Raw genomic sequence first — 71907 nt, 5'->3', positions numbered from 1 at the left:
GTCTTTGGAGGTGATCTGTGGTTGTCCGTCCCCATTCTCACAATCCTGTTCATATGCCGCTCCTGTATTTTTCTTGGCCTGCCAGACCTGCTGTGTTGGTTTAACAGCAACTGTGCCTGTGGCCTTCCATTTCCTGATTCCATTCCTTACAGTTGAAACTGATAATTTAAACCTCTGAGTGAGCTTTTTGTAGCCTTCCCCTAAACCATGAGACTCAACAGTCTTTGTTTTCAGATCTTTGGAGAGTTGCTTTGAGGATCTCATGCTGTCTGTCACTCTTCAGAGGAGAGTCAAAGGGAAGGAAGCACAACTTGCAGTTGACCACCTTAAATACCTTTGACCACTCATGATTGGACACCTCTGTCTATGAAGTTCAAGGCTTAACAAGCTCATCCAACCAAGTAATCAGCATTGAGCAGTGACAGGCATTCAAATCAGCACAATGACAAGGGGACCCACATTTTAGCACAGCCAATTTTTCACATTTGATTTAATTTCATACAACTAAATAGTGCTTCACTAAAAATCTTTGTTCGGAAAACACCGCAGTGCTCAGATGTTCTTATCTATCTATCTGCCTGTCTGTCTGTCTGCTTGTCTGTCTGTCTGTGCTTACTTACTTACTTACTTACTTACTTACTTACATACTTACTGTATTTGTGACAAAGAGCACAACACAAGAATTTCTGGCTTAAATAATAACAGAGTGGCTGCCGTCTACTAACAGGCTTATAGGTGGAAGAAAAATATGGTCAGATCTGCCCAGTTGTGCCACAGGATTACATTTAAATCCTGTGTCATTAACATTTGGTTAGAGCAGGTCCAGCTGGTTGTGTCCACAGATGTAACATGACACATGCTGATCGAAGTTTGTTCCTTCCAAAGTTTCCCTGGTTGAAAGCGCCAGCAGTCTAGGGTCAGAATGATTCATCATTTGAGTGTTGGTATCAGAGTGAATCATTTCTGTTGCTGAGTTAATAAACATTAATCAGGGTTATGTAACTTATCTCCTTAGGTAGTAGCATGAAATAAATCAGTTAGGGTTTAATCCAGATATTGAAATATACCATGCCATACCATATCATTTTCTAAGCCCACTTAACCTTAATCAGGGGGCTAAAGCCTATTCCAGCAAGCATGGGGTGCAATCCAGTAATGGTCCCTTGTACAGGATGCCCATTCATCGCAAAGTGAACACACTCATACACCCCACACACACACTAGGCCCAATTTAGGATTCCCAATCCACCTAACCTGCATGTCTTTGGACTGTGGAAGGAACCCCACTCAGACTTTTAAGTATTTTAGCTTTAATTGTAATGTTCTCATTCTTTTCCTTTGCTCATTCAAGTAGATGTCCAAACACCCTCCTCCGTTTTTGAACTCCATCTAATCATATCCAGTGAAACCCGCCAAGCAGTAAACTAGCATCTGAAATAAGAAGTTTAAGTTGTTTCTCAGCAGTAATGCCACAAAGTGCCATAGTACTTGAGTGAGCTGTGACAAACCACGAGGTGTGACAGTTCATCCAAATTATTTAACAGCAATCAAACATTCCTTGTGATGTGGAGGCAGGCCAGATCTGAATGTGCACCATTTCCACCTTACTTTTATCCTTTTATTTTAAAGAACAAGTATATGTTGAATGCGAACCAGTAGCTTTTGCTGAAATTAATTTAGTTTTCTTTTTTTTTTTTTTTTACTGTATTATTAAGCATATTGGTAAATGAAGTACATGTAGTGATGTTTTTTCTATGTCTTTATAGAAGAAATTATATTATATTATATTTTCTGCTGGGTGTTCTTATTGTTAATTGGCTGCTTAGAAAATAAACATTAGCATGGCAAAACCTTAGAGAAAATATTAAAGTGTGGTTAAATAATGAAAGAGTAAAAAATTAGGGTTTGTGTACTAACAGATTTGGCCACAATGTACACTTTTGTTATGTTTGTTATATTAATAATAATAATGCAAATCATTTCAAATTTAATTTCAAGCCCATTCAGTGGCACTATACATTGATACATTAAGATAGCTAAACGGTACACACCACAAAAATGTAAATGAACATCATTACCCCATTTATTTCGGGTGACTTGAAAACCGGACCGAGCAACTTTAATGTATCTATGTGGTCCCAACTCATACAACCTCTTTGCCACTTCTGTCTGTAAATGATTGGCAGAAGGATGGAGGCATCAGGTGTATGTTGCCATAGCAGGCTACTGAACTCCGTAACCATAACAGGGGAGTTCTTTTCACTTTTAGAAATGGATGTAAGAATTGGAAAGGCATTTTTTTTTTTTTTTGCTTGTCACCATGAATTGCCCAAATTATGTACATTTGCCTTTTGTGTTCCATCAGGTATCACCCTGGGATAAACGTGAGATGGCCAATTTTAAGAAGTTGGAATTTGCGATTGCCAATAGTGATCATCTGGCTCTTTTGCAGGCTTACAAAGTAAGTAGCACAGTGCTGCAAAATGAACCTAAGAAAAGATGGCACCTTAAATACCATTGCTGGTTGGTTTCCATATGCAAAATTGTTACAACTTGTTAGTGATCAAGTGATACTAGAAAAGGACTAAAGTTCTCTGTTTAAAGTGTCAGCTGTGTAGGGCTGTCTTACGGTTTAGAGCGCTGCACTCTTGAGCCAAAGCAAAGGGTCTGAATAATTGAGTCAATGGGATAGTTCTGTTTTTTACTTGTAATACATTTTCCAAAATGACTAAAAATCTTATTTTTGTTTTGTCATTTTGGGGTGTTGAGTGTTGCTTGATCAGTGAAAAAATGAACTTGATTTTAGCACAAGGCTACAACATAACAAAATGTGAAACAAGTGAACAGGTCTGAAATATTTTTGAATTTATTGTATATGTTCACAGTTTGTAGTGTTGCGTTTAACTATTTCAATGTAACATTTAATGTAGCAAAAAAGACAATGCAACATGATTTAACCATATGGGACAGTTGTGTGTGTGTGTGTGTGTGTGTGTGTGTGTGTGTGTGTATGTGTGTGTGTATATATATATATATATATATATATATATATATATATATATATATATATATATATATATATATATATATATATAGTATATATTGTGTTAACCAGTTCATGTGACTGTTACTTTACCACTGAATTGGGCAAAACATTTGAAGATTTTAAAACACATAAAGGTAACACATAAAGTGTGCCCTACACGTTTTAGCTCTTTAATTCCAATGGCCAACATGCAGGCTTGTCTTGCGGGATGATGTCAGCAGATGAGTATTGTCAAGAACTGAATCCTAATTTGTTATGTTCTCTTCCTAGGGATGGCAGTCCGCTGCAAAATATGGTCCACATGCAGGTTTTCGGTATTGCAGGGAGAATTTTCTGTCTGGGAAGGTCCTGCAGGTAATTGCTGATGTTGGGTTAGCGTAGGGGTCTCTAACATGCTGCTCGTGAGCTACTGGTAGCTCACAACCCCTTTCCAAGTAGCTTGCCAAAGGGTTAATGAATCCAACATAAATTTGAAAACTTGATTAGTCAAATTAGGGGTGGGCAATCTTTCCAAAAAATCATATCACGATCCTTTTAAGACAAAATCACGATTCACAATCTGAATTGCAATCTATCTTTTCAATGTGACATACACTTGAGAGAATATAAAATTGTCTGCTTTGTTTGGGTCTCCATACCTCTGCCTTTTCTGACCTGAATGTCATGAAATCAAAGTTCAGAACAAGACTGACAGACGAACATTGAAATGACTCCATCAGAGTGAACCACAGTGGCTCCACTCCACCATCCACCTCAGTGCCAGTCATCTGACTAACTCAAGAACACATCACACATACAACCGGACATATGAATAAAGTGACACAGTGACATATGACAAAATGACAAATGAATAAGTCATATCTGTGTATTTAGAATTGCATTGTTTTGTTTTGACAGCCTTCATGTTTTAATTCAATAATGTGAGATACACTAGAAAATGCATACAGTCATACAAAATGCACTTGCAGGTGATTTAAATATTTTTTGTGATGTTTTAATGCAAAGTGTGAGTTGTGGACACCAACATTTTGTAAATGTTCAGGCAAAACAAGCGTATTCAGTTTGTTTGGGTTGAAATAAGCTATGAGAATAAATGTTAGAAAACAGGAGTAGCTCTCGGCCATTTTCATTTTGTAAAAGTAGCTCCCAGGGGAAAAAAGGTTGGCGAACCCTGAGTTAGCGGTACTGCCAAGACCCCTGTTTGCAACTGGCTGTGGGAGCTGGGAACAAAAAAGGTGAAGAGATAATGGCAACCAAGTGTGTGCAAACAAAAGCTAGACTCTTGCCATGGTGTCCAAGAGTAATCTAGAATATTCAAACTGTAAAAGAACAAGGGGAAATGTAGGAAGTGGGGGCCACCAGTGTGTTACTGCTGTCTTTAGGTGTGTTACAATTACTTTTTTGAACCCTCATTTTACTCTTTTATTTTTACCCCTCCCTGCAAGGAAATTGCAAGTCTGAAACGGCAGTTCACAGAGCTACTGTCTGACATTGGGTTTGTGAAGGAAGGACTGAAAGCGAGAGTCATTGAAAGACAGTGCTCGAAAGGAGGAGATGGGGTCCTGCAGGCCACAGGGGATGAGGTATTTTGTTTCTGTTGTTGTTCATCTGCATTCCACCATGACAATCAACAGAGAACATGCAGCTCATATATTGCAGTGGGTGTGCCAGTAGGCTGTTTACATTATTTGAACAGCTAACAAAATAATTCTGACTATAGATGGTAATGATGCCATTGTTGGGGTTATTGAATATGGCAATGCTGTGGTTGACAATGCAGTTCTTTATTTAAACAGTACAAATCATGTCACTAGTTTTTAAACCTATAACATATGTAGAAGTATAGGGTACTTTTTTAGCATTTTTTTTTTTGACATGGTGTAAATTTATACTTAAACAAGCACTTCACTGCCAATATAAATAGCAAATACTGTAAGTAAAAGGCTACAAGTTGGAACTACTTATAAAAATGAAGCATAAATATCATGCCTCAGATTTGTAAGGTAACATTGAGAACAAAGAAGCAGAGGTCATCAACTGTGTGAAATCATCATTATTGTATTATAAGTGTAGCTGCAAATTTTTACGGAGTACCATTTTGAATTGATGCCAGGAAATAGCATCTTTTAAATTTTCTGACTCTCCTTTCTCATTTAGTTTGAACGCAAAATGTGTAATCCTTGGCAGTATGTACTAAGTTTTGTACTACGTTACCCATGAAACCTGCTATATAATGAATATGTGGTTGTTAAGATTTTCCAACTCTCAAACTCAAAAAGGCCATCAAATGCAAAAACCAGGCCTAAGAGCATCTGTGAAGCCTAGAAACAAATTCTGCTTGGCTCCAAGCTCAAGAAGCAGTCTTTTGGCCTGCATATGCCTAATGAAAAGAAGTCCAGGCATCAATATTCAAAAACTGAAAAAGGAAGAGGGGGGAAGCCTTTGAAAAACCCCGGCTCCAAATACCAAATTGAATGCTTCTTTATAATTAGAATTAAAACAACAACAGTGAACAAAAAGATATCCCTAAAAGGAAAGCCTCATGCAGTTATCTAAATAAATTGACTTTCTAGGCTTTAGGAAGCTTATCGGGTGTTAGAACAACCTGTTTGGTCGTGTTTGGTCCATCCGAGTAGTGTCAGGGTGACGCCGATGCTTTGTTCAGTGTTTATATTTAAAATTGAGTCACTACTGCTTGGTTACATTTTACCAATGCAGAGTGCACCGGCTTTTACACGAATAAGAGATGTGTCACCGCAATGAGCCGGTTAACCGCCTGTGCTGCACATCCGCCTCCTGTATGAAGCTGGAAATTTTTTTAGGATTGTCACGCAGTCAGTCACATTTCAATACAAGTCCTCTGTTTTTTCTGTATCATGTCTGTGAGATAATGAAAGTGCAGTTTCACCATGAAGCCACATTCAGTACTCCTCACTTTTGAAAGTCAACTCTTACGTAAGTGGTGCAAACAGTGGTTGGCGTGATTTTGTTCATTTAATTTTCACTCATTGTTTAATTTGTATTTTTGTCACAAGTCATGCCACACTCATTTTTTGTAAATAGACTTTTAAAAGTATCAGATGTGACAGTTCAGTATGTGTGGTGTGTGTATTTTGTTGTGAATTAAAGGGCAAAAGTTATGATGCTGGCTTGGCTGCCTGCTGTGTGATGTTTGTATGCAGTACATGTTCTTCTCCTGTTCTGATGGGTTAACTCTTTAAGTCTAAAGCCATATTGTTTGATTGTATCACATTACTCCAAATGATCTAATTACCTTCCATTGGTGCACACCCTTATTTAAAAAAGGAAACCACATATGTCCCTCAATATATGACAGCATGCACAAAGAAGCTATAAATAGAAGGTGTCATGGTTGAATGAAAAAGTTTGCCTGGTTCATCTGTCCCTATATAGCCTGTAGGCATGAGTATCTACCAACACAGTCTAGCTCCTAGTGAGCTCACATTAATATCACTTTGTGTGGAAAGAAGAGCCAGATATGAAGCACCAAATCAACATTGCAAGATGTGCTAATGCTCACTATGCAGACCTGCAAAACACAGAATTAATGAGCACTGAGCATCATGAAATGTTGATCTGAACCATGTCTTCGGGTCTGCTGTTACGGTCACATATAAGGAAAAATGATAGGTGTGACAGCCCAAGAATGAAATCTTAATGACAATTTAGACCGCAACAAACAATGGGAAGTCGCCTGCCAAAGAAACAAAAACACCAAACAAATATGCTAACCTTTGTTTTCCTGTCTTTTTCCAGGCTAATTCGAATGCAGACAATATTAAGCTGGTGTCTGCAATGCTGTGTGCTGCTCTTTTTCCCAATGTGGTTCAGGTAGGTGTTTCTCCTAAACTCCTTTTTCCTAGCATTTCTGATTATAATTTCTATAAGAAATTCAGTTTGCCCACATAACAGAGCTTGTCATCATTGCAGAGTATATTTTGATGTTTCCTTGAATTTAACAAATAAAACATCCTGGCATCATTATAATACTATTCCATTTTGTTTTCAAGGGCATCATTTTTAATGGGTGTTTTATTGAATCCAGCTTCCAAATCAGTGTGGATAACACAGTAGTACCTTTCAACACCTCCTATTACGCTACATACACACTACAAAATAGTATTTTTAAACAAAAATGATGTCCATTCATACTAGTGTTTTCATATTGTTTATGAAAGTACAGTAATCCCTCGCTATATCGCGCTTCGACTTCCGCGTCTTCACTCTATCGCAGATTTTAAATGTAAGCATATCTAAATATATATCACAGATTTTTCCCTGGTTTGCGGATTTCTGCGGACAATGGGTCTTTTAATTTATGATACATGCTTCTTCAGTTTGTTTGCCCAGTTGATTTCATTCAAGGGACGCTATTGGCGGATGGCTTAGAAGCTAGCCAATCGGAGCATGTATTACATATTAACTAAAACTCCTCAATGATATAAGATATGCTTCCCGGGCGGTGCTTGATTGTTTGCTTTTCTCTCTCTCTCTGACATTCTCTGCGCCTGACGGAGGGGGTGTGAGCAGAGGGGCTGTTTGCTTAGAAGATACGGACGCTCCTCTTATTGCGGTGCTTCGGCATACTTAAAAGCCCAAAAGCACGTATTGATTTTTTGATTGTTTGCTTTTCTCTCGCTCTCTCTCTGACATTCTCTGCTCCTGACACGCATTCTTTGAAGAGGAAGATAAGTTTGCATTCTTTTAATTGTGAGAAAGAACTGTCATCTCTGTCTTGTCATGGAGCACAGTTTAAACGTTTGACTAAAGGGTGTTATTTCATGTCTAGAGGGCTCTAATAATGTTAACATATATGTTAACTTAAAATATATAAAAATAACCATACAAACATATGGTTTCTACTTCGCGGATTTTCATCTATCGCGGGGGGTTCTGGAACGCGAATCGAGGAGGGATTACTGTATCTCCACCTGCTCTAAAATGTCCAATAACCAATATGAAGTGGCCTTTCACCAACACTGAGCATACATACATCAGCAGAAAAATCCTTGAAAGGATGGTAGAGCTGCCGATGTATCCAGCATTCAAATTGTACAACACACAATTTACATGCATTGTGGTAAGCAATTGGCATGACACTGGGGAGTCCCGAAAGCACAGGTACCAAAACCCTTTCAGAAGTTCCCCACTAGAAGGGGGGAAAACACCATTAAAAACCAAAAGGACCTTGCAAAAGCATTGTGAAAGGTTTATTTTAGCCAAAGGTTGTGCAATTACTAAATATCCAAAAAGAGCACAAAGGAATTGGTAATACACAGCAAACAAAGTCCCAATACAGAATCCAAATGCTGGTCAAATAAATGGGAAAAAAAAAGGAATAAACACAGTTCCAATACGAAACCCAGAGGTGTAGTCAAAAACAGAGCAAAGGTTCAGAGAATCGTTAGGTAAAAGCAAAGAAACAGAGGTTGGGAGCCTGGACTGATACAGCACGGTGCCACACCTACCACACAACTAAGGCTGGAGTGCCAATCATGCCACCAGCCCCCAGGTTTTCCCAGCAAGTTGGAGGGCCTGCTTGCAGGGCTGGATGGAGGGTAGACATTCATAAAACTCTCCACTCCCTCGTGCATTCAAATAAACCCGCCAGGAACTATGGCAGGCCCTTCCTTAAATAGGGTGGAGGGCAGTTTCTGGTGGTGATTGCCAGATAGCCCTGCCCTTTTGCGGACCACCCACAAAACACAAGGGACATAATCAAGGCCTAATCCACTTACACACAAACAAAAGGAAAAAATGTACATAATAAACAAAAGAAACAATAATACAAATAAATGACATAAAATTAGACCAAATAGAGGTAAGACATGACCCCGGTAAGGGGGAAGTTCTTGGTGAAGTATGACTGCAACACAACAAGCGCCATGGAAGGCAACTCCTCTGTGTCTGCTATGTTGGAATATGGTTTTCTTCTGTGAAGGGTGACCAAATGGAAATGAGACGTTGTAATGAAAATCCAATCAGGGAACGTCCACGTAATAAGCACAAACTAATCAGTGCACGATTAGATTCTGCATTTTAAAAACTCTTCATTTTCACCATACTTTAGTACTGAGCCACTGTTTTCAGAATTATACGGCTCTGGAGAGTTTTCAAAAGTCTCCATTTTGATGCGTATTGTGAATGAAAGGCAAAACTGGAGACGAACGTCTGTGTCTCTAAATGACAATGCAGTAGTGTGGACACTGCCTTAGACTGTTGTTGCAGTTCATTGCCCACCATTACTATTTTCTACTAAGACAAGACTCTGCTCTTACTGTTCTTGTCAAAAAGATTATTAGATTCTGTGGCTTCCGGAATTGTTTAACACTCAAGCCAAAACCTTTTTAATGCTACTCAATTATTATTGAATTCACTCAGAATGCATAGCAGCCAAAATGAATTATGTTCTCTTAAAATCTGTTTATGGGACAGGGCTGTAGTAAAAGTATTGATAATGCAGGTCTGTGGTTACTTGAGGTGTCAGTGATGATGCCTGGAATTGTCAATAATTCTTACTGTGAATGCATTGTATGTACACTTTCAGACAAAAGTTTGGAAAGTTTCATGTTTTTCATAGAAATTGGTGCTTTTTGGTAATTTAGCCCCCATACACAGACAGACAGACAGACACCAAATGTCCATAAACACACACGTTTAATAATTCTCTGCAGTGTACATACAGCACCTCACAATGCTCAATCAGGCAAATACTCAGTCCCTTCTTTCTCTCTTCTTCTCCTTCTACCGTCCTCACTCCTCCACACACACAAGCTCTGTCCTCTTCCACCCAACTCCGGCTCTTCTAATGGAGTGAGGCGGCCCCTTTTATAATACCCCGGATGTGCTCCAGGTGCTTTGTGATGATCTTCCGGCAGCACTTCCTGGTGTGGCAGAAGTGCTGCAATCCAAGGCTCTATAATCCTCCAGGCCCCAATAGGGTTGAGCTTCTAAGCTTTTATCTCGTGGCCTCCATGTGAACCAGGGCAGCTGCCCTCTCGTGGCCCGGGGGAGATATTGTCGCTCTCCCGGTCCTTCCAGGTGTCCCTGTCATCCGCCACACAGGTTTATCATTAAATTGGTTTCAGAATAAAATGAAAAGATTACTAATGTCTGTAATGGCTATTGCTGCTTGATATGAATGATTTTTAATTTATGATTCACATAGGACTGCCAAGCCCCATTTCTAGTAGGCATTTCTTCAGTGTCCTAATGGCCGACTCGCTTTTAATTGAAGTAGCGCCTCTGACATCTGCCATTCTGTTCACTGGGGTTTCAAGGTACTGGCACTCCTGAAGTTCAGTTCTGGGCTCAAAAATAGCCAAAATGAAATTGTGTCAGTCTGTTGTTGTTTTTTGCTGAATGAAGGTTGTTCAATGTGACAGACTGCCAAGAAACGGAAGATTTCATGCAAGGGTGTCTGTTACTGTCTTGAGAGAAGTGGGTGAGCTGGATCTGAGCAGAAGTGAAAAAAGAAGAGGAAGACCCAAATGAACAACTGCATAAGAGGAGAATGACTTCAGAGTGTATAGTGACAGAAGCAAATGCCTTACAGGTCCTCGGTTGTGTTCCTTAAACACAAGATAAATACCAGAGCCATCCGCTACAGAGAAAAGCTGACTCCAGGATGCGGATCATAATATGCCATTCCAATCATCTTCTGTCCAATATCTGTGTTCTATTTCACATTTTAATATTTACTTTTTATTTGCCAGTTTCTGATGTTTTTAATCTTATTTTTTTCTTTGAAGCTCTACCTCTTTGACCAGCATCCCAGAATCTTCTTTTCTCTGTTGCAGATGACACGAGTATTGGGCGAGGATTTAAAGAACATGTCAGCTAAGGACCTGCATGCTATTTGTTTCTCGCACTTCACACACTGCTGTGCTTCTCCTCTTATGCAGTTGCCCATCATGGCCTTCCCCCTCTTTTTCTGTCCTGATTAGATCTTCACCCTGTCCTCTCAAAACATTAACAGACATCTTTATATAAAATCTTAAGCTTCTTGGCACTCTGTCATATGGAAAAACATTCATTTCACAAAACAATAGACTGACTCTTGAGAAAGCGCTTTCGTTTTGGCCATTTTTGAACCCAGAGCTGAACTTCAGGAGTGCCGGGACCTTGCAACCCAAATGAACAGAATGACAGGTTTCAGCGGTGCTAATGCAAATAGAAAGGTTTCTCAACTAACTGATTAGCGTTAACATGTGGCTACTTAAGGATAAGCTAAGGGAGTCGACCATTAGGACCCTGGAGGAAATGGCAACTAGAAATGGGGCTTTGCAGTCATATGTGAATAGGTTAAGTTGGGAGAATGCACTCCTAAATGAATAATAAATTAAAAATCCATCACTTCAAGTAATAATAGCCATTATGCACACTCATAATGCATTGGCTGTGTTTTTAAATTAGCATAATGGTATCTTGATAACAAAGGTATCAATTTCTGTTAAAAATAGTTACATTTCTGGGTGATTCCAAACTTTTGACTAGTAGTGTACAGTATATGCTCTTTTCGACTTATACATTTCAGCAAAAAAGGATCAAGCAATCATTCTTCTAGTGTTTCTGACATTGTAAGACCTCATCTTTGAGACGTATCGGACAACCTTGTTATTCATTTTTTTTTTTAATTTGTAAAACCAGGTGACAACTTCTCAAGGGAAACAGCAGCAGACACGCACAGGTGCAGTGAAAATGCAGCCCAAGCCAGACGAACTAAGATTTGTGACAAAGAATGATGGTGTTGTTCACATTCACCCTTCGTCGGTTAATTATCAGGTAAAAGTAACAGGCTGTTAAGATCCTGTGACATATCTTGTTATTTTTCAAGGTGCTTTGTTTGCTTGACTCAGTGTTGTCTGTCACAAAATGTGTTTGCTACGCATCTCATTCCGGGTTTCATGCAGCACTAGAAGGGGTGAGCTTATTAAAAAAAAAAAAAAAAATTCCCTCTATTGTAAAAGAAAATCTTGAGACGAGACTATTTCCAAGAGATTTTTTTCAAGTCCCGTGAGATGAAACTTTTGTCTTGAGATTTTTTCAAGTCACGCCCTCCTCTTTTGCACAACAAATTGGTTAAATGCGTATCACTAGACTCTGCTGAAACAGTTGGTGCTGATGGTGCGGAAGATGAAAACATCAACTTACAATATCCTGTAGAATATCTACAACCGGGGCGGCACGGTGGCGCAGTGGGTAGTGCTGCTGCCTCGCAGTTAGGAGACCCAGGTTCGCTTCCCTGGTCCTCCCTGTGTGGAGTTTGCATGTTCTCTGATGTCTGCGTGGGTTTCCTCCCACAGTCCAAAGACATGCAGGTTAGGTGCATTGGCGATCCTAAATTGTCCCTAGTGTGTGCTTGGTGTGTGGGTGTGTGTGTTCACGTCCAGCGGTGGGCTGGAGCCCTTCCCAGGGTTTGTTTTGTGCCTTGCGCCCTGTGTTGGCTGGGATTAGCTCCAGCGGACCCCCGTGACCCTGTAGTTAGGATATAGCGGGTTGGATGATGGATGGATATCTACAACTGTTAACATCGTCTGCTCTTCTACCACACAAATTACTTTAGAAAGAAGGACATATCCAAGAAAGGTAATGTAGTACATCTTCAGGGGATAGCATTAGACAACAAAGGAGATCTTGATGTGCCATTAGTATTAAAATGTTTACAGGTACCCGTTAGAGTAGCTTTTGCAAAGACAATTAACAAATCACAGGGACAGACATTCGAAAAAGTCTGTTTATTTATTAGAGAGAAAAAAACGAAATTCACTCTCGGGCAGTTATACGTTGCATTATCACGATGAAAGTCCAAACACAGAATCAAAGTTCAATGCGATATTGATGAAAAGTTAATTCAAAAGATGAATTACTGAAGTTTTACAGTAAAAGTGTACGTTTTAAAAGTATTTGCGTGTTAATTTCAAAGCCAAACAGAATGAAATCATAACATAATGAATAACCCTAACGCAACATGAAACATAATTTTCTTTCAAATTATTATGTTTTACTATTTTTTAATATGGTTAATTACTTGCTGTAATGTAAAATATTTAGGTCTATTATGCATATGTAACAATTCCCATGAAAATAATAATCTGTTTAAATTGTACAGTCTCATCCCTATACGCGAGCAGTAGAACCGAAAAGCGGCTAGGACGTACTGTAGCACCTGCACGGGGGTTGGCGAGCGAAACGAGTAGGGGGCTCCCTAGTTGTCAATTTAAAGTATTCTGCAACATGTGGTCTGCCAGAGACTGGTGGGGCACGTCCCACCAGTTGCGGCGTAGTTGCATTGGTTGCCTGTGTCATTTGGAGTTGACTGGTGGGTTTACAGGGCCTTGGGAAGTCTCGATCCTTACCTGCGGTTTGGACTGCCTGTAACCCTGCTCAGCAGGTCGTGGCCTTGGATCTTCTAGTGGTGGTCTGCTTGTGGTTCGGGAGCCAGGCTTGTAGGTGGTGGTGGGGTGACCTTTTGCTGTTGCGCTTTTCCACACCACTAGCCCAGCGAACCTCAACTGGAACATTTTGGCAAACTGCTAGAAACCCACTATTTTGGTTTGCCTTTCTTATAGTTACACTTTGGTTGTATTCCTGGTAGACTATATGGGCCTGGGATTGTCATATTCCTCAGGGATGTGCATGTCTTTGCTGGTCTCTGTGTCTCTCTGCTGTCTTCTTCCAGTTCTTGTGTGGTCGGAGCGCTGTGGGGCTGCCTGTAATGATGGGTGCCCTAGCTGTCCGCGAGATGGGCTTCATCAGGACCTGTCATATGTGAACTGAAAACAAAGAGGAGTGAATTATGTTAGGTGGGGTGCCTAGTGAGGCTGGGTGGTCATTTGACCTTGGAACCCCTGCGGATTTTGTTTTTTCTCCAGTCTGACTAGTGGTGGTCTCCACCCAGGTCCTCCTGGCTGTCTGGCCTTGTTGCTGGACTCGTCCTTGGAGACTTGCATCATGGAGTTGTATATAAGGACCCTACTCTTCTACTTGACGTTAATCGTTTTTTAACATTGTTTGGATTCATTTGTTGTTTTTGCTTTTGCTTAATCTTTAGTATTATCCCTAATATGAATTGTTTTTCATTTCTTGTAACTTTCTTTTTGACATCCTGTAATGTGCTTTGAGCTACATTGTTTGTTTGAAAAATGTGCTATAGAAATAAATGTTCATTACCAAAATTTAAAAAGTCGCATAAGCAGCACATCAGTAACACTGCCAGAAAGCCATGGAGAGGGTCAGGAGTTGCAGGATTTCCAGGAAAATCAGTCTTTATTTTATATAAACCTTGTATAGAGTACACCTTTTGTAGCAGTTTGTGCAAAGCGTATTAGTAAAATTCAGTGAAAAAGATAAATAATTAAAATTATAGGTAACTTAATAGTTACTTAATAGTGGGAGCATCAGAGTAGACTGTGATTACGAGATGACAGCATACAATACAGACAGAAGAGTCTGGTACAGAATAAAGCTAGGAGTGTAGAGGATTAAAGGAGAAGAGGTCACTTTTAAATGCCCAACTCAGAGATAAATGGCTGCTGTCTCATAGATCAGTTCCTCAGGTCTGAGCAAAGAAAAAAAGAATTTCAACGCAGCAAACGACTGAAGAAGTTCAGTGAGTTCACCGGCCACTTGCTGCTCATCCACCATCAAGCAAAGTTCGCTGTTAAACACAGATCTCTAGAATTCAAGCATTGGTTCAGTTCAATGTGATCCTTTGTGGAAGACATCCTACTTTATAAGGTGGGTGCCACTTCACGTCAAGACTACAAACCAGTGGCCCGTACATCTCACTTCACAAACACCTTTGAGGGGCTGATCCTCTTGTGGTGACCCACTGCAGTTTGCCTATTGCACAGTGATTGGAGAGGACAATGCAGTTATCTATCTACTCCACAAGACTTACACTCACCTGGACACCTGGATTTCTCTGGTGGCTTCAATACTATCCAGCCATCCCTGTTAGGGGATCAGCTCAGTGGGATGAGCCTGTGGTGTCCTGGGTAATGGAGTATCTGACAAGCAGACCACAGTTTGTGAGGCTCAAGGACTCTGTGAGCAACAAAGCAGCACCACAAGGAACTGTTCTGTCCCTTTCTCTCTAAACTCTGTACACCTCAGACTACAAATTTAAGAGCAGCTCAGGTCACAGCAGAACTTCTCAGATGACTTTGCACTTAACGAGGCGTGTCGATCAGGGGCATGAGACAGAGGAGAGGAGTCAGGTGGAGAACTTTCTGCAACCAAACATCAGCATAATCAAGGAACTGCTTATTGACTTTTTCCACGCCAAAGAGCCTCTACGTCAATGAGTGCATGTGATGGTGGTGTACTCCAACAAGTACTTGAGGGTCTACATCAACAACAACAACAACAACATTTATTTGTATAGCATGTTTTCATACAACTGATGTAGCTCAAAGTGCTTTAAAGCAAAGGAAAAAGAAGAAATATAAAAATAAATTAGGCAACACTAATTACCAGAGAATAAAGTAAGGTCTTCTATTTTAGCCATTCTGGTGTGTTTTCTGACTATAGCTTGTGTGGATATTTATTTGTTTGTTTATTTAAAGATGACAAATCTCCCACTGGGGACAAAGTTCTCTCTATTGCATTATGTGATGTGCAATCGATTGAATATTTCAAGTTCCAGGTTTCTCTGTTCAAACAGTAAACAAGCAGAACTCTACCACTGCCTCAATAAAAGGGAGACGTGTCTCTGAAGATGGACTGGGTGTGCCAGAAGACCAGATGGCAGGACATAATCAGTTTACTGATCCCTTTACACTAACAATGTATGAACTTTATGGCCAATATCCAGTGATATGTTTTCCAGTAATACCTGACCAGAATTGTAAATCATGTTTTGTTTTGTGTATACCCTGCTTATTTCAGGGAGTGCAGTACAAAACAAATATTCATCTTGGATGGTTAGGATAGTGTTGGGATACATGGGATTTTTTAGATTAGTCGTGCTGCATGCTGGACTAGTGTTGGTTATTGGGCTCTGATAGCTTCTTTAAAGGGGGACCGGCATCTTCCGAACACTGCTGCTCTGAGTAGGCCCAATAAACGCTAGGCTGTGTCTTACCAACTTTCCTTACCCTTTTAGGTCCGGTATTATGAGAGCCCTTTCCTGGTGTACCATGAGAAGGTGAAGACAAGCAGGGTGTTTATCCGTGACTGCAGCATGGTATCTGTTTACCCCCTGGTCCTGTTTGGAGGAGGTCAAGTGAAGGTGGACTTAGAGAATGGAGAGTTTGTGATCTCTCTGGATGATGGTTGGACCCGCTTTGCTGCTGAATCCCACCAGGTAAGAAAGTGTCTGTTGTCAGTAGACGTCTGGATTTCTATGTGATTGGATCCGAGTCATTACGCTGAGTAGGAGCCTCAAAGGTGAATGATTACTTGCCAAGGGATCCTTAATTGGGCCTTTGGGCTCCGCTGTTTTAATCTTTCCTCCTAACTCATCCCCTGTAGCCCATAATCAGCCTAGTTGCTCTTCTCTGGACCTTCTGTGACTTGTACTGCACACATCAAGGCGCTATGTAACATGACATTCTGTTAGCCTTCTTAATGGCTTCTGAACACTGACTGGAAGTCGGTAGCTTAGAGTCCACTATGACTCCTAAATCCTTCTCATAAGGTGGACTCTCGATTTTCAGACCACCCATTGTATAGTCAGACCTCACATTTTTACTTCCTGTGTGTAATTCTTTACATTTACTGACATTACATTTCATCTGATGCCACAAATCTGCCCAAGCCTGTCTGCTATCCAGGGGCCTCAGGTATAAACGGTGCGTACGCACAGAAATGTTGCGTAAGAACTTTTCCATGTTCAAATCGCGATGTATAAAACCTACACTTGGTGTAAAGCCACACACTTTTCCACGGTACCTCATACCTTGTCGTACGTAAGTTCTCCACTCGGTTTTGCAGACTGGCGGCACTCAGCGTCAAAGCAGTGCTACTGTTCTTGTGTGATTACTCATTATTTTCATGACGCTTTATAAATACACTGAAACTAACCAAATATTGTTTATTAGTGTAATGCATCTGATTGTAATTAACTTGTAACAATATAATGGTCCAGGGAATAGCCATAGTATTCCAAATACCATAAATGCTTTAGCGTTGTTACTCTCACTGCACCTTCTTCTTCTTCTTCTTCTTTCAGCTGCTCCCGTTAGGAGTTGCCACAGCAGATCATCTTTTTCCATATTACTCTCACTGTACCGCTCGGAGTATTTATATCACTGTATCTGAGTGGGAATCACAGCAGCAGCGTTTCAAAGCCTTTCCTGTACGGACTTCGCGGTTCAGAAACAGTTTCATCCCAAGAACTTTAAATGCATTCAGTCAATTGCTCCTTGTATAAGTACAATCACCTAAAGCGCATGCACGAGCGTTACTTTTCACGCTGACCGGGATTTATGTAGCGGAAGAACATGGAAGTTGGAGTACGCACAGATTCCTGCATCTGGATTTTTCTGTGCGTCAGCACATTTCGGCTTTTGTGCTTACGCCATGTTATAGTGCGAATTCTACGCACGGCGTTCTACATGAGGCCCCTGGTCCTTCTGTGATGATATAACGGATTCCAAATTCCAGTCTTGTTATCATCGGCAAACTTAACCAACTTATTATTTATATTCCTATCTAAATCATTTATATTTATTTAAAATAGCAGCGGCCCTATCACTGCCCCCTGCTGGTCTCCACTCTTAACATCGGCCATATCTGATGAGGTTCCTCACACCATCACCCTCTACTTCCTGTGTCTAAGCCAATTCTGCACCCACCTACACACCACACCCTGAACTGCCACTTCTTTTAGTTTGATGCCCAACCTCTCATGTGGCACCTTATCAAATGTTTTCTGTACGGATATTATCAATTAGTTAAATTGAGAAACAAATACATACAATATTTGAGTAATATTGTGAAACTGGTTCTGATGACCTTTTCCTGCATCTCAGTATACGAGAATGTCGAGGGGAGCGCACTCCCGATTTTTTTTTTTTTTATTATTTAGTTTCAGTGAGCTGCCTCACTCCTCAGAGGCATTGACTTCCTCTACAAACACTTCCAAAATGTTTCTTCATTTTCTTTTACCAAGGTTTTATGAGCGCTACTATTGGATTTCAAAACAACAGGCATTGGGCTGAAAACGCTCTAAACTGCTGCATGCAGGAGCTTTCTAAACCACTCGTTGCTAAAACGGTTACCGTATATACTCGCATATAAGTCGGGTCTTGAAACCTGAAAAATCGATCATAAAATCAGACAACTTATATGCCCGTTCAAAAATGCGACACTTAGTTTTTTTTTTTTTTTTTTAACATCTTCTTGCCTCTTTCAATCTCACATCAGTTTCTCAGACACATCGAATTTTGTTCCAGCAGTGCAGTTACCAATTTATTTTGCTATTTCAATGACTTTTAATTTAAAACTAGCTTCATATTTTCTTCTGACCGAATGCTACATCGTAGATAAGGGATGCTCTTACGACAAAGGTGTATGAGGGTGTGAAATACAAAAAACACAAAACAGTGCAACTGTTACTTCAGAATAGTTCAGGTATTACTATGTGGTCGCGTAGGCATGAGAGAGAGAGAAAGAGAGGTGAGCAGCACACGCTGATACAGCACATTGCTGCACCCTCAAAGGCCGTGTGCTCCGTGGTTACTCTCTCAGGTGGGTGTTAGCATATCATAATCTCTTGGACCAATAGCGTGAGTGTTTTCCACATTCAACGTAATACGACCGACATTATAAAATGCCAGAAATTATACGATACAATCAAGTCCTGACTTACCCACGGGAGAACATATCCGCGAGTATTTATGGTAGGTGTGAATTGTTGTCAATTCAATATAATAATGGCATATACCAGGGGTAGGCAGATTCAGTCCTGGAGGGCCGCAGTGGCTGCAGGTTTTTGTTCCAACCCATTGCTTAATAAGAAGCTCTTATTGCTCAAGTAACACTTCTGTATCACTTTAGTTGTCTCGCTTGTTAAGATTTTGAGCCCTTATTGCTTATTTTAGTCTTAAACAGCTGTATTCTTGGTTTTTAATTAGCAATAATATGAAAATGACAAAAGAGACCAGCATTTCTCCATTTAGCTTGTTGCCATTTACACCTCTGTGTATTTATCATGCACTATTGGGTTTAATTAAATACTTGGAAGGAATGTGAAGAGAAAAAAGTGAAGGACTGAGAATTACTCGTCTGTTTTAGACTTTAAATCATTTGAATGATATCCTTAGAAAGGGGAAGAAAATCTAGGATATGAGAATGACTTGACACGGCAGAGTTAAAGCAGTAACAAGCCATGTCAAGTCAAATTGGGGAGCATGCACTGATACAGCACATTGCCGCACCCACCACACGACCAAACTACTCAGGATCCTGGTTTGCAACTCCCCAGGCAGATGCGTGGTCCAATCCCATCCTCAGGAAATGACCCTCTATCTCCCGCAGCCAGGTGTTATGTGAGCGACCCCTTGGCCTGGTCCAGCCACTCGGGTCCCCAACAATGAGGATCTTATGAGCTGGATCACCCTCAGGGAAACACACCACATGGCCGTAGTGCCATAACTGATGCTTCCTCACAATGCAGGTAATGTGCCTCATTCGGGACTGCATCAGCAACACAAATTCAAACCAACGTTACCCAAGGATTTTCCGGAGAGACACAATACCAAAGGTGTCTAGTCTTCGTCTCGGGTCACTGGATCGCGTCTATGTCTCGCAGCCATAGAGCAAGACAGGAAACACCAGGACTCTAAAGACTTGGACCTTAGTCCTTTTGCAGAGATATCGGGATCAACACAAACCCCTTTCCAGCGACCTCATGACCCCCCCCCATGCTCTCCCAATCCGTCTACTGACTTCATAGGAAGAATCACTAGAGTCACATGAATGTCACTGCCGAGGTAAGTAAACCTCTCGATGAGGTCAACACTCTCCCTACAGACAGACACACTGCTGATGGCCGAGCCCAAGAGGTCATTAAAGGCCTGGATCTTGGTTTTATAAGGACACTTACAAGCCCAGACACTCGGACTCCTCACTCAGTCTTTCGAGCGCCCCAATCAGAGCCTCCATTAACTCTGCGAAGGTTAGTGAAATTAAATAATTGACAAGGATTAGTTTTTAATTAAGAAACTGGGTTGAAACAAAAACCTGCAATCACTGCGGCCCTCCAGGACTGACTTTGCCCCCCTGTGGCATATACAGTAACTTCTGATGAGGTTTAGGAGTGTTTTTATCTAGTAGTAAAATGCTTAGACGTGAAGGGGTCCTTGCACTCACTCCAGAGGAACCAAGTGGCAGAAGAACAACAACATTTATTTCTATAGCACATTTTCATACAAACAGTAGCTCAAAGTGCTTTACATAATAAAGAATAGAAAATAAAAGACAACATAAGAAAATAAAATAAGTCAACATTAATTAACATAGAATACGAGTAAGGTCCAATGGCCAGGGTGGACAGAAAAAACAAAAAAACTCCAGACGGCTGGAGAAAAAATAAAATCTGTAGGGATTCCAGACCATGAGACCGGCCAGTCCCCTCTGGGTATTCTACCTAACATAAATGAAACAGTAGGGTTCTCACAGAAGGACTTGATGAAGATGGTCACGTAGACTTCTGCCTTTTAATCCATCCATCATTGTTGGTGCATCATAAAGCTTTGAGTATGTGGTGGTGGCGCAGGAAAAAGAAACAGAAGAGAGATTAGGGGTCAGTACGGATTTTAGAGCCACCATGAATAGTTATTATGAGGAATTGAACATACAGAGAATCAGGATTAAGTTAAAGTGAAGTTATAGAAAGGCCATGTTAAAGTCATGTGTTTTCAGCAGTGTTTTAAACTGCTCTACTGTATCAGCCTGGTGAATTCCTATTGGCAGGCTATTCCAGATTTGAGGTGCATAACAGCAGAAGGCCGCCTCACCACTTCTTTTAAGTTTTGTTCTTGGAATTCTAAGGAGACACTCATTTGAGGATCTGAGGTTACGATTTGGAATATAAGGTGTCAGACATTCCGATATATAAGATGGAGCGAGATTATTTAAGGCGTTATAAACCATAAGCAGAATTTTAAAGTCAATCCTGAATGACACAGGTGACCAGTGTAGTGACATCAAAACTGGAGTAATGTGTTCAGATTTTCTTTTCCTAGTTAGGATTCTAGCAGCTCCATTCTGCACTCGTTGCAAGTGATTTATATCTTTTTGGGTAGTCCAGAGAGGAGTGCATTACAGTAATCTAGTCGACTGAAAACAAACGCGTGAACTCATTTCTCAGCATCTTTCAGTGATAAAAGAGGTCTAACTTTACTTCTGTTTCTTAGGTGAAAAAATGTGATCTGATTACAGACTTGCGTCAATATTCATTTTTGATTTCTGTTTAAAGGATACCCCTGTTTATGACAGTGACTATTTGTTTTGGTCCTTTTTGTTTTTATCGTTTGTCCAGGTTGCAGAGCTAGTTAAGGAATTACGCTGGGAACTGGATCAGCTACTAGAAGATAAAATCAAGAACCCCAGCATGGACCTGTGCAACTGCCCCCGAGGATCCCGCATCATCGATGTGATAGTTAAGTTAGTCACAACGCAGTAAGAAGGCATTGTTGGCCTTTTAGTTCAGTGCTTCATTGTTAAGGTTGCCGAAGTTGTTTTTCACTTTCTGAGGAGTACCCAAGCGTTCTCGACTGGAACAAAGACCCTCGGAGTAGAGGACGTTTATCATGGGACGCCATTTGGACTGCTGACCCATGTGCACAAACATAATTCTGTTTTTGACCAGCTATGATCCGTCTTGCTTCCTCTTATTTATTTAGTTCCGTATGCGGACATGTCTCCTTTGGTGGTCCGCTTTTGTTACGAGTTTCACTTTTATTACATTAGGAATGCTAGTTGCTTTGCAGTAATATTTGTATCGCATTCTACATCCATGACATAGCAGAAGTCACACAGTGAAATCATGCTCTGAAAACCAAGATCTGCAGCCTTGTGCTTTTCCTCCAGGCCTGGCAGCGTGCTGCTGCTGCTGCAACGGAAACCCCTCACCACTCATCTGAGGAGTCCAAATTGCAAACGTATGTTTGTGTTACTGCCAAAGACTCTGTTACAAAACTCGCCACCTTGCCCACCACGTAACCCACCTGTTGTCGTCGAAAACCTAGAGTGTTCTGGAAAGATGTGAGAGCTCCTGTAATGAAATTGGAAAATAAAAATGCTGGAGATGAATTCTTTGTGAGATTTCGCATGACAGCTCAACTCCACAATAATACAGTCCATTGTGTGCTCACTCGTTGACTAGGCAGCTCGCTTGGTGCCAACTTTCTGGACTCCTGGCACCATACAGCTGCTGCCTAGTGAAGGCCAGTTAGAAGAAATGTGCTGCGTACTGCCGTCTGGAGTGATGGCCGTCACGATCGCGCTGTGCGTTTTATTGAAATGTCGTGGGGTTGGTAGGTGGGGTGAGTTATGAAGAAGAACACTACCGTATTTCAAACTACACCTTTTCATAGTGGGCACATGTTGGGAAACATTAGCATTGTGTTTGTGAACAGAAAAGTAGGAGAAGCACAGTCTCTGTGATGATTGAAGGCACAGTTGACCGTTTACATGTTTTATAACCAATTTTTTTTTAATTAAATTTTGAAATAAATACAGTGATACCCGATCAAGAAGAAATGAAGGAAAAAGGTGACATCTGACCTCAGAAACAATTAGAGAAATATACAGAATAGTAATAGAAGGTGCAACTAAACTACACCCGCCAGCATGCAGATTCCCTGAAGAAAACGCAGCACAGAGTCTGAGGATTATTGTCAGCAACAGAAAGACCAGGAAATGAAATTCTAGGCAGAGACATTCTGAGAGATCGGAAAATAATCAGGCAACCGCGAATCAAACGGAAAACAAATAACTCGGAAGTGCAAGGCAAAGAGAAGAGAAGCTCAAAACCAATTACAGGTATGCACTGCTTACCGTCATCGATGTGTTCTGTGAAATAAAACGTTGTGTGAACAAAATACAGGGCGAGTCAAAATGATGTTAACATTTGAATGGCGGAAACAATGTATTCACAAAACATACTTCATATGTGCCAGATGATTTACAGGAATATCTCAACCCGTTCGCCATCGTGTTCAGCACACAAAAACCAACGAGCAACAGCACCATTTAAAGCCCGGACACACATTTCACGGGGAATAGATGATGCCACAGCCCGTATTCTGTCCTTCAGGTCATTGATATCACAAACTTTCCTGCTATTCACACATGCGCTCCTACACCATACACCATAACCAGAAATCACAGGGTATCAAATCAGGGGAGTGTGAAGGCCATGGCAATGGTACACCACAACCTATACATTGACCTGGAAACGGTGTGGTGGAGATAAAAAGAATCCCTTAGTGTTAGCATAATTTTGACTCACCCTGTATTATATACAGGACTTAGCAAAGCTCTATGGGATACTGTGACGTACCTGTTCTGACTAAATACACAGAGAGAACGCTACAGCGCTCCAGACGTGCGAGGTGAAGTATACACTGTTATGTGGTAAACTTGTTTGTAAGTAGGGAAACGTCACATTAACATAAGAATAGAAAGTACAGTACAGTCCGCACAATCGCTTTGTGTATAGGAGAAATGAGATGCAACAGTCTCCTGTGTGTAGTGTGTGTCTGCTGTGTCCCATTTTCTGATCTCTTATGACCTCACGGGAGCATGAACATCGACGCGGTGACACGTTACTCAAATGGATGTTACGCCACAGATAGCTGTAAGCCAATCCTGGTGCTATGGCCCGCTTGAAAATAGCGAACCACAATAAAGAGGTTGACGAACAAAACGTATCCAGCGAGAAATACTGCATGGTAAACACGTCATATAGTTAGTCACACAGCTGTGATGTCACCAGCATGACAATTCTACTCAGGTGATGCTTCCTGAAGGTGGACCACATGAACAAAGAAAATCAAAATGGCACTAAAACTAAACTTTGCCAAACTGCCAAAATTAAAAACCTCACAAAATCCCTATAAATATATATATTTATAGTGTCACTACTGCTAGCATGAGGTCATACCTGGACCCCACAGAGCTGGCATAGGTAGTCCAACTTCTCCAGGATGGCAGGCACATCAATACGTGCCCGTCGTTGCCAGAAGGTTTGCTGTGTCTCCCAACACAGTCTCAGGGGCATGGAGGAGATTCCAGGAGACAGACAGGCAGTCACTTGAGCAGAGCTGGGATGTGCCCCTCGTAGAAGGTCCTTAACCCATCGGCAGGACCCACCGATATCTGCTCCTTTGGTTACGGAGGAACAGGATGAGAACTGGTATAGCCTACAAAATGACCTCCAGCAGGCAGGCCACTGGTGTGAATGTCTCTGACCAAACATTCGGTGGCCTGAGGGCCCAACGTCCTCTAGTGGGCACTGTGGACCTCGATTGGCATTTGCTATAGAATACCAGAATTGGCAGGTCCACCACTGGCGGGCGCCCAGTGCTTTTCACAGATGAGAGCAGGTTCACCCCGAGCACATGTGACAGACGTGAAAGGGTCTGGAGAAGCCGTGGAGAACGTTATGCTGCCTGTGACATCGTTCAGCATGACTGGTTTGGTGGTGGGCCAGTGATGGTATATCTGGGGTGGCATATCCATGGAGGGACGCACAGACCTCTATCAGCTAGACAACGGCACCTTGACTGCCATTAGGTATCGGGATGAAATCCTTGGACTCATTGTCAGACCCTGTGCTGGTTCCTCCTGGTGCACGATAATGCCCGGCCTCATGTGGCGAGAGGATGAAGGACTTGATACCATTGACTACCGACCCCCCCTGACCTCAATACCATAGAACACCTCTGGGTGGGACATTATGTTTCGGTCCATCCGATGCCTAAGCCTGTCCAGGAGCCCAGTGATGCCCTGGTCCAGATCTGGGAGGAGATCCCCAAGGACACCATCGTTGTCAGGCGTGGGAGGGGGGCATACAAACTACTGAGTACGATTTGGAGTTGCTGCAATGACATTTTGGCCAAATGGACTTGCCTGCCTACCTGCCACATCGTTTTTTTTTCCCTTTGATTTTCGGGGTGTCCCTCTTTCAGTTGATTGTTTTCATTTCCATCCTTTCGTTCCTCACACATCACCATGTCAGTCCATCACAGTAGAGATAGCCAGCAGGAGTTTTTTCACCATTGAGATCTCATGTGTTTTCAAAGTGTTCCTTTAATTTTTTTTGAGCAGTTTATATATATATATATATATATATATATATACACAGTGGAGGAAATAATTATTTGACCCCTCACTGATTTTGTAAGTTTGTCCAATGACAAAGAAATGAAAAGTCTCAGAACAGTATCATTTCAATGGTAGGTTTATTTCAACAGTGGCAGATTGCACATCAAAAGGAAAATCGAAAAAATAACTTTAAATAAAAGATAGAAATTGATTTGCATTTCATTGAGGGAAATAAGTTTTGAACCCCTACCAACCATTAAGAGTTCTGGCTCCCACAGAGTGGTTAGACACTTCTACTCAATTAGTCACCCTCATTAAGGACACCTGTCTTAACTAGTCACCTGTATAAAGGACACCTGTCCACAGAATCAATCAATCAAGCAGACTCCACACTCTACAACATGGGAAAGACCAAAGAGCTGTCCAAGGATGTCAGAGACAAAATTGTAGACCTGCACAAGGCTGGAATGGGCTACAAAACCATTAGCAAGAAGCTGGGAGAGAAGGTGACAACTGTTGGTGCGATTGTTCAAAATGGAAGGAGCACAAAATGACCATCAATCGACCTCGCTCTGGGGCTCCACGCAAGATCTCACCTCGTGGGGTGTCAATGGTTCTGAGAAAGGTGAAAAAGAATCCTAGAACTACACGGGAGGAGTTAGTTAATGACCTCAAATTAGCAGGGACCACAGTCACCAAGAAAACCATTGGAAACACATTACACGCAATGGATTAAAATCCTGCAGGGCTCGCAAGGTCCCCTGCTCAAGAAGGCACATGTGCAGGCCCGTCTGAAGTTTGCCAATGAACACCTGAATGATTCAGAGAGTGACTGGGAGAAGGTGCTGTGGTCTGATGAGACCAAAATAGAGCTCTTTGGCATTAACTCAACTCGCTGTGTTTGGAGGAAGAAAAATGCTGCCTATGACCCCCAAAACACCGTCCCCACCGTCAAGCATGGGGGTGGAAACATTTTGCTTTGGGGGTGTTTTTCTGCTAAGGGCACAGGACAACTTAATCGCATTAACGGAAAATGGACGGAGCCATGTATCGTGAAATCCTGAGCGACAATCTCCTTCCCTCTGCCAGGAAACTGAAAATGGGTCGTGGATGGGTGTTCCAGCACGACAATGACCCAAAACATACAGCAAAGGCAACAAAGGAGTGGCTCAAGAAGAAGCACATTAAGGTCATGGAGTGGCCTAGTCAGTCTCCGGACCTTAATCCAATAGAAAACCTATGGAGGGAGCTCAAGCTCAGAGTAGCACAGAGACAGCCTCAAACCTTAGGGATTTAGAGATGATCTGCAAAGAGGAGTGGACCAACATTCCTCCTAAAATGTGCGCAAACTTGGTCATCAATTACAAGAAACGTTTGACCTCTGTGCTTGCAAACAAGGGTTTTTCCACTAAGTATTAAGTCTTTTTGTTAGAGGGTTCAAAACTTATTTCCCTCAATGAAATGCAAATCAATTTCTATCTTTTATTTAAAGTTATTTTTTCGATTTTCCTTTTGATGTGCAATCTGCCACTGTTGAAATAAACCTACCATTGAAATGATACTGTTCTGAGACTTTTCATTTCTTTGTCATTGGACAAACTTACAAAATCAGTGAGGGGTCAAATAATTATTTCCTCCACTGTATATATATATATATATATTTTTTTTTTTAACCAAGTTTATAGTTTTCTAATTTCTATTTTGTTTCCAAAACACAGAAATTGGGGAATATCAGCTCACCTAATTAGCCCAGGGGTCCAATTAAAAACAGAAGCTGGTTGGAACAAAAACCGGCAGCCACAGGGGGTCCCCAGGACCAAGTTTGGGAATTCCTGTACTAAAGGACGATGACATCACCTTGTCACATCGTCATTAGACCTAAACTACCCCGTGCCAACTATTTTTTGGGGGGCATGTTGTAAATTAGCTTTATCAATTGATCATCATCATCACATTCTGAAATCAGTAAAATAAGCAGATCTTCAAAATCAATGGCACAGATACAACAACAACATTTATTTCTATAGCACATTTTCATACACACAGTAGCTCAAAGTGCTTTACATAATGAAGAATAGAAAAATAAGTCAACATTAATTAACATACAGTAGAATAAGAGTAAGGTCCAATGGCCAGGGTGGACAGAAAAACAAAAAAAAAAACTCCAGACAGCTGGAGAAAAAAATAAAATCTGCAGGGGGTCCAAGGCCACGAGACCACCCAGTCCCCTCTGGGAATTCTACCTGACATCAATGAAACAGTCCTCTTTGTAGTTAGGGATCTCATGGAAGGACTTGATGATGAAGATGAAGTCGTACATGAACTGCTGTGTCTTTATGCTGTTTCTGTTTGACTAGTAGTCCAAGTAACTGTACAAATCACTCCTTACTGTTTTTGATTTGCGTGCCAGCTTTTTTGGAATTGGAGCTGTACCTCAAGGACACAAGAGTTTGAAACAACTTGACACAAATGGTTGATGTAAAAAACCCTTTAGAGGGGTCTGTCCCCCTGACATTGTAACTTCAGGGTGTGACAGAAAACTCAAAATACTGTATGGTGGGAGGGTGAGGCTGCCCTTATAACGTGGGTACCTACCAGGATGGCATCAGTATTCTAGCAACTCTAGCCGGTCTCGGTAATTAATGGATGAAGATTTTCAGTCTGGTGCTATGGCCTCCTAGAGATAGCAAAGTAAACAGCACACTCGCCATAAAGCCATACATCAAAACAGTTTATTATGTACAACATACACAGGAGGTGTCGTATGTCACAAATCTGCAGAATGTACCTTCTGTAATAACACAACAAGCTGCGCTTTCAAAAGTGTAACGTTTACTGTGCACATACAGAACATTTTTTCCCCCAAAATGGCCGAGGTTTAAATGGGGCTGATTCTGACAAAAACAAAACCACAAAGCTCCGTCACTAATTTTAAAGGCGGCCCACCTTTGCACGAATACCTGTGCGTGGACTCGCCTTCCTAATTTGGGTGAGCAGTGGGATTGTTGTTGATGAGGTTTTGTACCCTCGATAAAATGATTTCATTCGCGCCGCTGCAGTCTTCCGCCCGGTACGGCGCCTCTATTTTTAGAGCCCCGGCCACACAAAGCGTCTCTGGGCTGTTGCCCTGCTCGCTTACTGGAATGCGGTTCTTCTCCAGCCACTCCTTCAGGCTCCTCTTCTTGCTTTCCAGCTCCTCTTTACTGTGTTTTTGTGGGGCAGCTGGCATGAACAAGGAGACCAGCCGATTTGAAATGGCGCTGCTTCCTTCGTTCAGGACCTCCACGGTCTCGACTGCATGGCCCATCACCGTCACAATGGATGCTTTTCCGTCGGGCTCGAAGGAGACCAAAACGATGCTAGAAGGGGACAAAATAAGACGGGGTTTTAATTACAAACACAATACAGATTATCCAGTAAACCGTCTCAACATCTACTGCTAACATCGTACAATGAATTATCTGAAGCTTAAGATAATAATAATAATTTATTACATCATGTTGGGTATTCCTGGTCTTAAATGTGACATAAGGGGATGTGTGGGGATGATGGTTTGTGGCTTGACAGGGGAATCCCAACCCCATTTGTCAGCCGTGTGTCCTAACTGTGTGACACGGGGTCATTAATTGTGTGTCGTACCTTTGTGGCACTTGCTTGATTCAAGCCTCATGGGGGACCAGACCACCTATATTTGGAGTGCCGCCCCTGCCACCCATAGTGAGCGACTGGTAGAAAATGGCTGAATGAGGTTTCTTGTTTGCCATTGTAGCGGATAGAGATCTTGTGTCGTGAAATTTCACCGATATTCTGGGACCGTGACGTCCCTAAATCTGCTCGCTTAATCCAAACCGCACTGGCCAATGGCATCGGCCGCTTCAGAAAATAGCCCAAGTCCCTGAAGGTTTTCTTAATCCTATAGTACAGGGGTAGTCAATTATGAGTTAAGGAGGTCCGGACAGAGAACATTTCCTCGTGTACTGGTCCGCAGCATCATCATGTTTAAGTTGCATTATAATTTAGTTATACATTACAATTAATTTCTATATACTGAAGTAGCATTGCCATTCTATCAACGTCTGCACTGTGTGAAGTCAACGACTCAAATCAAACAAAGAAAGCTAATTCAATGCCATTTCAACAATATTGATTTTCAGTGCGACTCTGGAGGGCTACAAGTCAAGTTGGGCAGCATGCACTGGTACAGCATGTGGCCGCACCCACTACACAACGAAACAGCTCAGGATCCCAGTTGGCAACCCCCCCAGGCAGACAAGCGGTCCAGTCCCACCCTCCAGAAATTACCCTCTATCTGCCACAGCCAGGTGTTATGGGGGCGACCCCTTGGCCTGGTCCAGCCACTCAGGTGTCCAACAATGAGGATCTTACGAGCCGGACCACCCTCGGGTAAACGCGCCACGTGGCCGAAGTGCCGTAACTGACACTCCTTCACAATGCAGGTCATGTGGCTCATTCAGAACTCCATGAGCAACACAAAGTCAAACCAACAGTACCCAAGGATTTTCCGGAGAGACACACAAGGAGTCCAGTCTTCATCTCAGGCCACTGGATGGCGTCCATGTCTCACAAACAGGGAGCACCAGAACTCTAAAGACTTGGACCTTCGTCCTTTGGCATATATATTGGGAGCGCCACACACCCCTTTCTAGCGACCTCATGACCCCCCATGCTCTCCCAATCCATCTACTGACTTCATAGGAAGAGTCACATGAATGTCTCTGCCAAGGTAAAAACAAAGATTTTGCTTGGTTGGCCGTATCTTGCACCTACCACATGACCGACATACGAAGATAGCCGTTGAGTTGGGATACCGACAGACAATCAAAGAAAAACGGGATGGCCGAACAAGACTTGGAGCGGTGCATTCCGCAAGGACCTCGAGAATGTGAACATCAAATGGGAAACTACAAAGAACAGAGCAGAATGACGACTGGCTGCTGCCCGATGTGCCCGGCAGCACGGGAGGACCCACGTCTAAGTAAGTATATCATATCAATAGCTGCGAGCCCCTGATCATTGTGTGCAAAATTCCAAGGGGACCCCCTCTCTAATCCTGATCAGTATTCTCTTCATGTAAGATTTTCACAAAACTCCAAGACAGCAATGACCCAACTCTGTCCATAACACTAGAACATCTACATGTGACAAACTTACCCCGCTCTGCCATTGTATCACGTCATAGCTTTGGGGTGCTTGATGCTTCAAGGGGGATCAAACCTCCGTTACTTAAGGGTTTACATTTACTTGACTCAGAACTTCTTTTTAAAGAGCACTTTGCTATACTTGTTTATGTGTGAAACTCCAAAGGGGGACAACAAACCCCACTGATTGATTTTATGCACACATAAGCTGCAAGCAAAACTCCAAGGGAGAAAAACTTGAACTGCCTAGCATTTCATTTACAAGGGGGGTCCCCCCTCTGCCCCGTTTTCTCTACAGGCAAGATATGTAAGAGACTATTCACTTGTATATCTTTGCAAGCTGCTTGTGATAATAGCAGAGTGGGCCAAGACCCCCCCGCCCCCCGATACCTGCAAATCCTAGCCAGTCCCCTACCCCTGCCAGAAGCCAGTCCTTGATGGTGAGGCCTGTCTTAAGAAAGCATCCACATCTGTGTAATTTAAATGAGCCGGTTACACTAACGTGCACGTCTTTGGGATGTGGAAAGAGAGCCCACACGGATAAGGGGAGAACAAGCGAACTCTTCCCTGATTGTGCTCAGTCTCTAGAGGTGGAGGTGGGGACGGGCTGCTAAAACGACATTTAAAAAAAAAAAAATCCTGTTAAAATTACCACAAGGCACAATAAATGAGAGAAATTTGGCAAAAGTCACTCCTCCATTTGAAAGAGTTTGTAACAATACACGCCAGCCGTTACCCTGCGACTACACCAGTAATAAAGTCAACATGTTCTCTGATCTCACCTGTCAAAAGTGGGAAGGAAATAAAATCACCCATCCTTCTATATAAAAGCGGTCGGGATTGTCCTTCCGTCCCATGAGTGCTACGCAGGCGCGGAGTTTCACACACGCCGCGTCCATTTTGCAATGCACGATGGGATTTGTAGTTTCGTTTTTCCAGGTAAAAGATGATTTTCTGCTCCAGACTGTGCGATATCTTCTTTCTTACTATATAAAAGCGGTCGGGATTGTCCTTCCGTCCCGTGAGTGGAAAGCGTAGCGGTATTCCGCTTATCACAGACTTACTACTTGCGGCACGAAGCGACATGATGTGAGCAGAGTTCTGGTGCTCCCATCGTTCCCTTGCTTTTGTGCGCGATGCGCTGGAAAAATAGACAAAATTACGTCTCTGGAAAAAATTAATGTTGATGGAGTACAAATGCCTCACCGCGTAGTAAATATCAGGGGGGTTCAAAAGGGCGACCTCTATATATAAAAAAAGTTTAAATTTCATCACAAAAATAACAAACTACGAGTATTAAAGTAATACCGCTCAAATGCAATATAACCAAATTAATGAGTTTGTATAAAATATCAAATTGATCGACATATTTAATCGCCTTAAGAAGTGGTCAACTTAAAAGGCAGGTCAGCCAACTTAATAATAAGGTTTGCATATCGATTTGGAAAAACAAAACGACAATTACTTGGCAGAGACGGGGTCCACCGTGAACAGCCAGCCCTGGTGCTGCTGCTTCTCGTGCGCACAGACCTTCAGCTCTTTATGGAGGAGCTCCTGCCACTCCAGCGGCGTCTTCTTGCACCACTCGTTCATTTCTCCTTCTTTAAAGCCGGTGCACGTGTGATGTCTTCTAAAATGAAAAGAAACAAACGACACGCTGTGTCCTTAGGTTGCCATGATGAAAACAGTTCTCCAAAAACAGAATGTGTAAACGGATCGAAGACACTGATTGTGCCGATGAATGTGTAAACGGATCGAAGACACTGATTGTGCCGATGAATGAACACATTCATTGATCGCGAGCGCGGAATCGGGACATTTCCTCCACTTCCGCTAAGTCCACCAACAAAGTAAAGTCGTCTTTTACTTCTTTGTGTTTGTCAGTCCGCACCCCCACTTTAAAGGTGCGTTACCGCCACCTACCTTACGGGAGTGGGAGGGCCAGTCAGTGAAAGCTGCCACACGTTTCGGGCCGTTTACTAGTTCAGGTTCGTGCGCGTGCGCAGTTTGACCTCGTAATCAACAAGCCCGCCCCCTTCCTTCTCTCCTCCCGCCCTCCCTCCATTTTCTAACGTAGAAGGAAGCCGCGGGGGCAGACGGGTATTGAAGGGGTGTGTTCTTTATATCGCACAACTTTAGTTTCTGTCTTCTCTACACGTTTTTACTTATTCGTTTAATCAATGGATGTTATTTCATGAACGTAGTTGGGCAGGGAGATGACTTCGCTTGAGTTTACGGAGCTGGGGGCGCATGAAGTCTTTCAGTGGAGGAAAGGGGGCGCATGAAGTCTTTCAGTGGAGGAAAGGGGGCGCCAGTAGGCGGCGGGGCTGCCAGTCACTTTATTCAAAATACAGTTATTAGGAACAAAATCGGCTTTGATCTCCCCGAGACTCAGATATGTTGATGGATATTTGAGGAGTAGACCGCAAGACAATAATTAGATTTTTTATATTATGTACATTAAAGGACTATCAACAACAAATCAAATTAATAATATATTGAACCCCGTGACCCGTGTTAGGATACAGCGGGTTGGAAACTGACTGACTGACAGTTATTATAAAAGTAAAGTTAAATCAATCAGACTGCAGCTGCATGACTAAAACGTAAAGTACCACGTCCAGTTAACGTAAATGGCATTTTGTACGTAGTACGTGTGTGCAGAACTTGGTTGACGTAAGCGAAAGTTTACTCAAGTATCGTGTTTACACACACTGACAGTCAGACAGACAGACAGACAGACAGAATTCCAAAATGGTATTGTTGGACACAGGGAGATCTAACACGTCGAGATTCATCAAAATCCCGACGTCGAATTTTTGGACGATTCCTATATTTCGCATACGAGAAAGTAAAACAACATCTCCTGGTTTATGGATTATTAATTTATGGAAACGTGTTAGGGCCACAGAGAAGAGAAAGAGGTGCATTTTGTGATTCGACATTTCCTCTTTAATCTCGTAGTTTACTTCGTCATTAAAGTAGAACATCGTAAACTTGGACAGTTTCTCAAATCCCATCATAACTAAAGCAGCACGTAAAATGCTTCGTTTTCGAAGTGCCCCCCCAACCCAGGCATCAGCCGCTATGAGCTTCTTAAACAGAACCGAGAGGAGCCGCAGGCAGCGATTGCCGCACAGAAAGTATTACCTTCATAAATTCACGATGTTACAGCTCTCTGAATGTTTAGAATCCTAAGGTTTATACTTCTTGTTGTGGTTGTTGGTTGTGTTGGCGCCCTGCCACTGGTTTGTTCCTGCCTTGCGCCCTGTGTTGGCTGTGATTGGCTCCAGCAGACCCCCGTGACCCTGTAGTTAGGATATAGCGGGTTGGATAATGGATGGATGGATGGAGGTTTATACTTGATACCATTTACATGATGAAATGCATTAAAGCATGTGTATTACATTATACAGATAAATGTTAACTTTATTTAAATATGTGAATAGTACTAGGTTGTTGTACTGTGTTAGCCATTATGAATGTAGAGAAAAGCCAAGCAAAATGACACCTCTTGATACATCTCGCCTGAAGAAGGGGCCTGAGTTGCCTCGAAAGCTTGCATATTGTAATCTTTTTAGTTAGCCAATAAAAGGTGTCATTTTGCTTGGCTTTTCTTTAAATATGTGAATAATTACACGTGAGGGGCATGGTGGCACTGCTGCCTCGCAGTAAGGAGGTCACATCCCGGGTGTTCCCTGCCTGGATGTTTTCCTAGCGGGTTTCCTCGCCGTCCTCCAGTTTCCTTCCACAGCCATACAGGGTTGGGGATCTGGTGATGTAAACTGACTCGACTAGTGGATGTGTGTGCTAATATTCACCCAGTGATGCGCTGGCATTCCATCCAGGGACTGTTACTGCCTCTCACCTGATGATTGCTGGGACTGGCGTGACCGTGGATGGATGGAATAATTAAACACGTATACCTGTATATATATGAGCCGTATCAAACGTACCAACTCCTAGTTCCTATTCTCCACATAATCAATCACCACACAGTAAACATCCATCCATTACCCAACCCGCTAGGTCACGAGGGTCTGCTGGAGCCAATCCCTGCCAACACAGGGCGCAAGGCAGGAAACAAACCCTGGGCAGGGTGTCAGCCCACCACAGCATAGTAAACATCTTTAGGAAAAGTAAAACCAGCTATAATCTTAGGACACTGAGTGTTCAAAACTTTTAAGGAACATTGAAAAATCTTTGTGATCTTTATTCATTCCATCGATCCACAGTTGTGCCAGCCCCATCAAGTATGATGAAGGGACAATCCCTGCACGGGGCACCAGCTCATCACAGGGTGAACACGAGCGCACATCCACTAGTAGCGTCCACTTAGCGTCACCAGCCACCTACCCTCGTATGTCTTTAGAAGGAAAACGGAGTACGGCGAGGAAACCCACCAGGAAAACATGAAACCTCCAGGCACTGAACACACGGGACGTGACCTCCTTACTATGAGGCAGCAGCGCCACCGTGCCCCCAAATTTAATTAGTAACTATCTAAACGATGTTAACAATTTATCTGTAAAAGGCAACGCACGTCCTTGAATTCATTTCTCCATGTAAATGATATCAAGTATAAATCTTAGGGTTTGGAGAGATGCTGGGTGTATTGGGAGAAGCGTGCTAAGGATAGAGCTGCCAGGTAAGAGGAGAAGAGGAAGGCCTAAGAGGAGGTTTATGGATGTGGCCGGAGCCGTTCTTAGCGGTTTGGGGGCCAAACGCGGTTCAGAAATGTGCAGGCCTCGGATGGGGGTCCAGGGGTGCGGAGCCTTCCCGTAGCTCAGGAAGGTGTTCTAATGAAACGTCAGGAAAAGGCCTTAGATGACCAGTAACCGATCCACGTTGTGCAATGGTTTATCCAGACTGAGTGATCATTCCCAGTCCCACGTCCACACCCCCGATTCCCTGCCCGTTGCCCCCCGATCTTACCCTTCCCCTCCGAATTCGACTCAGAACGATAAAATTTAGGATGAGGAGGGTATCGTGACACACGACATGAGGGACCCCAGGCCCACAGCCCGACAACAAAAATAAAAAATTGTAAGTGGGGTCCCCCTCATGGTCGGGATCGCGTGTGCCTAAGAACGTCCCTGATGTGGTGAGAAAGGACATGCAGGTGATGGGGGTGGCAGAGCAAGATGACGAGGACAGGAGGAGATGGAAGAAGATGATCTGCTGTGGTGACCTCTAATGGGACCATACGAAAGAAAAAGAAGATTCTAACTGTTCAGAGAGTTATTATGCCATGGATTTCATGTGGCGATTGCTGCCAGGGCCTGAGGAAACCCGTAGCAATTAACGACTGGGCTGGCGAACACTTATTATACAAAACATTTAATGTGCAACTTTAGTTAGGAAATGAAATATCGATTTTTAGATGAAGTTTACGATGTTCTGCTTCAATGATGACATAAACTACGAGATATAAGACAACATTTCAATCGTGGAGGAGACCTTTCTTTCCTTCACGGTGTCCCTAATTTAGTTTTTCTCTGCGGCCCTAACAGACACCTCCGTACTAATTTACACTTTTAGTGAACTCCGTTTTTAAGAAGATGTAACCCTGTTTTTTGTCTTATAAAGAAAGGGCCGTCACTTCTACAGGTGAGTTAGTTGGCTGCCATTGGACGGAAATTATTCTGATAAATAACAGGCTAAAATACCCGACTTGATGTAAGTCAGTGAATGTCTTCTGTAATGAGATTAAAGCCGTGATCATTTAGAAGAGGTCGTCCACCTGCAGCTACGCCTGTTCAGGCCCGGCCAGCACTTGGGTGGGAGACCATCTGGGGATAAAGCCTGGGTTGGTGCTGGTGAGGCCAGCAGGGGGCCTGTGTGAGGGTCTCAAAGTCCCAGCGCAGTGACGGGGACACTGGGACATAAAACTGAGGTCCTGACTCATTGTGGTCATTGAAGACCCCCAGGGCATCCTTTGTAAGGAGCAGATGTCTCCCACCACAGCCCCCTTTTCTCTAATTGGCTAACTGCCTCTCACCACTTGACCACCTAACGGCTCGTGTGTGGTGAGCCTACTGGCCATCATCCAGGTGGGTGCTTCACTTTGGTGCTGGATGAAGTGGCTCCCACACTGCCTGATGTAAAAGAGCTTAGAGTGGTGAGAAAAGTGACATGACGTGACAAAAGTGGGAACTAAGTGCCAGCGCCAGCTGAAAACTCACTTAATGGTGGTGCAGTAGAACATCCCATGATCTGTGTAGACCTTAAAGTACAAAGCAAGATGGGAAAGAGACGGGCAGGGGGTCCATCTGGAGCTTTAAGGGCAATGAAGAGTTGGAGTTTAGAGACCCTCAGATCCAATACATTTGACAATTCAGCAAGAGTTGGGGGTTTCAGGGCTTGGGCAGCATGGGTGCAGTTTAAAAGGGCGCAATTCTCTTGCCCTGCTAAAAACTAGATCTGTTTCTTTTTCTTTTTCTGCCCCCTGGTTTACGCCTGAACTTCAGCTTCTGAAAGCTAAGGGCAGGCAACTTGAAAGGTTATATAAAAAATCTGGACTCTCTGTCCACAAAAAGATGTATAAAAGGCAGGCTCTACTGTAGGCACGGAGCTGGACAGTCTGGCATCCATGGCAGAGCGACGGGCACTGAGCAGACTCCTGCCAGTCATGGAGAATCCACTGAACAGGATCATCACCAGACAGACTGCTGTCACCGTCCTGCTCCACTGACACACTGAGGAGACCCCACACTACGCGACTCGGGGTAAACGTTAACATTATAAAGTTATTGTCTGTTACACCTGCATTGTTATCACTCTATAATTTAATATTGTTATTATCAGTATGCTGCTGCTGGAGTCTGGGAATTTATAAAGTATCTATCTATCTGTCTATTATATAGTGCCTTTCACTCTATCTATCTATCTATCTATTATATAGTGCCTTTCACTCTATCTATCTATCTATCTATCTATCTATCATATAGTGCCTTTCATCTATCTATCTATCTATCTATCTATCTATCTATCTATCTATCAATCATATAGTGCCTTTCATCTATCTATCTATCTATCTATCATATAGCGCCTTTCATCTATCTATCTATCTATCATATAGCGCCTTTCATCTATCTATCTATCTATCTATCATATAGCGCCTTTCATCTATCTATCTATCTATCTATCTATCATATAGTGCCTTTCATATCTATCTATCATATAGTGCCTTTCATATCTATCTATCTATCTATCTATCTATCTATCTGTACTCTACTACAAGGATTGTACAGCCCAAACCAAATCACACTATTACCCTCAGTTAATTACTCGTAAGTCCAAGTCTTTGTTTTCAGTACTTAATAACGTCACACAACCTCCAGACTCCTTACCATCTCACCTCTACTCGACTGCTTTCTGTAATTCTCTTATTTCCACTTTTAATGAGATAATCTACAGGATACATCAGCACCTCGGTCCAGATTCTCTCTGTATTTCTTCTGAACTACACTCGCCTATTCTCTCTTTTTCTTCTTTCCAGCTCCCCACGTCCTCAGAAATCTCAGATCTCATCTGTAAATCTTGTCAGCTGGACCCCCTGCCTACAGTTCTGGTCAATGCCTGCCTCCCCTCTCTGGTCCCTCTCGTTTCTGTCATCATTTACTCTTCTCTCACTACTGGTATTGTTCCTTCATCTTTTAAAACTGCTGCTATAACCCCAATATTGAAAAAAAACTGCTGCTGACCGTACTAACTTCAGGAATTTTCACCCTATTTCTAATTTGCCCTTTATCTCCAAAATTCTTGAAAAAATAGCAGCTGTCCAACTTCACTCCCACTTACCTCATAATAATCTGTATGAAAAGTTCCAGTCTGGTTTTCGCCCCCTTCACAGTACAGAAACGGCACTTGTTAAAATTACCAATGACCTTCTTATGGCTGGTGACTCCGATTTAATTCCTATTCTCATCCTCCTTGATCTGAGTGCGGCCTTTGATACTATTTGTCATATCACTCTCTCCTTACTAGATCATCTTCGATTGGCATTACCCACACTCCACTAGACTGGTTCAGATCCTCCCTCTCAGGCCGCACTCAGTTCATTCAGCTTAAAACCTTCACATCCCAACGCACCGCTGTCACTTCAGGTGGGCTCTGTCCTGGGGCCTCTTCTTTATATTATTTATCTTCTACTCCTTTTAAAATCTTTTGTAAATATGACCTTCATTTTCACTGGTATGCTGATGACACCCAGCTCTACCTTGCTAGTAAACCCTCCTTCCTTTCCACCATCTTCGCTTATTGACTGTATTGCTGAAATTAAATCCTGGTTTTCTTCGAATTTTCTTAAATTAAACAGGAACAAAACTGAGGTTCTCCTCATTGGCACAAAATCATCCTTATCCAAAGCCGATAATCGTTCTCTTGTGATTGACAACTCCGTTGTTTCCCCATCACCTCAGGTCAAGAGTCTGGGTGTCATCCTCGACAGGACTCTTTATCTTTCCAATCTCACATTAATAACATCACCCGGTCTGCTTACTTCCACCTACGGATTATTAAATCACATCCACCCCATCACTCCCTCCCTCACTCCCCATACCACCGCCATTCTTGTTCACAGTCTTGTCACTTCTCGTCTGGACTCCTCTCTAATAAATCTCTTCATAAGCTTCAGCTGGTCCAGAATTCTGCCGCTCGCCTCTTTACTCGAACCTCATCTCTTCACCATATCACTCCGGTCTTGCAGCAGCTTCATTGGCTCCCGATTAAGTTTCAAATTGATTTTCAAATTCTGCTATTAACATTTAAGGCCATTCATAACCTCGCCCCTCCACATCTGTCTGACCTTCTTCACGCTGCCATTCCCTCCCGTAACCTTAGATCCTCTTCCTCCTCTCGCCCGCCTTCAGCCGTTCTGCTCCCAAGCTCTGGAATTCATTTCCTGCTGAGCTCAGAAATATCAAATCATATTCATCCTTCAAATGTAAACTTAAAACGCATCTGTTTAAAATGGCTTTGTCTTTATGATTACAGTGACTTTGGTTGGTTTTAATTTTATATTTTCTGATGTTTTCAGTTGTTTATAATTGTGTCTTTTATGTATTTATTTATTTATTGTTCTCAGAAAGGCGCCTTGTATAAGTAAAATGTATTATTATTATTATTAAAAGTGAGCTGCAAACATCAAATTAATATTTTGAACCACACAACACTTTCAAAGATGGCCTAATTTGGCAGACAAACTGCACATCTGGCAACGAGGGCCACCTAAATGTATGGGCACTGGCAGGGGGCCCAAGGAGCACAGGTGCCCGCCATGTTTCTGATGCTTATGTACAGTCGTGACCAAAAGTTTTAAGAATGACACAAATATTAATTTTCACAAAGTTTGCTACCTCAGTTTTCATGATGGAAATTTGCATAAACTCCAGAATGTTCTGATGGGCGATCAGAGGAATTGCAAATAATTACAAAGTCCCTCTTTGCCATGAAAATGAACTTCATCCCAAAAAACCAACTGCATGTCAGCCCTGCCACCAAAGGACCCGCTGACGTCATTTCAGTGGTCCTCTCGTTCACATGGGTGACAGTGTCGAAGGGGACAAGGCTGGAGGTCACTCTGTCAGGCTGATTGAGTTACAAGAGCGAGGTGAAGAAGGCTTCAGGACGCCCAAGAAAGTCCAGCAAGCACCAGGAGCGTCTCCTAAAGTGGATTCAGCTGCGGGCACCACCAGGGCAGAGCTGGCTCAGGAATGGCAGCAGGCAGGTGTGAGTGAGGCGAAGACTTGTGGAGGACGGCCTGGTGGGTGTCAAGAAGGGCAGCAAAGAAACCATCAGGGACAGACTGATATTCTGAGATTCACAGCCATGAATAAAAAATGGCACCAAAACATCCTCTGAGAGCAACTTCTGCCAACCATCCAACAACAGTTTGGTGACCAACATGATGGAGCACCGGGTCAGAAGGCCAAAGTGAGAACAAAGTGGCTCAGGTACGTTTGAGGTCCATGGCCAGGAAACTCCCCAGACGTTAATCCCATTGAGAATCCTCAAGAGGCGGGTGGACAAACAACCAGCCTGCCAGCCATCCATTATCCAACCCGCTATATCCTAACTGCAGGGTCACGGGGGTCTGCTGGAGCCAATCCCAGCCAACACAGGGCACAAGGCAGGAAACAAACACACCAAGCACACACCAGGGACAATTTAGGACCACCAATGCACCTCACCTGCATGTCTTTGGACTGTGAGAGGAAACCCACACAGACACGGGGAGGACCCGGGAAGTGAACCCTGACGGGTCTCCTAACTGCAAGCCGGCAGCGCTACCCACTGCACCACCGTGCTGCCCATCAACCAGAATGTTCCAGCAAATTATACAAAAAAAAAAAAAAAGAACTAAATCCATCAAGTAGTTCTCTCATTCGCTAGCTAAGTGGAGGTAAGGGACACCCCGAGGTTGGCACATGAGTGAGGACGGCGCTGCCCAGCTCCCCACTGCTGACGTCAAGCTTCCCCCTCCCCTCGACCCGCAGCCTGTCTCTTGGATTCGCGTGAATAAATCGGTGCCACAACCAAACTGTGGTACTTAGCGCAAAATCAACCGGAAGGCTCAAGCAAATTATAGAAAAAAAAAAAAATCGATCTAAATGCGTTAAGTAGTTCTCGTGTAAAAAGCGGACAGACATACATATAGACTGACGCTGGATTTATTTACCGTATATACCCTCGTTTAAGTTCTCCGCAGATAAGTCGGGACTTGATTTTACCGTATAATATCTGGTCATTTATAATGTCGGCCGTACAAATCGAATGCTGACAACTCCCGCCATTGGTCCAAGAGATTACGATATCCTAACGCCTGACCACCTGAGAGGGTCACCACGGAGCACACGGCCTTTTGTTTCTATGTGGGTGTGCCAGTGCGCTGTATCAGCGTGTGCCCCTCACCTCTCGACCACTTGACCACACAGTGATGCCCACACTGCAGATGTTGAAGGATGCCAACCTTCTCAGAAAGTATTGTCTGCTTTGACCTCTCTTACACAGAGCATCAGTATTGGCAGTCCAGTCCAATTTGTCATCCAGCTGCACTCCCAGATATTTAAAGGTCTGCACCCTCTGCACAGTCACATCTGATGATCACGGGGTCCATGAGGGGCCTGGTCCTCCTAAAATCCACCACCAGCTCCTTGGTCTTGCTGGTGTTAAGGTGTAAGTGGTTTAAGTCGCACCATTTAACAAAGTCTTTGATTAACTTTCTGCACTCCTCCTGCCCACTCCTGATGCAGCCCACCATAGCAGTGTCGTCAGTGAACTTTTGCACGTGGCAGGACTCCGAGTTGTATTGGAAGTCTGATGTATGTTGGCTGAACAGGACCAGAGAAAGTCCAGTCCACTGCGGTGCTCCTGTGTTGCTGACCACAATGTCAGACCTGCAGTTCCCAAGACGCACATACTGAGGTCTGTCTGTAAGATAGTCCACGATCCATGGCACCAGGTGTGAATCTACTCGTATCTCAGTCAGCTTGTCCCTAAGGAGCAGAGGTTGGATGGTGTTGAAGGCGCTAGAGAAGTCCAGAAACAGAATTCTTACAGCACCACTGCCTCTGTCCAAGTGGGAGAGGGATCGGTGTAGCATATAGATGATGGCATCCTCCGCTCCCACCTTCTCCTGGTATGCCAACTGCAGAGGGTCGAGGGCGTGGCGGACCTGTGGCCTCAGGTGGTGAAGCAGCAGCCGCTCCATGGTCTTCATCACATGTGACGTCAGAGCAACAGGCTGGAAGTCATTCAGCTCACTAGGGCGTGATACCTTTGGGACTGGGGTGATACAAGATGTTTTCCAAAGCTTCAGGACTCTTCCCTGTTCCAGGCTCAGGTTGAAGATGCGCTGTAGAGGACTCCCCAGTTCCAACGCACAGGCCTTCAGCAATCGTGGCGATACACCATCTGGACCCGCTGCTTTGCTGGCACAAAGTCTTTTCAGCTCTCTGCTCACCTGGGCTGCTGTAATTGTGGGTGGGGATGTCTCACCTATGCTGGTATCAGCAGAAGGATGGTTGGAGGATGCAGTACTTCGAGGTGAGAGTGGGTTAGGGTGATCAAACCTATTAAAGAAGTTGTTCATTTGGTTTGCTCTCTCCACGTCTGTCTCGATGGTGGCACCCTGCTTCGAGCTGCAGCCAGTGATGATCTTCATCCCATCCCACACTTCCTTCATGCTGTTGTTCTGCAACTTCTGCTCCAGCTTTCTCCTGTACTGCTCTTTGGCGCCCTGAGCTGGACTCGGAGTTCCTTCTGCACGCTTGAGCTCATGCTGATCACCACCTTTAAAAGCCCTTTTCTTCTGGTTCAAAAGGCCCTTGATGTCACTTGTAACCCATGGCTTGTTGTTAGCATAGCAGCGTACTGTTCTTACTGGAACTACAATGTCCATACAGAAGTTGATGTAGTCAACTGTGCATTCAACAGCCTCTTCAATGTTCTCACTATGTGACCCCAGCAGGATATCCCAGTCCGTAGTTCCAGTCTCTCAGAGCCTGCTCTGCCTCAGAGGACCACTTCCTGAATGAGTGTGTAGTTGTAGGTAGCGCCGTCACTCTTGGTTTGTAGTGAGGCTGAAGCAGAACCAGGTTATGATCTGCTTTCCCAAGCGCAGGCAGCGGGGTGGCGCTTTGTGCGTCTTTAACGTTTACATACAGTAGGTCGATAGTCCTGTTTCCCCGAGTGTTACAATCCACATACTGGGAGAAGGCAGGTAATGTTTTGTCCAGCGTCATTTGATTAAAGTCTCCAGCGATTAGCACAAGTGCCTCAGGGTGCTGCGTTTGATACGGTATGTAGAGACAATATAAATAAAATGCTGAGGGCTGTCTGTCTGCCCGTCAGTCACTTCCACACCACCGGGCTTTGAAGCGTATTCTTGATCTGCCATGATCTGCGCATCATCAGCTGTGAATTGGTCGGGTGGCCGAGCCCCCCAACGGCCACAGAACTCACAGCCACTAGTGTTGGATTGGCACAAACATTTGGACTTTGGTATCAAAACCAGCTTTGGGACCTCAGTACCAATGCGGTGCCAAAGTAAATAACACATAACTCCTTCCTCCTCCTCCTCCTCCTCCTCCTCCCCATCTCACAGCTGCCGGATCCTCTCAGTCCGCACACACGCGCGCCTCTCTGCTACACCACACTCCACAAATCATTAACAGGAGCAGCGACGGCGCATTTCTTTCAAAAAGACACAATCGAAGTGTAGGGTGGGGTAGCCCCCCTTGGTGACTTGAACTAGCTGTGATGTGTATATCGAACATTCAAAGACCCTGGACCCCCACTTGGACTCCGATCACGCTAATAAGCGAGCAAGCCCAGGATGTTTGAAAACTAACATTTACTTCTGGTGCTGAATTATAGCAATGCTGATACTGTGCAGTTTTAAAAATTGGATTTTTCAGTAGGTACCCAGCGAAACCCTGCGGCTCACGACAAGCAGTGACACGGGCGCACACAATGGCTGACAGGAACAACACAGCAGCATGGCCACAAACAAACAAACCCAGTAAAACACTTTGCACAGGCCATGCTGATTGTCACCTCCAGAACACTGACGCTGACAGACAAAGTGACAACAATGGCGGATAACTCCATAATAGAGACGCACTGTGATCCACACGATGCCATGGCAGAACAAACTACAAGGACTAACAGCTCAGTGATAGGAAAGCACAGGTGCTCTGCATGGTGACATGACAGAATGACAAGTGGCACTGGAGCGGAGGTCCCCATGTTTCCTAGTTGTCCGAGATTGTGTCCCATAAATAAGCCTTTGGTGGTCCTCTCTTGAAGTGATGTTACCTGCCCAGCACTCCACACTGGCCATCACAGAGCTGTAGAAGATGTGAAGGACGTCTCTACTCACATTAAAGGAACGCAGTCTCCTAACAAAGAAAGAGTCTGCTCTGCCCTTTCCTCTATCGCTGTATTCTGAGACCTGTCCAACCTGTCACTGATTTTGGACCCCCAAGTACTTATAGCAGTGGACCACTGACTGATGGCTGCCACCCATTCTTACATAATCAGAACTGGTAGGTTTTTGTTTGCCCACCCGCCTCTTGAGGAATGACCACAAGTTCTCAGTGGGATTAACGTCTGGGGAGTTCCCTGGCCATGGACCCCAAATGTCCATGTTTTGTTCCCCAAGCCACGCAGTTCTCACTTTGGCCTTCTGGCCTGGTGCTCCATCATGTCGGTCACCAAACTGTTGTTGGATGGTTGGCAGAAGTTGCTCTCCAAAGGTAGTTTTGGTCCCTTTCTTTATTCATGGCTGTGTTCTTTGGCCAAACTGTGAGTGCGCCCTGCACTGCCTTGGCTGAGAAGCAAACCCCACGTGACATGAATGGTCTCAGGATGCTTTACTGTTGGCCTGACACGGGACTGATGGTAGCGCCACTGACCTTTTCCTTTTTTCCAGTTGCCCCAAACAATCGGCAAGGGGATTCATCAGATAAAATGAATTTTCCTCAGCAGTCCAGTCCAAGAATATCAGTCTGTCCCTGATGTTTTTCTTGGCTTCTTTGCTGCCCTTCTTGACACCCACCAGGCCATCCTCCACAAGTCTTTGCCTCACTCACACCTTCCTGCTGCCATTCCTGAGCAAGCTGTGCCCTGGTGGTGCCCGCAGCTGAAACAGCTTTAGCAGACGGTCCTGGCATTTGCTGGACTTTCTTGGGCATCCTGAAGCCTTCTTCACCTCGCTATTTTGTGAATTTCCCCTTGGGATTAATAAAGTATCTATCTATCTATCTATTGTAACTCAATCAGCCTGACAGAGTGACCTCCAGCCTTGTTCTCGTCGACACTGTCACCCATGTGAACGAGAGGATCACTGAAATGACGTCAGCGGGTCCTTTGGTGGCAGGGCTGACTTGCAGTGCAAATGGGTTTTTTGGGATTAAGTTCATTTTCATAGAAAAGAGGGACTTTGCAATTATTTGCAATTCATCTGATCACTCTTCAGAACATTCTGGAGTTGATGGCAATTTCCATCATGAAAACTAAGGTAGCAAACTTTGTGAAAATTTATATTTGTGTCATTCTTAAAACTTTTGGTCACAACTGTATATAAGCATCAGAAACATTGTGGGCCACTCTGCTCCTTGGGCCCCCTGCCAGTGCCCATACATTTAGGTGGCCCTGGTTGCCAGACATGCAGTTTGTCTGCCAAATTAGGCAATTTTTGAAAGTGTTGTGTGGTTCAAAATATTAATTTAACTTTTGCAGCTCTTGGGCTCACTTTTAAATTGCACCCATGCTGCCCAAGCCCTGAAAACCCCAACTCTTGCTGAATTGTCAAATGTATTGGATCAGAGGGTCTCTAAACCCCATGGAGGACCGCTCTTTATTGCCCTTAAAGCTCCGGATGGACCCCCTATCCGCCTCTTTTTAATCTTGCTTTGTACTTTAAGGTTTACACAGATCAGGTCATTCCCTGGGATGTTCTACTGCACACCACCATTAAGCGAGTTTTCAGTGGGCACTGGGCTGGAAATGTTTGCAGGGCCCGTCATCCCTGAACTGTGCCACCTTGTAAACATGCACACGATGTTGAAGTTTGGGATGGGGTCTTATAACGTTTAGGTTGCCTAAAAATGGGACCAACCGAGCATTTTGTTCAATATTGGGACGCTACGCATGAAAACGGGACTGTCCCCGTCCATCACTGCACCGTATGGAGGGGTCATATTTCTACAACGCCCGCGGTACTACAACACATCGTAATTTTAAAAAGCTTGTCGGATTTGACACAAAATTTACAACCGCAACATCATCTCGCTAGGCGGCGTGGCAGAACTCGAAGCGAGCGGCCCCGAATGACGCTTCTTTGTCCAGGAGGCGAGAGCCCCGCGAAACGAGCGTACGTAACGTAACGCGCTTCCAATTCAAACTGTGCACAACAAACGGCTACTGGCGAAACGCACTTTGCATAACCATTTTAAAGCACACAATTGCCATCCGTTTGCATCACCAAGCAAACAATAGGCGAACACTCGCACTCACACCAAGGCCCGCCCTCGAAACTGCTAGAAAATCAAGCTGAGCCGCAGGGGGCCGCTTAACGTCTATCGGCTCAAAATGGCCGATGACCTACTCTCGCGACATTTTAGAGAATAACGCTCGGCTGTGGGTATTCCTCCTAGTTGCCATGGCAATTACGTGGGGCAAAATGGACTAGCCAGTGGAAAGCATCTGAGCGCGCGTGCGCAGTCATTTTGTGGTCTTGGAGGTCGGAGAAGCGCTCACTGCAGAGGAAGCAGGAGTATCATGTCCAGATACGGACGATACGGAGGAGGTGAGTAACTTCGCATGTAAGGCATTTTTTGGTGGAGGAATAGAGAATGCAAACGATCGATAATGAATGTAACGTGTCGAGGAAGTGGAGCGTGTAAAGTAAGAGGTTTCCAGTTTGTTTGGTTCATCTCTCTTTTTGGTGAAGTGGCTGCATGGCGGGTAAACGCTCTGTAATGGCGGACGGCTGTTTGCGCACCGGGTAAAGGAAGGAAACCCACTGGTCTGCACTGAAAAGCGCGTTGCGTCGAAAGCACTTGGGTGCAAACCGAGGCTGCTCTCGATGTTGTTCACACTTGTAATGTGACGCCCGTATTGAGTGTTCATTTTATATCTTATTATCTGTGGGCAAACTCGTTTGAAATTTGCATTTTTTGTTTCGGTTTCTGTGGACGAAGCTTCGTTGTTTTTTTTTCCCTAGCCGATTAAAAGCGCCCTCCTTGTAAACGAAATTCAAAATTCGTGAGTGGAAAAACATCGTTACTTAAAAGGTTGCACTAGGAACCTGGAGAACAATAAAAAGGCGCGGAATTTGTATTTTTTTTTTAATATTTTGATTGGCTTGGAAGCGCGCTGTTCAGTGGGAGGATTTCATGCTTGACGTGTCGATTTATCATTTAAGAAAATACCGCACTTTCTCGTTAGAAATGATTTTAAGTCCATTCTTTTACAATTTCCCCCCAGAAAATTGAAGTCGCGACCACGTGCTTTCTTCTCCGGCTGTGCCGCCTTTCCAGCGAACAATGGCTTCGTGCTGATAGGCCTCGGAAGCCTTCGATTGTTAACATGCTTTAAAGCAAACTGGACTGGCAATTACTGAGTGTTACAAAAACGGGTCTGTGAACTGTAAACCTCTTTCTTCATTTTCCTTTTTCTGAGAAAAAGTATTGAATGTCACTTTTGTGTTTGGTTTTCTGTGCTTCTCACTACATTTAAGAACGGTGTGATTTAATGAGGCTTAATCTAATTTTCACTGTAATTCAAAGAGCAAATTACTCTTGTAGGTCGGTGACAAATGCTACAAATGTGTGTATTTTTCTATAATTTAACATTTGAGTGGATTTTATTTTTTCCTTAATGTTTGTACTTAAGTGTTTTTTATTTTAGTTTTGTGATCATCATTGTCTCACTTTTGGACACGACAAATTGTGATGAAAATAAAATACACACTGTTGGACATTTGTCACGGCTGAGGCACATGGCTGATAAGTGCTTTGTTTTGTGCCAATGTGCATTGGGGTCCTGAAGACCCTCAGGTCCCAGGCACATTGTGGAAGCAGTGGGGGGAAGCCAAGAGTTGCCTAATGTTGGGAACAGGTGGCCCAGTCAACCATTTCTTTCCGTTACACATTCTTCTAGATTTGTACAAACGCAAATGGTGCTCAGATTGGCAGCTGCTTTTATTCAGTGGGCATAACCTGTGATTTTTCCTTCACAAATCAGTGATGCATAAATTCATTTAAAAATGGAACACATGAAGCCACTAAAGGGATGCACTAAGTTAATGAAGCTGCTGACCTGAATACACTACTATCAAGATTATCAGAAATCTTTCAGAAGAACAATGGATAGACATAACGCAAATTACCACCCAGTTTTCCAGCGTTTTGGTTATGAGATCTTGGTAGGAAATTTTTTTTTAAATAATCACACTTAACACTTCAAGGGTGGATTTGTCAATTAGAACCTCGATCTGGAGTTGCAGTGCCACCTTTTTATTTTTCCTTCCAGAAACCAAGGTTTACGTTGGTAACCTTGGAACAGGTGCTGGGAAAGGAGAACTAGAACGGTCGTTCAGTTATTACGGACCATTGAGAACTGTTTGGATTGCTAGGAATCCTCCAGGGTTTGCCTTTGTGGAGTTTGAAGATCCGAGAGATGCGGAAGATGCTGTCCGTGGACTGGATGGCAAGTAAGTAGTTTGAAAGACCCAGTTAATGCAAGAGATCGTCCGTTTTTCCAGTATGGAACATTTTCTGTATTGAGGACATTCTTTTTCTAAATTGTTTTTAAAAACTGATCTACAGTCAAGGAAGGGAAGTAACTTGGACAGTTTCAAGCAATTTTGAATATCAAGTGGTCTGAGGTATTATGTGTGTTTTCTTTTTTGTTACCATTCTATAAGATGTAATTTGCTCTTTTGAAATACATTTTAACAATATTATATCCTGAAACATTTTCTGTTGCCCAGTAAAAACAAAGCTTGAGTGCATTATAAGATACTTAATAGGTGTGGCACTATATTCTGTGCACATGGTTAGTTTTTTTTAACTGAATAGTGGAATGAGGTTGTATTGCGGTTACGATTGCTAGTATAAATATGTATAGATTAAAAAGAAAAACTATTCCAAAGTTTATTTTTCAATATATTAGGGTTTAGTATTTTGTAAGCTACATTAGCAAAAATGTATTTGGGATGAAAAGTTTACCACATTCTGGTATGTGCACCAGCTTTTTCCACTATCTCAAAACACTTTTTGGTCCTTGGATACATCTTTTTTTTTTTTTTATCAACAAATTTAAATTTTATTGACAAGATATAAAAGATTGACAGTGGTATTTACGTCTGTTAGAAAAGTTTATAAAGTTTACACACATTACTAAGTCCTCAACAATGAATGAAAATGTAACATTGTATTAAACAAATGAGCAACAATCCACTAACATGTAAGGTTTTGTAGGTGGTGTAAGGCATCTTGTTCAAAAGGCAGGCGTTATTTTTAAAAAATCATTTGAATCTGCATTTACTGGGTGTGGAAAATGTTTGAAAAGAAAATCATGAGTTCTTTGTACAGTAACTAACTTAACATTGCCAGATTATTTGAGCAATATGATTTGTTTTAACTTAGTGTTTTCTATAATATGTGTAAAGCAAAATTCAAAAAAGAAAAGAGACTTACCATGATGAATGCTTCAGTTTGTTTTGTGGTCTTTTTTTTTTTTTTTCCTGCAGCTTGTATGTTTTGTGTACATAATCCATGCTGTTAAGCACTTGGAGAGTTTGCTTATAAATACTACCACAAGCTCTCCTCTGCCACAAACGTCTCTCTAAAAATTGTGTGATGGGCAGGTAAAGCCTGCATATTTTCATAGCTCTTTTTCTATGTCTAAAATTGAACATATTGTGGACTGGGATAGTTTGTTGTTTATAATCAATCTCGAGACATCATGTTCAGACTGGTTGATTTTTTTTTTTCTTGTGGATTGAAATTTATTTTTTACTAAGATCATTTCTCTCTCTCTCATTCTCTCTCCTCCAAGAGCAACATTAGTGTTGGCATTCGTATCTGCAAAGAGAAAAGTAAACTGTGACCATTTTTATGCAATCTAAAGTCTTTAAAATATTGTGTAAAGCTAAACCTGCTAGTAAAATCTGTGAAACTGACTAAACATCTTGGCTATGAGTCCTATATTTGTTCCCAAGGTACTACTGTGGCTAGCATTTGCTTTCACTAATTCCGTTAACATCTAAATTGAATAAATTCATACTGTTTTTATATAGTCATCTTCTTAATAGATATTTTAAAATATTAAAATTATTCTGTGGATCTGGAAATATGAGAATTTCTTTCATGGCAGATACTTTGTACCATCTTTTTACTATGCAAAACAGATAATGGAAAATGGTCAGAGAAATGCATTATCGTTGTTTACACACTTTCTTTTTAAGCTCCTTATTTCAAAGAATTTAATTGCAGCTAATCGGTGTCCCTTAGAAATATCTTTAAAAAAGACACTAAAACAGATGTATCCTAATTAGGCAGTGACTTTTGGTACCATGTGTTTATTTCCAATCAAGAAAGACCTATAAATTTAGATGAAAAAGCTAATGCCATTGTTGTGGTAAAATAACCTGATGACGTGTGCAGTTCAGAAAAAGTAATTGAAAAAGCGTTAATTGGTTGAATAAAAATATTGATGCCATGTTGGTACTCGCATTCAGTTCTGGAAGCTGCCCTGTTGTGTGTGGTGGTTTTATTTTTATTTTATATAACCGTTGCAGTGGTGAATGCTCAAAAGAAAAACCATGTGCAAAAAGCATGGTCCTAAAATATCTTTACTGCTTAGTTTTAAAATTGCAATTGATCACCACACATTTCAGTAGGAGAAAATTGTTTACAAATGCTTAATGGTCACATTTACAACAATTTTTGTTTAGCATCCCACTTAATCCTTTTTTTTTTTTTTTTCTCGTCTTTCAGGGTAATTTGCGGCTCTCGAGTTAGAGTTGAGTTGTCAACAGGAATGCCTAGGCGGTCTCGTTACGACAGGCCACCGGCCCGTCGCCCTTTTGATCCTAACGACAGGTGTTATGAATGTGGTGAAAAGGGTCATTATGCCTATGACTGTCATCGCTATAGCCGCCGTCGAAGAAGCAGGTAAGCGTGTTCCCGAAATTTTTTATTTACAAATGTTGTATGTGCTTATGATTTACTATGAGAAGTTCCTTTTTGTAAATTGACATTTGTATTTTAAGTATCAAGGATAACATGCCATTTTTTTATTTTCTTGTAATTTGAAATGTTTTTGCGATATTAATAATTCACCTGGTCAAAACCTTTCAGGTTTCTTCGTTTGAGTCAGTCGCCTTGATTCAGAGTGTCACGAGCCTTTAAGATTTCATGAGGCATCTAGCAAATTCGACATTTAAGATCCTACTAGACCTTGAGGTGATCAGCATGAGGCCAAATCCCCTTGAGTGCCTTCTACATCTAGCTTCACCTTAAGATTCTATAGAGAGCAGAAAAGTTTGGTTGAGACGAGGTGATCGCCGTAATGCAGTAAATTTGGCATTCAATTGGGCCCTGATTTTAAAGAGGAACCACCAGGTTGACCACATTCCCATCTAGACAATTCATCCTGCATCAATCAAGCCTCACCTTGCCTCATTTGGCTGTCAGTTTGATCGTCGTTAGATTGAAGAAAACGATGCAGAGATCGACTGATAGATACTTCTAGATCTCCTAGACCTTGGTCCAAAGAGGGTCGACCTGCAAACTTGCAAGGTTTATTTTAAGTACCAATTAATGTATTTTTGTTTTAATACAATCTTAATGTAATTTTTGCTTTATTTCTTTAAGCAACCAATCTACCTTATGTGGATTAAATAACAGAATGCCATAGACTAGGCCCCAAATGTAAAGTAGTTTGTATGTGTACACTATGTATTTGATTATTAATTTTAATATTTCCTACCATTGGTATTGTTAACTAGCTGAAAAAAACCTTAACTGATAGTGAAATATAAATGTATCTTGCACAGATTTTCATATAAATGGGTGTTTTTCTGTTTTTAAAATCTTTCATTTTCCTCTCTAAAAATGGTAGGTCCAGATCTAGGTCTCACTCAAGGTCCAGGGGTCGGAGGTACACTCGCTCACGAAGCAGAAGCCGGGGAAGGAGGTTAGCATTTCGCTTTGGTTTTTTTTTGTTTGTTTGTTTTTGTCCACTTTTGAAGTTGCCTTTTCAGTTGTTTGCAGATTTTGTGGGTGTTTTTTGTTTCTTTTAAAAGCTCAGGGTTAACTTGATTGGCACTATAATTTGTAGTTGGGGGCTTCAATTTTTATTTTTCCCTCTCAGGTCAAGATCTTTCTCCCCTCGTAGATCTAGATCAGTTTCACCCAGGAGATCGAGATCAGCCTCCAAGAGATCCAGGTAAAAAGGAGGGCAATGAATAATGAAAGTATATACAATATTTTGTAATTTTTGCTTTTCGTAAATAGTTTTTTCTTTCTCCTTTTCTGTGTTCAGGTCTAGATCAAGATCTAGGTCCAGGTCAAGGTCTGCTTCAAGACCTAGGAGCAGGTGAGGGTTTATTAACACTATTTCTGTTTAATGTTGGTCTTTTTTACCTCAACTTTTCTCACAGCAGATTACATACAATGATTAGTGTAGTCTACATTATAGTAGAAGTTCTCAAACACTACTCTGCACATACAAAAATGGAAAAAGTCACATTGCTACATTTACATTGTAGCTGACAGTGTGTTTGCTTGAACAGAATTGGAAGCTCTGCATATCCCTTTCACAAGCAGACATGAACTAGCTGTAGCTGAGCAAACTTTGTTCTGTGTTCTTTTAACGGAGTGAGTTACGTATTGTCTTGTTTTGGTTGTCACTTGAAGCATCTTAAATTTGACCGAAGTAATGACAATGGGCATTTCATCAAAAAGAAACTTCTCTATTTGAAAATCCCAAAATGGTTTGTGTATTCATTTGAATTTTTCTGACATGATCATATTGCTTATCCTCAATACTATGTATCAGCAATTTGAAGATTTATAAAATATATTGCATGCAGTGTTTCCTTGATACTGCACTAGCACATTGAAGCATTTGTAAAAAAAAATATATATATATATATCTATATCTATCTATCTAATAAATTGCACTATAGCTTATTAATAGAATAAAACACTTGAGTAAATCTCTTCTGGCTGACCCCTCTGTTTGAGGCTTGGCCTAGTGTCTGGAACTCTTTGGGATAGATGCAATACACCTCTGTCTTAAATTCAATCATTGGGTATTAGGGTGGTGGTGGTGATTATAGTGGAGGAAGCCTTCCTTACTTTAGAACAAGAACACAAGTTTGAACAAGTGTACATTGATTTTGACTTTGTTAATAGTTATGCATGTTGTCCAGAATCCTTTTAAATATTGTTGAGGTTTTTACTTAAGCTACATTAAATAGTTATTTTATTATTTGTCATTTACATTTTCCTCTAAGGAAATTATGGACATTAGCCCAGCAAGGGAAGATGCTATAATATAGCTACTAGCATCTTCTATTGATATTTGGGTATATCAACCAAATTTAGTGTGCATCTCTCCATTGATGGAAACAAAATTCTTTCTGTCTTTATTTTTCTAATGGAGTTGAGAATAATGAGGACTGTCATGGACTAATGAAGAGGAGTGCTAAGAGAAAAACGCACTATGGAATCCTAGGTGGTTATGTTGAGAAGGAATATACTAAGGTGGTTTTGGTATTGAGTGAAAAGCAGGTGATTATTAGGTAAAGAGCATATAGGAGGAAGGGGTGAGGCCAAAGGAGGCATGATTTGAGATGTCAGGTGTTATGAAAAGAATCGGCCCCACCCTAAAGGAACAGTCGGCTACTGAGGTAAACCCAGAACATGTATTCATCTGTGGTTTTAATTTTCCATACATTACCATTCTCTCCCTCCTAAATAAGTAAATGTTTATCACCAGTGTTCTTTTAAGTTATTCCAAGCCCAATTTAAGCTCTTTTCTTTTTAGTGAATGCTGATGTTTTGCGCACTGGTTTTTTAATTGCTTAGAAGTATCTGCTTGGTGTATTTTTAGCCATCTTTACTCCTGTGTTTATTTTGGCAATTGTCTGTACTTCTGATTATTGATTCCAGGAATCTCTGAGCCTGTTTCCCTAAAGGTTCAGTTTTATCATGTGAAGATCTCTTTTGGTGATTCGATTGTGTTACAAAAAAAAGTTCAAACAACAAAATTATTCAGCATATCAAGCTTGTTTGCTTAGCAAAGTTGTACTATGCAGTTTTTGTTTAAGATTCTTTTCTTCAGCTGTATCTTTGGTAGTTTGTTCCATATTCCCACAACTCCTTTGCATGAAGGTGGGATTTCTGGCTTAACTCATGAATACATTTTCCCCTTAATTTCTTCTAGTATTCTCAAGTGCAGTTAACTATTTAGTTGAAATTTGGTCCATTTTATCTGTGCCTTTTGAGAATTGCGAAAGCCTGAATTAGGTCCACACAAAGCCTCCTCTGCTAAGGACTCCAAAGAGGTTTATCTTCCTGATCCTTTCAGAGTAGGCTCTGCCCTGTAGACCTGAGTTGCACTTGGATGCTCTCCTCTGTACAGTGTTAAGTGCTGCCATGTGTAATTTGTAGGATGGTGACCAGAATAGACCTTACTTTGTATTTAACAGTGTTAATAATTTAAAATAACATTAGTTGCTTCTGAACATTGCTTAGACAGTGACAATGTTGTGTCAACATAAAATACCTAAATGCATTTCAGAGGTTGCTTATCTAGTGGTCTGTCTTCATAATAAAGTTTTAAAGTAGTGATTGTTTTGCAGATTAAGGTACGAAGTTATTTGGAACAAGCATTCTCACTAATACATAGGACCCCTATTTAATAAACATTTTTGATTTAACATTGTAGGCAAGTCATTAAAATTGAAGCTAATCACATATGACATTTTAGGTACACCCATTTCCATCCATGTAGCCTTGTCACTTTTAGTGGCTGCAGGGAATTTTCCTTCCTATGTGACATTTATTTCTGTCTACTCTACCAAATGTGTGTACATTAAAACTGCACTGTTGAATCTTTGGATGTTTGGTTGCAGTGCAGTGGTTTCTTTTTAAGCTCTACTAGAACCACCTCCTTTAGGGCCCTGATTGGGAAATGGACATTAGTTGTTTTGAAAAGTGTTAATTTGAAAATATTTAAAAGGATTTATTATTTATTAGCTTGTCTCTTAGTCATAAAGCAAGTGTTAAGACTGAAACTTGCTGGTGTGGATTCAATGGTATCAGCTTAAAATTCTTAGCTGTAACATGCAAGAAAATGGATTTTCGCACAGAGGTTGTAGACAACAAGTACTCGCATTTATTTGACATCTGGGGTGCTCTGGTCACCTACCCTCTCTGGCAAGATGATATGATGCTTGGAACAATGCATTTTCACTCCATTCTTGCTGTATACTTTTGTGTTAAGCATTTCTTTTTTCTTTCTTTGCTTTATGCTACGAATAAAGTTTAGTTTGGTTTATTTATATATGTGTCTTAACTTCATATTATGTAGTCCTTTTTTAGTCACTTTCTAGTGCTGTAAGTGGAAGTAATATAACTAATGCTTTTATATGAATTTACACTCAAGGTGTTGACTGCAGTAAGATTACTTTTATTGTGTTAACCACACATACTCAAATGTTAAGATTAAACACTAGATATATTCCCCAAACACTGATGAGTATTCTCACATAACTTCATTTAGAATGTAAATGAATTTCGTGCAAGAAGAAGCCATGTGGGTACACTATATAATTAAATCTCAAATTTGATGTTTTTATTAGACATTGTGGCCCTTTTAATGGTGTTGACTTTGAGCTACCCAGCCCAAGATGGCATAATGTCAGTATTTACCTGTCAGTATTTCAGTTGTAGAAATATTGCAGCACGTGTTGTACTTGCATAGTGTGAGTTGTAACTTACATTGGTTCAGTGTAAGTCCGAACTAAAGATGCATCTCTGTTCATTATAAACTTGTAATAAATGCATGGGTGAAACAAATGAGGTGAAAGCTCAGCGGCTTTGCAGTGTGCAGTATCTGTAACATTGGTTTCAATCTTTGTTGGTGTCTCAGACATTTACCTTTTTTTAAGAGAAAAACAAGTTAACATTCTCTTCTATCCCTACCCTAACAGGTCTGAATCTGTTCCAAGGTCGAAGTCCGGCTCTGAACCCAGAAGGTAATTACTGAATTGAGTTTTCATCTTTCCTTGCATGTTTCAAGACACACAAACAGTAGTTCTGTTTGACAGTTATAATAGAGAAGTAGTGGCAAGTGGCTAAAATTTTAACCCCAGGTGCATCTGGTACAGGACAGGAAGTAGTCCTGGAGAGAATGACCGCCCACCACATGCCAGACTTGCTACTTGCCATCAGGCTACTTAGGGGTGGCTAATTATCCTGACCTGCTCATATTTGAAATGTAAGAGGAAAAATTGCATTACTGGGTGAATGGTTAAACTCTGTATATAGATGTGACTGCACTGTGCCCCTCTAATTGTTTTAATTGGGTTTGAGAATAAGGGTTGGAACGGTGTGAGGCTGTGTGCACATAAAAATATATATTATATAAATATTTTCCCCAGCTCCACCCTGTCTGAATCATTAAACTTCAAGGTGAAGGAGGTTTTGGTTTGTACATGCTGGAAATCATCAGTACATATGTAAAATAGTGCAGGACTTTCCCAGTGATTGGGCGCTGCATGTTTTGAATGTAGTTGTAACCTTTAGCATGTAAAGTGACAAACATGTTGTGCAAGGGAACAGCACATAACCTTATCTGTATTCCAATATTTGTGATAGGTAACTGTGAAGTATATATAAAGTGTGCACATGCAATCCATTGAGAAGAAGAAAATAGTACAGGTGCCGGTCATAAAATTAGAATATCATGACAAAGTTGATTTATTTCAGTAATTCCATTCAAAAAGTGAAACTTGTATATTAGATTCATTCATTACACACAGACTGATGTATTTCAAATGTTTATTTTAATTTTGATGATAATAGCTGACAACTAATGAAAGTCCCAAATTCAGTATCTCTGAAAATTAGAATATCAAGACCAATGCAAAAAAAGGATTTTTAGAAATATTGGCCAACTGAAAGGTATGAGCATGTACAGCACTCAATATTTAGTTGGGGCTCCTTTGGCCTGGATTACTGCAGCAATGCGGCGTGGCATGGAGTCGATCAGTCTGTGGCACTGCTCAGGTGTTATGAGAGCCCATGTTGCTCTGATAGTGGCCTTCAGCTCTTCTGAATTGTCGGGTCTGACATATTGCATCTTCCTCTTCACAATACCCCATAGATATGGGGTTTAGGTCAGGCAAGTTTGCTGGCCAATCAAGAACAGGTATACCATGGTCCTTAAACCAGGTACTGGTAGTTTTGGCACTTTGTGCAGGTGCCAGGTCCTGTTGGAAAATGAAATCTGCATCTCCATAAAGTTCGTCAGCAGCAGGAAGCTCCTGGTAGACTGCTGCGTTGACATTGGACCTCAGAAAACACAATAGACAAACACCAGCAGATGACATGGCACCCCAAATCATCACTGACTATGGAAACTTTACACTGGACCTCAAGCAACATGTATTCTGTGCCTCTCCTCTCTTCCTCCAGACTCTGGGACCTTGATTTCCAAAGGAAATGAAAAATTTACTTTCATCAGAGAACATAACTTTGGACCACTCAGCAGCAGTCCAGTCGAGACGCTTCTGACGCTGTCTGTTGTTCAAGAGTGGCTTGACACAAGGAATGCGACAGCTGAACCAAACTCATGTCTTGCATATGTCTGTGCCTGGTGGTTCTTGAAGCACTGACTCCAGCTGCAGTCCACTCTTTGTGAATCTTCCCCCACAGTTTTGTTTCACAATCCTCTCCAGGGTACAAGCGGTTATCCGTATTGCTTGTACACTTTTTTCTACCACATCTTGTCCTTCCCTTCGCCTCTCTGTTAATGTGCTTGGACACAGAGCTCTGTGAACAGCCAGCCTCTTTAGCAATGACCTTTTGTGTCTTGCCCTCCTTGTGCCAGGTGTCAGTGGTCGTCTTTTGGACAACTGTCAAGTCAGCAGTCTTCCCCATGATTGTGTAGCCTACAGAACTAGACTGAGAGACCATTTAAAGGCTTTGAGTTCATTAGCTGATTAGTGTGTGTGTGGCACCAGGTGTCTTCAATATTGAACCTTTTCACAATATTCAAATTTTCTGAGATACTGAATTTGGGACTTTCATTAGTTGTCAGTTAATCATCAAAATTAAAAGAAATAAACATTTGAAATACATCGGTCTGTGTGTAATGAATGGATCTAATATACAAGTTTCACTTTTTGAATGGTATTACTGAAATAAATCAACTTTGTCATATTCTAATTTTATGACCGGCACCTGTATTTTATGGCTTCATTTATTTACTTACAAGGTGTGTAACTCAGTGGTATACAAGATGTAAAACAACCGGTATAAAACTAGAACATCAAGTTAGAAATATGCATATTAATCAGTAAATGAAATCCCAAAAGTAGAATATTGGAATGAATCGGTACACAAATAGATATGCAAAATAGAACCCTTTAAGGACAGGGTTATGGCTGCAGAGGATCCATGGCCAAAAGACTGCTTAGTCCTCACGGAGCATTCTGCCTAACAAATGTGCTTTGGTAATTCCTACTATGTGGTTGTTAAGCAGAAGATTCAGTGCAGTGAGAGTTTGGAAGTCCCCACCTTAACTGGTTTTAAAACAGTGTTTCAGAATTGTTTGGAGTACTAGGGTGTTTTTCTGTGTTAGTCATTATGATTATAGTGATTAGTGGAGCAAAATGACACCTTTTTATTGGCTGATTTAAAAGGATTACATTGTCGGCTTTTGAGGCAACTCGGGGCCCCTTCAAGACATGTCCAGGGGTGGCTAACTCCAGGCCTAGAGTGCCACAGTTGCAGCACGTTTTCATTCTTACCATCTTAATTAGTGACCAGTTTTTGTTGCTGATTACTTTTAATTAACTTGACTCGGGGCCCCATAGTTTTGTTTTTCTTTAATTAGCAGCCAAACAATGAGACACCAAACAAGCCACCACATGACCAGCTCCCCTGTACCCATTACACAATATCTGAAATTAAAGAGAGGTGATGGTCTCAGGTCACCAAAACATTTTGACGGTGCTTTTAGAAAGAACAGAAAAACAGTTTTCAAAATGTGTGCTGTGGCAGAATGAGAGCAGCAACAAGCCATGGAATTAAATAACGGGTTTAATTACCACCAAGAATTGGCTTCTCATTAAGAGAGTGATTGGAGTGAAATTGGTTGGAGTTTGATGCCCCAGTTTAGCTGGTCATCTGTTAGCTCATTTCACATCTCATTTCTGCTTGGCTGTCATTTAATGAAGAAAAGAATCAATTCAGAGGGCTGAACTCTTCTAACAGGGCTATTAAAATGATGGAGAAAAAGTTAATTAGCAGTGAAAACTGGTCACTGATTAGGACAAGGGTTAGAATGAAAACCTGTAGCCACTGCGACACTTAAGGCCTGGAGTTCGCCACCCATGATGTAATCAGTTGTTTGGAGATAACTAGCACTTCCCACAGTTAGGAGGGACTGGTATAGCCAAAATACTTGCAGCCAAATATATATATATACTGCATAGTATGCTGAAACTTTTTTTTTTTTTTTAACAAATAGCAATTGTATTACTGATTAATGGATGTGCCTGTCATCCATCAAAGCACTTGTCCCTTTGCTACTCTGATTCAATTGCAGGTATTCACCTGTCTGGAACTGATAATAAAGCTTCTCTCTTGGTTGCTGCCTTGCACCATTGGTGCCAAGCAAACATGGCACAAGGCTTTTCTTCCTGTCTTCCTATTTGCATCAACTCATCAGTCAGGTTGACCCACTCAACTTTGGGTAATCATTAAGGGGTGGGATCACTTATTTTACACCGTTCACAAGTTTATACACAAACTAAAAGCTCTAATACCAGCTCACAGTCGCATCTCCTGTTTCCATCTGCCTTCTATGTTGTTTAATTTATAAATGTTTGAAAGTTTTCCAGTAATTTAACATACCAAAATTATCCATAATTTTACAGCCTCACCCACTACCACCCACACCTGTGTTGTGGGAGGCATGATATGGAGTTTCAGTTTTTAATCAGTACCTGTTCATTTATGCGCAGAAGACCTATTGTTTTCTAGATAGCTACTAAATTAAGGACTTTATCTTTAGCATAATTGCTGAAAGAGCTCCATAGCTTAATGTTTTTACATTTTTAAAAGTTTTTTTCTTTATCTAGCCGGTCAAAATCCAGATCATCGCCTCCAAAGCGAAGGTATGTTAGACCATTATCTTGCTAAATACAAAGGTGACCTTGCAGGCATAAGCAGCACAATGGCAATGTTTACCTGAGGGGTCTATAGGCAAGCCAGTATCTTGTTTCCATGATGGCGTTTGTCTTTTGAGTACACAGGGTGTATTTGGAGGATAATACATTATTAAAAATATTTTGCCTAGGAAGAGAAAATAAACACTTTTTTTTTGGACTTGAATGTGTCATCTTTTCAATTTAACTGTTCGATTCATGAAATCTTCTGCCCATCTAATAGCTCAGGGAGTGTTTCTGTGAGCACTTAGGTACCAGTTTCTGTCTGGATGTGTGCATTCAGTTAACTAAATCATTGGGTTGTGCTTTTTGGAGATTGAGTGTTCTTGTAAGACTGTTACCCTTTTCACACTCCTGTTGAAATGCATAGTGAGATGAGGGTTGGAGTTCAGTATTCTAAGAAGCTCAATACGGCAAGCTCCAACGTCAGGATCTTGTTGTTCCTGTCGGTTGGATATCTGAGACCATTTGGACAAAGCTGTAAACAAAATGTTAGATATATGAAATGTCGCCACAGTCTTGCCCGAGAGGTGCCGACACTGATCTACTGGTCACGGACTTGTATACTTTGGGTGTGTGTTCCAGTTTCTCCACCATGGTTTTGTGTTCATTATCTTCCTGAGTAGAATATATAGAGTAAATACAGCATTGAGGATCCACATACCCTTCCTTTGGAATGCCATGTACTTGGAAGTAAAACACATTCCATTAACTGCCTGTGATGGTTAGCCCAGAATTTACCAGATTAGGTGTATAAAAGAGGCCAGTGTTCACCTAATCCTTTTGTAGGATTAATTTCTCCTCAGGTTTGCATTTGAAATGCGTGGAGAAGGAGAAACTGACTACACATTCAAATTAACAAATACCCCAAAATGGTTTACATGACCTTGGTCTGGGCTGATTGTTTTTGACACTAGGATAGTAGCAGTACAAGTTTAAATACAACATAGTGATAAGTGCTGATGCCTTCCAGCATCAGAGTTCAAGGTTTCGATCTGGGGCTCGACACTGACTTGGGGGTAATTAATCTGCAGGGAGAGGACAATAAGTGGAAATTGCAAAGTAGCCATGAGTGTGAAAATAAACAACTAGGTGTATTTTGATAAAAAATATGCTGTGCTAGAGAGAATTGGTGGCTTTGAGGCTAAGGATCTGTGCTGGTATCCAAAAGGTTGCCGGTTCGAATCCCTGTTACTGCCAAAAGAGATCCTACTCTGCTGGGCCCTTGAGCAAGGCTCTTAACCTGCAATTGCTCCAGGAGCACCCTGTGCTCTTACCCGGAGGGTCAGAAAAACAAATTCCTAATACAAGAAATTGTATAAAATGAAATAAAGAACAACAAAAAAGTCAGTTTTGTGTAGGAATTTTGAATGATGGACATCCTGGCAAGTGTTGGTCTTTTGACCTTACTTGCATGCTTTGATGCTAGGATAGGTTAGTGGCCCCTTGGAAGCCTGAGCTGAGTAGACCGACTTTGTTCAGAGGATATCTGGTAGACAACAGATTGGTCTCAGAGTGTTCAACAGGTCATTTTGTGGTCTCCTGAAGAGTTTTGTCTGACCTGGTTTTAGCCCTCGAAAGTGTATGTACTGTATATTGTGTTGCTCGACCACATAGATGAGGAACAGTAACGCTTGCTAAGATAAGGATATGCCCTCTTTGTTTGTATATAAACTTTATGCTGCTTTGTTTAGTAGGCTGTAATTTAAATAGATTTGAAAGCCTTTGATTTCTGCTTTTTTCTTTTTGAACCAGAATGAGTTCCATTATCGGCACAGGGCTCAATAGGACCTGAACTATTGTGTTTTTATTGTAAATTTGAAGTGTTCTGTTGTGGTTGTGTAAAGTGGTTGGGACATCTTATGATGAGCTGCTGGGACAGAATCCAAAAAAATGAAACATCACAATGTTTCAAAAAGATGAGGAATTTTTTTATAGCAAGTACAGGTAAAGGATTTTGTTCAGGGTATAGCTAAATAATTGGCAACAGCATTGTTTATCTACGTAATTCCAGTGCATAATGAACAGACTGTCTAGTATTACAAGGAATTAAAGAACCGCTCTCTGAACTTTTCAACGTGCTGATTCTTTTTTTTTTCTTTCCCTTTTTTTCTTTCAGCCGCTCACCATCAGGAAGTCCCCGTCGGAGCGAAAGCCCTGAAAGAGATGACTAAATTTTTAATAAAACCAAATCTTTTAGGAAGGAACAAATATTTGTTTACATTACTATAAGGGAATCTTTTGATTCTGTTGGTGAGAGTTTGTGTTGAATATTTTGTTGATGTAGTTCATGTTCAGGTTTCTTTTGTTCTTTTATTATCTCCTCCCTCCCCCATCCCACCCTACTGTGTCACAAGTTAGAAAAGTTGAAAATGGCATAGACAAACTGTTAGTTGGTGAGTAGAATGTGTTCTTTTTACAAATTGGTTGTGAGGCATATTACCTGGAATGCAAGGAACTGAATCGGCTTTTTGTATTTGCATATTAAATTAAATTTTGACTTCTGATTATCCTTTGTCCTGACTTGTATTTTTTTTTTTCTTGCTTTCTTTCATCAATTGAGTGACTTTTGTCTCTTGTATTTAAGGTCTCTATTAGAATTGAACTATGAGTGGGTTTGTGGGTGTGTGTGTGTGTGTATACATCTACACACATGTATAATTAAGTTTGTAGTAATCGTAAATAAGCAAGTTTGAACCCAGTTATGTAAATTGTGTGTTAATGTGTGCTATCAAAGGAATTGGCTTGCAGCTACGCTAAAAAGTAGAGCCCTTAGATTAAATCAATATAGCAATTTTATTTAGTACTTTCATGTCAGTTCAATTTTTTGTAAAGGCCTATTGAAAATTGATCTCCAAAAAGTAATTGACAGATCTCCTAATTCATTACGTGGAATGATTTTTCCCACCTAAAGAATGGCAATGTGTAAATTTGCCATAATGCCACAAGCCCAGAATGCCAGAGTGTTTCTTCAGAGCGATGCTGTAGGGTAATCATTTTTGGATCCCAAAAGACCCATCCACATGAAGGTTCCAGAAAAAAATCAGCAAGCAATGTGGACCTTGGTGCATCATCTGTTGGAATGTATTTTATAATGCATGTAGTAATGTTAAATTTGTCATTCCAACAGATGGTGCATTACAAACAAGTGTATTAATCAAATGCACTCCATCTGTCATTCTGGCAAGTGGTACATCGTAAAAGCGGTGCTTGTGTTCGTGATGCACTATCTGTTGGATGACGGACAGCGATTGAACAAACACACAGACACTTGTCCTTTTGTTCAGGGGGATTTGTCTAAAGTTTTCCTCCATATTTTGGCAGAGTAGATGGATGATTTTTATTAAAATGTTTCCTTGTCTGCCATCGAGTGGGCAAAATAGAAACTAAAGTCAGTGCAGCTTACATTTTGCAAGTGTATTTGATTTGTGAGAGGCCACAACAATGCTGTCTGAAGGACCTAGTGACCAGGGTTCAAATCCTGGGCTTCCCCATGTGCATTTGACTAATTGACTTTAATACTGAGGAGCTGATGACCCCCACAGTGCTTTACCATGAAGTTCAAGTTCCAGTAATCTAGTTCTCTCTTCATAGCCTCAGAGACTGGCGGCTCCACGCTGGTGCAGTGGGTGCGCTGGCCTTGTAATGGACTGGCTTCTCCTCTGTTGTTGGCTGTAGCCACCTCGACTAAGTTGGACTGAATGGGTTTAATGCTGTGATGGGGACTTTTCATTTCGCCATTCATTTCTTAAGTCATTGTCAGGAGGTGCTTGTGTGTCTTTCACTTGACATGGATGCATATTGCTTTTGTCTTTGATATTGATAGATGCTACATGAAGTATAGCGATAACAGACATCTACCTTTATATAGTGCCTTTCCATGGTGTACAATGTTTCTTTGGACAGTTTCTCCCAGAGACTTTTGGAGGGGATGGAGCAGATTGCTCTGATCTTTTGCAATGTGCTCCCTTCAGCTCTCGATTGATCAGGTTGATTGTAGTGGTCTGGCAGAAGTCCTACAGGGGGCACTGCTCTGGTTTTCTTCACTTGTTGCACGTTTGCTGTTGAAGTGCTTTGTTGATTTAGATTTATCAATCGGTCCCCTGCAAGGGGTGTAACACTGATGGACCCTCTCCCCAGGAGTGTGGCATGCACTCCCTGAGACAGTCAGTGGTGTCAAATATTGAAAGAGTTGATTAAAAATGAAACAATTGACAAATTGGTCGCATATGCCAGGTTTCAAGTCACCATTCGGAGTTTTTTTTTTTTTTTTGCACAAAAAATCCTGCAGTGTGCCTCCTTGGTTGCATCCAAAAATGGACAAATATAATAAAGATGTATTAAAACTGCTCAGTATTTACACCTTTTTCTGTTAACGACTTTGAGTGGCCTGCCAGTGCACACTTACCGTTGCATGAGAACATACCGGGCTTCTGCACTCACTTTGGAATTTATCTCTTGACGTTCCTCATTAGTGAGATTTACAGCACTGGTAAGACTGGGACCTGTGGTCTTTAAAGGTTCCTCGCCTCCTTGATTTACTGATAAGTTTGGTGTCACGGCTGCCCAGTGACTTCCGGTTTCTTCACCGTGGCCCTCAGATGCATAGACCCTCCAACTCGTCTATCAACCCATTCACTTAGAGCAGTGGTGGGCATAGTCGGCCCTGGAGGGTCGCAGTGGCTGCAGCTTTTCATTCCAACCCAATTGCTTAAATAGATACCAAATCCTCGCCAGTCTCAGACTTTATTTCATTTTAAGGCTTGCAATTCTGCAATGCAAGGTTCTTGTTTCGTAGATTTTTTTTTTTGCAAGGATGTCATCCACCCCTCCTTGAACCGTCACCTTATCGTGGTGGAGGGGTTTGCGTGTCCCAATGATCCTAGGAGCTATGTTGTCCTAGGGCCACCCAAGGCAAACTGGTCCTAGGTGATGGATGAAACAAAGAGCGTTTCGACAAACCTCTGATGAAGAATAAAAACCTTGGATGACGTTTTCCCTTGCCCGGACGCGGGTCACCGGGGCTCCCCTCTGGAGCCAGGCCTGGAGGTGGGGCTTGATGGTGAGCGCCTGGTGGCCGGGCCTGCACCCATGGGGCTTGGCCGGGCACAGCCCAAAGAGGTAACGTGGGTCCTCCTCCCCATGGGCTCACCACCTATGGGAGGGGCCAAGGAGGTCAGGTGCAGTGTGAGTTGGGTGGTGGCCGAAGGCGGGGACCTTGGCGGTCTGATCCTCGGCTACAGAAACTGGCTCTTGGGACGTGGAATGTCACCTCTCTGAAGGGGAAGGAGCCTGAGCTAGTGCGCGGTCGAGAGGTTCGGCTAGATATAGTCGGACTCACCTCGGCGCACAGCTTGGACTCTGGAACCAATCTCCTTGAGAGGGGCTGGACTCTACCACTCTGGAGTTGCCCGGTGAGAGGCGCCGAGCAGGTGTGGGCATACTTATTGCCCCGACTGGAGCCTGTGCATTGGGGTTTACCCCGGTGGACGAGAGGGTGGCCTCCCTCCGCCTTCAGGTGGGGGGAAGGGTCCTGACTGTTTGTGCGTATGCACCGACCAGCAGTTTGGAGTATCCACCCTTTTTGGAGGGGTTGCTAGAGGGCATACCTTCTGGGGATTCCCTCGTTTTGCTGGGAGACTTCAATGCTCATGTGGGCAATGACAGTGAGACCTGGAAGGGCGTGATTGGGAGGAATGGCCCCCCCGATCTGAACCCGAGCGGTGTTTTGTTATTGGACTTCTGTGCTCGTCACGGATTGTCCATAACGAACACCATGTTCAAGCATAAGGGTGTTCATATGTGCACTTGGCACCAGGACACCCTAGGCCTCAGGTCGATGATCGACTTTGTGGTCGTGTCGTCGGACTTGCGGCCATATGTCTTGGACACTCTGGTGAAGAGGGGCGGAGCTGTTAACTGATCACCACCTGGTGGTGAGTTGGCTTCGATGGTGGGGAAGATGCGGTCAGACCTGGTAGGCCCAAGCGTGTTGTGAGGGTCTGCTGGGAGCGGCTGGCAGAGTCCCCTGTCAGAAGTAGCTTCAACTCCCACCTCCGGCAGAACTTCAACCACGTCCCGAGGGAGGTGGGGGGACATTGAGTACGAATGGGCCATGTTCTGTGCCTCTATTGTTGAGGCGGCTGACCGGAGCTGTGGCGGCAATCCCCGAACCCGTTGGTGGACACCAGCGGTGAGGGATGCCGTCAATTTGTCCTGTGGGTCTCTGGAGGCAGCTGATAGGTACCGGCAGGCCAAGCGGAACGCGGCTTCGGTTGTTGCTGAGGCAAAAACTCGGGTATGGGAGGAGTTTGGAGAGGCCATGGAGAGCGACTTTGGACGGCCGAGGAGATTCTGGTCCACCGTCCGGCGTCTCAGGAGGGAAGCAGTGCAGTGTCAACACCGTATATGGTGGGGATGGTGCGCTGCTGACCTCGACTTCGGGCGTTGTGGGTCGGTGGGAGGAGTACTTCGAAGACCTCCTCAATCCCACTAACATGCCTTCCAATGAGGAAGCAGAGCCTGGGGACTCTGAGGTGGGCTCTCCCATCTCTGGGACTGAAGTCACCGAGGTGGTCAAAAAACTCCTTGGTGGCAGGGCCCCCGGGGTGGATGAGATCGCCGGAGTTCCTTAAGGCTCTGGATGTTGTAGGACTGTCTTGGTTGACACGTCTCTGCAACATCGCATGGACATCGGGACAGTGCCTCTGGATTGGCAGACCGGGGTGGTGGTCCCCTCTTTAAAAGGGGACGGAGGGTGTGTTCCAACTATAGAGGGATCACACTCCTCAGCCTCCCTGGAAAAGTCTATTCGGGGTTCTGGAGAGGAGGGTCCGTCGGATAGTCGAACCTCGGATTCAGGAGGAACAGTGTGGTTTTAGTCCTGGTGCGGAACAGTGGACCAGCTCTTCACCCTTAGCAGAGTCCTGGAGGGTGCATGGGAGTTTGCCCGACCGGTCTACATGTGTTTTGTGGACTTGGAAAAGGCATTCACCGTGTCCCTCGGGAATCCTGTGGGGGTGCTCGGGAGTATGGGGTACGGACCCCTGATAAGAGCTGTTCGGTCTCTGTACAACGGTGTCAGAGCTTGGTCCGCATTGCGGCAGTAAGTCGAGCCCGTTTCCAGTGAGAGTTGGACTCCGCCAGGGCTGCCCTTTGTCACCGATTCTGTTCATAACTTTTATGGACAGAATTTCTAAGCGCAGCCAGGGTGTTGAAGGGGTCGGTTTGGTGGACTCAGGATTGGGTCACTGCTTTTGCAGATGATGTTGTCCTGTTTGCTTCATCAGGCCGTGATCTTCAGCTCTCTCTGGATCGGTTCGCAGCTGAGTGTGAAGCGGCTGGGATGAGAATCAGCACCTCCAAATCCGAGACATGGTCCTCAGCGAAAAGGGTGGAGTGCCCTCTCAGGGTTGGGGGAGAGATCCTGCCCCAAGTGGAGGAGTTCAAGTATCTCGGGGTCTTGTTCACGAGTGAGGGAAGAATGGAGCGTGAGATCGACAGGCGGATCGGTGCGGCATCCTCAGTGATGCGGGCTCTGCATCGGTCTGTTGTGGTGAAAAGGAGCTGAGCCGTAAGGCAAAGCTCTCAATTTACCAGTCGATCTACGCTTCTACCCTCACCTATGGTCATGAGCTATGGGTAGTGACCGAAAGAACGAGATCGCGAATACAAGCGGCTGAAATGAGTTTCCTCCGCAGGGTGTCTGGGCTTTCCCTTAAAGATAGGGTGAGAAGCTCAGAGTAGAGCCGCTGCTGCTCCGCATCGAGAGGAGTCAGATGAGGTGGCTCGGGCATCTGATCAGGATGCCTCCTGGACGCCTCCCTGGTGAGGTGTTCCGGCCACGTCTAACCGGGAGGAGGCCCCGGGGAAGACCCAGGACACGCTGGAGGGACTATGTCTCCCGGCTGGCCTGGGAACGCCTTGGGATTCTCCCGGAAGAGCTGGGAGAAGTGGCCGGGGAGAGGGAAGTCTTGGCCTCTCTGCTTAAGCTGCTGCCCCCGCGACCCGACCTCGGATAAGCGGAAGAGGATGGATGGATGAGGATGTCATCCAAATGATTTAAAGCTTAAAACGTTTTATTTTCAGTCTGTCACATTTTCCTGTTAAGTGTTTTATTAAATCAAACCGTGTGTGATGAACCCATAGAGATGTAAATGGAAACAAGTTAGATGGAGAACTGCTGGCTACTTCATCATTTACATCTTATTGCTAAGAAGGAGCCATTAAACAGTGAATGAAGCTCTTTAAGATTGAAATGAGCAATTAAGGGTGGGGAACCTTAACAAGTGAGACCACTAAAATGAAGCATCAAAATGTCACTTAAACAATAATTGGTTTGTCATAAAGAAACTGGGTTTTAACAAAAACCTGCAGCCGCTGTGGCTGTCCAGGACCAACATTGCCCACCCCTGACTTAGAGGGATGTCTGCTCATCCACTGAAGGGGACAATTTGAGGTCTGACCCAGTCAGTTAAGGCCTCGAGGGTCTGCTGTAGAAGTTTCTTGATGAGAAGTGAGCACCGACGGGTGCATGTAGAGTAGGTGATTGTTGTGTTTATATTCCAGTTCACATGATTACTGTGTCTAGGAGGGCTGCCGAGTGTTTACATCCAGTCACTGTTTCTGCCTCCTACCCCAGAACGGTGGTGGGTTGACATACAGACTTGAGACCAGGCCAGTAATCCGGTGAAGGTAGAAATCGGATTTCTTGTAATGCTCAGTTTACATGCACAAATCCACTTGTGGTGTCGTTCTTTGGCAAAACACTCCAACGTCATTAAACCATGCAAAACAAAATGAAAACGTCATCGGCCACCGCGAATCCAAAACCAAGCATGGGGCCTGGGATCATTTTTGGGTTTATGAAATGCGTTTAGTCCTTTGTGTGCTGTGAGGTAAATGAACATTCATCATCGCCCCTTGTCACACCTCTCAGCCTGGGCCACCGCAACTGAACACTGGCTGCTGTGCCGCTTGCTCACTGTGTTTCAAAATGTTCATCGCAAACCTCCGCGTTATTGTGTTTCCGACTGCCCACGGTTCATCCTTCTTATCTTGTATTTGACTGTTGGTGGAGCCCAACAAAGGACTGGTGTACCAATCTGACTGCTGCTGGGACAGAATATGACGAGCTCTGTAGCAGTGCTACAATTAGTGAGAACTGCGTCTCGTCAAAGGTGGCCAAAGGTGTGTTTTGTTGTTGTATTTTGGTTCCGTTTACCTGTGCGACTGCCTTCTGTTTAAACCGTAGTTAGTTTTGTGTCCTGGATTGTCTTCTGTCTGCCTGTGTCCTGAGGATTGACTATGGATTCATTGGCTTCCCCGCAAGAAAAGGAGAGCGCTCCTGAACCATCCATCCGTCCACCTTCACCCTTCCAGTGGCTGCCGGTAGGACTGTTTGTTTTTTTCTTTCTTTCAATATAAAGATTCCTGGCCTTAGTCGCGTCATCTATCATTACATCCGCTGTGTTATTCCATGGACTTTGCTGTGTGGAGTTGTTTGTGTTTATATGTTTAATGTATTATCACTGATGGGTACAGAGTGGTGGTATTGTTTTCACTTCTGTCATTTAATTTTATTATATTCTTAATTGTCATTCGTTCCCAGTGTGCTTTGTTTTGCCTCTGTTTCTGAGTACGTGCGGGTCGTCCCAAGGCTGGGGGCGTCCCTGGGATCTCCTCTACAAAAATAAATAAGTCACCGTCATATTGACGGTGTGATCCTAGCAGCACCTGACCAGTACAGCGCTACGGTCACTTCAGTAGCACAAGTGTCACGCCCTGGTACTCATTACTTTAAAAGTATCCGTGTGTTTCCATGCAAGCTGGTTAGTCGAGGTTTCTGAAAGGCCGTGTAAACCTTTAATCCAGTTGGGGACATCAGGTTAACGGGTTACACTTAAGGACTGCGTAGTCCGCACTTGTCTGTGAACGTCTTCGCTTTGTACTCACTTTCACAAAATACGTTTCCAGAGACAGATGTTTGTGTGATTACGTTATTTCTTCTCCTGGTTGGTCTCAATATTTCAGAAATGACTAAATTGAGGCTGACGAGCTGAACGTCCAGTGCTAATCTCCGCGGCTCAATCTCGAGCAGAAGGGTAACACGGTAAAAGTAAAGTGCATCGAAGTAGTCGGATTATTTTTTGTTACCTCGTGTTTTATGTACCACGATGGAATGGAAAAAAGGTGGCAGAGACTGCAGCTGAACTCGCTGTAGCTGTCGACCCTTTGTGACGGCCAGTGACGTGCTGTACAAACAGTGGTGAGCAGGACTGTGCTGGAGAATTGTCACGTAAACTGGCCTGGTCTGCTGATGGGGACAGCAGATGTGACCTACCCCACGATTGGTGGTCACAAAATGTGACATTGGCTAAAGGGAGACTGAGCTGTGCCAAGCCTCGAGGAGGCCCTGGGTTTGAGAGGATCACTTTTAAAAAGTGTCACATACTTGGACTACGTGCAAACAACTTAAAAGAACGTCCTGCCTGCGCAACGTAATGAATGGGTAAACGTGCCAACGGATATGTGAGGTGGGCTGGGACTGAACTGGTGCCCTGACATCCGCTCCATCCACACTACGTGTTTATTTCTTGTGTAACAAAACCACACTTCATCCATACTGGTGTTGTCTGTGAAATTATCTCAAACACTAAAATGGCCGCAAGTGACGTAGAATTTGGCCTACACTGGGCATCCTTGAATGGTCAGTTACAGCGCCAGCCAAAACAGTCAAGTCCTGCGTCAACTCCAGCAGCCAGTCAGTTGTTTGCCTTCAGCGCATACGCCGTTCAAACTTTACAAAACACAATGTAGCTGCACTGCATATGGGTAAGCGGCACAACAAACCACCATGGGGAGCAACTCCTCTATGCCCGCCATGTTGGGATCTGAAAGTGTGACCAATCAGGGAACGAGATGATGTAATGAGCAGGACCCAATCAAGGAAGCGTCAGGCAATGGAGCACGAACCAATCAGAGTCTGCCCTCTCACAACTTGCTGTTTTCACCCATCAATGCTGCAGCACTGAGCCCGCGTTTTCTGAAGTGTCTGTTGGTGGAGAGCGTTGTCAGAAATCTCCTTTTTAGGTGATAAACACATCGGCGTAGTATGGAGGAAAGGTGAATACGGAGGCCAACGTCGAAAGTACAGGAGTGAAGATAGCACAGCATTCAGGCCGGGTTTATACTTCACACGACGTGACACGGCATGTGCTGCAGCGGACGCTCCTGCTATGCCAACGTTGTGCTGTTTATACTCACGCACATACTTTATGGAAATCTGGAAGAATCCACCAGGTGGCAGTGTGAGAGATCATCATTATAGACAGAATTACTAGACGGCGTACGACCAGCAGTATCGTACGTCAACGTCGCCGCCATATTGTGAGTGGCACTGCTGTGGAGTGAAG

General features: G+C 42.8%; 3 protein-coding genes across 4 annotated transcripts in view; 2 read left to right on the top strand and 1 right to left on the bottom strand.

Annotated features, from left to right (window-relative positions):
- The window catches only part of dhx57 (DEAH (Asp-Glu-Ala-Asp/His) box polypeptide 57), a 74425-nt gene extending 52095 nt beyond the window's left edge, over window positions 1–22330 (top strand). Inside the window, exons 18-24 of the mRNA XM_039739067.1 lie at window positions 2366–2461; window positions 3317–3400; window positions 4492–4629; window positions 6824–6898; window positions 11717–11851; window positions 16176–16376; window positions 21558–22330. Coding sequence (XP_039595001.1) covers window positions 2366–2461; window positions 3317–3400; window positions 4492–4629; window positions 6824–6898; window positions 11717–11851; window positions 16176–16376; window positions 21558–21701 — 873 coding nt within the window. The 3' untranslated portion in view covers window positions 21702–22330. The remainder of the gene's footprint in view (window positions 1–2365; window positions 2462–3316; window positions 3401–4491; window positions 4630–6823; window positions 6899–11716; window positions 11852–16175; window positions 16377–21557) is intronic.
- A 5728-nt stretch (window positions 22331–28058) lies between these two features.
- On the bottom strand, window positions 28059–33672 carry gemin6 (gem (nuclear organelle) associated protein 6). Of its 2 annotated transcripts, none has more exons than XM_039738973.1 (3): window positions 33658–33672; window positions 31973–32137; window positions 28059–28707 (listed from the first exon to the last, which is right to left on the bottom strand). In XM_039738973.1, exons 2-3 carry the CDS (start codon window positions 32098–32100, stop codon window positions 28329–28331), a joined length of 507 nt encoding a protein of 168 aa, XP_039594907.1. In that variant the 5' UTR covers window positions 32101–32137; window positions 33658–33672; the 3' UTR covers window positions 28059–28328. The 2 variants fall into 2 exon arrangements, with proteins under 2 accessions (XP_039594907.1, XP_039594905.1); XM_039738971.1 differs by lacking the exon at window positions 33658–33672 and adding an exon at window positions 32431–32526.
- Window positions 33673–46735: 13063 nt separating this feature from the next.
- On the top strand, window positions 46736–62675 carry LOC120516939 (serine/arginine-rich splicing factor 7). The gene is made up of 9 exons (XM_039738970.1): window positions 46736–46822; window positions 48550–48730; window positions 51021–51197; window positions 52147–52221; window positions 52399–52473; window positions 52570–52623; window positions 56249–56293; window positions 60407–60442; window positions 62613–62675. Exons 1-9 carry the CDS (start codon window positions 46795–46797, stop codon window positions 62665–62667), a joined length of 726 nt encoding a protein of 241 aa, XP_039594904.1. The 5' UTR covers window positions 46736–46794; the 3' UTR covers window positions 62668–62675.
- Window positions 62676–71907: the final 9232 nt, after the last annotated feature.

Source organism: Polypterus senegalus, chromosome 16, assembly GCF_016835505.1.
Source record: "Polypterus senegalus isolate Bchr_013 chromosome 16, ASM1683550v1, whole genome shotgun sequence".
NCBI lineage: Eukaryota > Metazoa > Chordata > Cladistia > Polypteriformes > Polypteridae > Polypterus > Polypterus senegalus.
This window is presented reverse-complemented; position numbering and strand designations above follow the sequence as displayed.

Coding starts and splice junctions, on each gene's coding strand:
- gemin6 (XM_039738973.1), bottom strand. CDS start 32,100: ATGAACGAGTGGTGCAAGAAGACGCCGCTGGAGTGGCAGGAGCTCCTC. Junction 28,708..31,972: donor GTGGACCCCGTCTCTGCCAA/GTAATTGTCGTT, acceptor GTCCCCTTCTAG/CATCGTTTTGGTCTCCTTCG.
- LOC120516939 (XM_039738970.1), top strand. CDS start 46,795: ATGTCCAGATACGGACGATACGGAGGAG. Junction 48,731..51,020: donor GTCCGTGGACTGGATGGCAA/GTAAGTAGTTTG, acceptor CTCGTCTTTCAG/GGTAATTTGCGGCTCTCGAG. Junction 51,198..52,146: donor AGCCGCCGTCGAAGAAGCAG/GTAAGCGTGTTC, acceptor TAAAAATGGTAG/GTCCAGATCTAGGTCTCACT.